The 60,948-nt window shown below is 41.7% G+C and overlaps 2 protein-coding genes across 2 annotated transcripts; one reads left to right on the top strand and one right to left on the bottom strand.

The window, feature by feature from the left end:
• Positions 1–6,896: 6,896 nt before the first annotated feature.
• Positions 6,897–35,476, bottom strand: PIDD1 (p53-induced death domain protein 1). Its single transcript, XM_054971944.1, has 15 exons — positions 35,212–35,476; positions 32,920–33,333; positions 30,935–31,138; positions 29,958–30,012; positions 26,250–26,451; positions 23,951–24,073; positions 23,251–23,430; positions 19,960–20,107; positions 19,488–19,623; positions 15,438–15,588; positions 13,617–13,740; positions 12,507–12,625; positions 11,547–11,654; positions 8,521–8,726; positions 6,897–7,690 (listed from the first exon to the last, which is right to left on the bottom strand). Exons 1-15 carry the CDS (start codon positions 35,474–35,476, stop codon positions 7,453–7,455), a joined length of 2,673 nt encoding a protein of 890 aa, XP_054827919.1. The 3' UTR covers positions 6,897–7,452.
• A 9,372-nt stretch (positions 35,477–44,848) lies between these two features.
• RPLP2 (ribosomal protein lateral stalk subunit P2) lies at positions 44,849–54,865 on the top strand. Its single transcript, XM_054972177.1, has 5 exons — positions 44,849–44,955; positions 46,248–46,371; positions 48,577–48,625; positions 53,797–53,892; positions 54,747–54,865. The coding sequence occupies exons 2-5, from the start codon at positions 46,249–46,251 to the stop codon at positions 54,821–54,823; spliced, it is 345 nt and encodes a 114-aa protein (XP_054828152.1). The 5' UTR covers positions 44,849–44,955; position 46,248; the 3' UTR covers positions 54,824–54,865.
• Positions 54,866–60,948: the final 6,083 nt, after the last annotated feature.

Here is a 60,948-nt window from a genome sequence, read left to right as displayed (position 1 = left end):
TATGTAGTGGGACAACATGTATGCCTTTTTCACTGCTGCATTACACTGCTGCTATTTAGCTTCCCATCCACCCATATCCCAAGATCTTGTTCACACACACCACTACCCAAAACTGTATCCCCTATTCAGTATGCATGCTTTCAAGGGTGTTTGCTACTCCTTCCGGTTTGGTGTCATCTGCAAATTTATGGAAATATCGAAAAGCATTGGGCCCAGGGAAGTGTCTTTCAAATTGCAGCCTATGACATGATTCTACACATTCAACCTTCCGAACATTTCCAAAGATTATAGGTGGGGAGAGGGAGGTCTTCCCTTGGGAAGACCTGATTGGCAGAGAAACAATGCTATAGCCCGAGTAGCGATGGGGAAATAAAGATGCACACTGCATGCATTCCCCTTTCCTGTCAACAGAATTAATTAGTAATGTAAGGACTCTCTCCCGTGAGACCTGGTTGGTGAATGTTATTAAGGAAAACAAGATGCTGCTATGTAGGCCCAATGCCTGCCTGCTGCTGGTGCTGTGAGCTATCAAACAAAATGAAACACACAGACTTTTTAGTGGGAGGGACTTGTTACAATTTGGTTTCCCAGATTTGGTTCAGCATTCCAAATGCTTTAACAAAATGAAAATGATTTCTAGGTGTATGCTGACTCAGTTGTTTTGTTTTGGTACATAGGTAATTATGGCAACCCCAAACACTAAAGTATTGCTTATTTGGAACACCCAAGTGCTATAAAGTGCTATAAAAGAAGTTGAAAATTGCAATTCTTTTGTTCTAAACATGGAATCCAATTTGCTGCTCTTGGTCTTTGTAGCACTGCTGAAAGACACCTAGGGGACAGTCTTCTCCTTATCCTAAGATGATCCTGTTGTGGCAGCTGGTCTCTTTAGTGATCCTAGGTGCTGTAGCCCTTCCTACAGAGGAGTAGCCCTTCCTTCAGAAGTAGGTACTGAACAGTCTCAGCAACAGGTATCAGCAGTCATAATCCATGTTTACATCCTGCCTTTCTTCTACAGTGGAACTTAAAGTGGTCTTCTGTCTTTCCATAATGAACCACATCCACACAGAAACTACTCAGATTTGCTTAGCTTCAGATGCCTTCAAAGCACATGCTGGGACCTTCAAAATGTGACCAAAAATTTTATACTCATTTATTTTCTTAGGTAAAGGTGCAAGCACCGAGTCATTACTGACCCATGAGGGGGGACATCGCATCGCAATATTTTCTTGGCAGACTTTTTACAGGGTGGTTCGCCATTGCCTTCCCCAGTCATCTACACTTTACCCCCAGGAAACTGGGTACTCATTTTACCGACCTCGGAAGGTTGGAAGGCTGAGTCAACCTTGGGCCGGTTACCTGAACCCGGTTTCTGCCGGGATCGAACTCAGGTCATGAGCAGAGCTTGGGCTGCAGTACTGCAGCTTACCACTCTGCACCACAGGGCTCCCTAACAAGCTATGAAATACTTACTGATATGCGTAGCATACATGGCTGAAATGTTTGCTGGGCAAAATGAATCCTGTGTGGCTCCTCCCTACCCTTTCTGCATTGTTGAATTAAAAAACCAAGTCTCTTCCTTGTATCACTGATGGCTTTGCAAACAGTTCTCCCTAGTGCAGCAGTGACACCATCCACATTTGCAAGTGTTAACATGATTGTTGCATCATGCATGAAAACATCCTTAAGATTGCTTATGGAGGATTATTTTGCAGAACAAGGCCCACAACTTCTCCCTTACCCCCCACTGCAATAGCAGCCCCAGACTACCTGCAGTACATACACAGTGAAGGAGAGAGGGACCCTTGTTTCAGGAGGCTTTGAGTGCGGGGAAGTGCGGGGGGGCTGGTTTGCTTTTAAAGACTCAAGGTGATGTGGACCAAAAAAACCCATCTTAAAAATAATGATGTTTACATGGTGGAACACAATCCATGTAATACGTTTATTAGGAACAACCTAGTGATACGTGACAGTGTGCAAGCTTTCTCACTCACCAGAATCCTTTCTCAGGACAAATTTACATTTTTTTTTAAATGGAGAGGGGGGGGGGGAAATCAGATTATCAGGCCATGTTCTCAAGTCCCGGCTATCCCAGCATTTGATGTTGATGCTGTACCAGCTAGTTTTGCATTGCTGTTGGTGCTTACATGGTGGGACATTACTGTGGTGGAGCAGGTAGCCTTGTACTTGATCTTCTTTTCATCTAAAAGACCTAGATCAGAAGAGATGCACTGATTCTTTCATATGTAAAAGTGCTTTAAAAACAGGTACAAAACTCTCAAGCTTGCATGCATGATTCATCACAGGCACTATAAATAAATAAAGGTAACTGTGTGCACAATTGTATTATATACAGGGGGGGCACAGACAGACTCTTTTTAAAAAAAAATATTCATTTCAACAATAACAGTACAACATTAAAGATAATTATAAAATAGAGATTATAAATTACAGTAAGGACTATAAAATTTGTTTAAACAATTACATTATCGGGCACATGTTAAACAATCACATAACAAGATTTACAAAAAGCTAAGTAAACAGAGGGAATTACATTATCATTATATCTTATTAAAGTGAGAAATTGCAGATGTTTAGGAGGGTGTAGTTCAGTAACAATGAGATATTCAAAAAACGGAAACCATTTCATTAAAAAAATCACTTTCATATGATTTTGTGCTTGGTATACATCATCATGGATTTTCTCTTGGATATAGTGGTCCCATATTTTGCTAATCCAACTTTCCACCATTGGAGTTTTCGTAGATTTCCAGTTACATGCTATTAAAGTTTAGCTGCCATCAACAGGCTTTGTATTAATTCCTTTCTAATGTGAGGAATTATAACAGTATCCCATTGATCTAAAAAAATCAGTTTACGGTCTAATGGAACAGACGGACTCTTTTGATATCATCTTCTTGGTATCCATGACAGCTCAAAATATACACATATTCTGAGGATTAGTTTCAGCTTTTTTCTGGGTCACCATAAAGCTAGACAAAACTTGCAAAATGAATAGGTATATGTACCAGAGGCAAGGACAACTCTACAGTATCCCCTTGTAGTTTGTGCTATTAAAAAGTGTCCAAGCTGTTCAAAGCCGCTCTGAATCCTGCATATATACATGTGTTTCACTTCCTTTTTAGTATTTCTTTAAAGAAAGAATTCATGATCAGCCAACATCAGGCGGTTACCAAGGTTTCCTGTTCAAAGCAAAAGTGAATTCCTTTTTCAGACAAGCAAACGCATGGGAGTGTTCAAACCATTCCTTACAAAAGGAAGCTTAAAATCCAGCAGGAAGATGAAAGCGATTGGATCTCATCTTTTAAGAACCATGACTAACTACTGTGCTTAAAATCACTACAATAAAGTGATCATTTATCCCCCATATATTTCAACAGAGAATATATTTCAAGCTTGAGATTTTGAAGACGACACTGCATGAGCTAGTGTGTGAAAATAAGAAAAAATGCAACGGAACAACTTGCTTTGTGTTTGAATGCTAAAAGCAATGTGTAAAATGTGCCATTCCTTCCCCGTTCACTATATTTTACATGGGGATCAAAGTCTTGACACATTGGAACACACTTCTTTCTTTCCTCCTGGGATAACCCCAGACTACAAGGAAATACACTTTTATGAGTAGATAAGAATGATTTTGGTATTCCTGTTTCAAAGCAGATACACATTACTATAAAGGTTCCTTTCAAAATGTGACAGTTTGTTCCCATTGGGCAGTAATATTATGTTTAATTACCACAAAATTCCTAGTTTTTCTGAATGTTCTTGCCTATGGCCTATAAACTGTTATTGATTTTTTTATAATTGTTTTTGCATGCTGCTCCAACAGCTTCATCAGTGATCGCTGCAAATGGGTTACTCCATAATCCCTTGCAGCTTTTCCTGTATGGCAATGATGGAAGCAGCTGTCAATGCATAATTCCACCTGTAACTAAGAGAAGGGGCGGGGGACAGTATAATCCACGCTGTGCTTATCTCAGTGCTAAACAAAGCTACTTGAATTTTTTATTGCATGCTGAGTGATGGAGCTGTCCTAGCCAAGAAATCAGCCAGACTTAACCTGATCTCCAAAAGTGTTTGGAGCTGTGCTACTGCCACCTACTGTCTATAAGTCTGTACTGCAAGGTCACATTTCTTTGCTTAGTTAATGAAGTCAAATGCACACTACACAGAACGTGTGTATGTAGCATGACTGAAACTATGTGCTTGGGTGAAACACATTTCCAATATCTTGAGTGTTGGTAAGGGACTTGTTTTTCTAGAGATCTGCTAATGCATAGATCATTCAACTGGAAACTAGGAATCCACGTGTCCCAAATTTAAAACAATAATGGCTGTGTATATTCAGCTATGATAGCAAGACACACGTGGAAGACAGAACTATTTTTTTCTTAAAACCCTTCATTAAAAAACAACAACATCTAGTTTCTGGTCTATAGATCGGTATAGACAGTTTTGAAAGTGTGTGGTGAAATACCTAGTGAGCTATCAGAAAGTGAGAATTCTTGGCCCTTCCTTCACCATAAATAACAAATGCAAAATTTTGCAGAATAAGCAAATATAGCCTTGATTGCATAATTTATACAGGCCATAACATGACTTGGTGACAAAATTAATTCCCCCCCCCCAAGCTGTTCTTTGCAGTCTCCCATGCTAGATTTATTTTTATTGAATTCTGATGTTCCTCTCTGTACTTCCCATTAAAAGAAAGGAGATAGATTCACAGCTAGTTAAAGGGATACATGGGGTGATCAGGCAGCAGGAACATTGGGAGGCAAAGAGCAAATGAATACCACGGAGGGGCTCCCACCCAGTGACCAGAGCTGATGATCTTGGATCACAAGGCATGTCTGAACGTGACCAACAGCAGAGTTGCAGCTGCATCTTTAACTATTCCTGCAAGAGCCTCCCAAGGGGGGGGGGGAATCACACCAGGAACAATCTGGCTTGGATCTGCAGTGTGTACATGTGTAAAGTGCTATCAAGTCGCAGCTGACTCACAGTGACTCCATTGGGTTTTGAAGGTGAGAGACAAACAGATGTGGGTTTGCCATTGCCTGCATCTGTATAGTGACCTAACTTTCTCAGTGGTCTCTAATCAAAGTACAAACCATGGCCACATCTTATTTTTATTAAGTAGTTAAATCTCGGAGGCAGAGGAAGAAATGGAACCGGATTTCCAGTCATTCACTGTCCTGTATAGTGCTTTGCTCTAGCCCGGAAGTAACCAAAAGCAGAATAAATTATGGAAGGAAGCAAGAATCTATGTAAGTGGCCAGGCTCGACTTTTCTAAGCACCAAAATGGTACCCAAAAGTCACATGAGTCTGCAGGTGTTATTTTGATTGCCTTTGCAACCTTATTGGTCTGCAGGAATCCCTAGGGAGGGGGATAGTCTCAATTTAGTGAACAAGGGAAGCAGCATGAGTTTTCTGCAAGCCTGGGGGGTTTCCCTAAAAATGCAGAGCTTTCTCATCTGATCCTGCATGTCCTATTACGCCAACTTCATTGTCCACATAGGGGCTAGCACTGTGGAATTAGATACAGGTGTTATATATGTGGCTCCACTAGTGTAGAAGAGATTACCCCAAGAATAGCAACCAAGTACCCATGGTAAGTTTATCTTTTTCCTCAACTGAGAGACACAAATAGGAAACAGAAACCAAGGGAAGGTAACATTTAAAGGGACAGTATAATACAGTAAGTAACATAAATCTCGCGTGCTAAACTGGGACTGAGGTTCCTATTAGACCAGTGTTACTTACTCATTGGCTTATGGAGAGCTACATTCATAGTTACCATCAAAAGACACATTTACATCCATTCCTAGCATGAGGTCTGTACCTTGAGGAGGCTTGCAGCTCACCTATTCCTCTGAGGCAGCTGTTTCAAGGTGGGAGCTACTTGCCAACCAAGCCCTATCAGGTAAAAGTGTTGCCTACTTTCCTGAAACATTGGGCAGGTGCCAAATTGGGGAACACTGCCCAAAACAGCAACAGGTGGCATGTCAAAGAGTCACGTGTGCCCCCCAAATCACTGAGTGAGTTACACTGTATTAGATCAACTGATATGATACTAATAAGTCCTATTAAATGGAATTTAAGAACAGGTGTCTGGAACATTATTCCATCTAACCCAGCATCTTGTCTTCCACTGTGGCCAACAAACAGGGTATAGAGGCCAAGACCTCCCCTTTAAGTTGCCTCTGAGCACTGAGCACTGATATTTTGTTATTTATATCACTGAAATTCAAGGCAGGTTACAGAGTGTAAATAAACACGATCAACGGCTGGGATATTCAATAAGCAATAGGAGGTTCCACAGAAGAGTGATCGGATACCATCAAGAATTCATGCTACAATGAAAAGCAAACATCCCCAGGTGGCTAGATGCTATTAGCCTACACAAAATTTTATTATCCTGCCTATCTATTCTGGTTACTTTAGCCTAAAAGAAAAATAAACTTCTGTAAAGCTTCTGTTTCTGGTTGCCTGGAGAAGACTTTAACTCTCCACAGTTGACCAGACAACTGGCTACTTACAGGCTTTCTATAAGTCAGCAGTGGCACAAAAAATGGAGCCATGAGCATCAAACATCTAGAAGCTACCATGATACTGAAGGAGACCAGAGTGAAGGCAGATACCCACAAAAATATATGCTAGACTTCAGCTGGAAAGCCTTTGACCTTACATCATCTGAAGGAAGATGTAAGGTCAAAGGTCCCTTCTCAGAGTGAACTATGTGACAGACCTGACAGAAAATAAGAGATGCAAGTTACCTTTCCTGCTTCCCATTCTTTAAACCCGTGGTCCTCCCTGCAAGCACTCTAATGAATACAAACACATGTCGCTTGGAAGAGAATCCTAGCACATTATGTTCTCGTTTCTTCTCATACCTCTTTGAATTTGACATCACTTCACAAAAGGAGCATTTCTACAGTGGTAAGTGAAGGAACTAAAATAAATATATTATGTATTAAAATGACCTTCACAGGATGCAACAGAAAAGAGCAGAACTCCAGTAGCACATATAAGACTAACAAAAAATTGTGGTAGGGTATGAGCAGAATGTCTCCACTTCACTGAAAGTCAATTCCAGACTCAGCAGTTCAAAGCACAAAGATGCAGGGAACGGACAAAGTCCAAACATGCAACTCAAAGTATTCTGTGAGTGGCCTCAGCCCATTCTGACCTGCAGTTAAGCCTCTGTGCCATGCTAACATGCTTACCAAAGGTGGGACTGATTTTGCTCCCTCTCTCCCCTTCACTGCAGCACAGCTATAGCTCCACATGGACCCCATGATCCCAAGGAGTATCCTTCCCCAATGTTGGAAGGAACTGGGGGGGGGCAGGGAAGATCTGTGACTTTCCACTGACAGCGTCCTCTGCTGGATCCAGTCCCTTTGTATGACAAAGCAGGCTCTCAACAGGAGCTACACCATGGCAATAGCAGAGTCTTCAGTGCTGCTTTCCTGGTTCAGGCCCACTCTCCGAATGGACTCTCTATATTTCTGCCTTCCCAGGGCGATGATAGCTTCAACCTCATCGGCTATGTCTTGGCGGCCGCTCTCCTTCATAGCGCTGATCAGCCTGTCTATGCAGTCAGAGGTCTTTTTATTTTGCTGAGCCCAAGAAAAGAGCATATCCAGAATCTGAGTACTGAGGTCTTCCCTGAAAAAAATGGGGGAGCAGCAAAAGGGCATCACAGAACCAATATCAGAAATGTATGTAGACCACTGCCTTTCCATAGACTCCAAGCAACTTAGAAATAACAACAACAATAATAATAATTTAAAAATCTATTTCATTTTCACAGCAACAGCAAAAACTCATAAATTCATCTACCAGCTTACACAATGTCGTCAACATGTTCAAATCTGCACAAGACAGAAAAATACATACTGGTAGACCTGGCAGCACCTACAGAATCCTAAGCATGTCTACTTCTACCCTAAAGGCCCATAAATTCTAAGCCCTTAAGTTCATGAATGAAAAACCTAGAAACCGAAAACTCACAACACTTTTATTTAAATGCTTAGAAACTGTAAGGGTTTTTTTTGTTCTCTCTATTATCCTCAATCACTGTGTCTACATATGTATTTCCAACTACCCAAATACTACACAAGTCACATATTTCATTGTGAAGTCCTTCATAGAGGATAGGCCTGTAATTTGGGCAAGAGGAGAAAGAAGGAATTTAACTTCTGAAAATAAACAAAAAAAGAAGCTATCAAATATATATGTAAATATGCTTTATGTGCATAATTATTTAATATGCACATTTCTGGACACAAATGAAAATTACTGTTCTGGGAAGTGGGATTACTTAAACTCTTAAGGATACCGCCCTACTCCTGCTTCTGGTAAGCCACTGAGATGAAGGGTGCAAAACACGGATCCTTAATAGTGCGATTATTCCTTACCTCCCCACACACACCCCTGAAGAAAATTAGTATTCTAAACCCATTTCTCATTTTAATTCCTAGAGTTTCTTGCCTCACCTATTATTGTATCTTATCTGCTGGATCTGCTGATAGGAGAACCCCAGATTCAAGCCAATGGTTTGCCATTCAGCTCCAATGCGCCCCGCAATGCCAAGAAGATTAGCTTGTGTCAAGTAACCAGTTTCAGCATTGCCCAGATTCAGAGGAGGCAGAGAGAAGCCATTTTTGACTGTAGGCATCTCATTTCCCTGAGATTTCAGTTTCTGGTGGAACAAAACAGAAGGGAATCTGTTAATCATGATATATAAAAAAGCAAGTCTTCCGATGCCTGGACTTACCAATGCAAGACCAAAATTAATTGGACAATAAACAGCCAATTTTCTTGACAAGTCAGTGATGAATATCTTCAACACGACATTCATCTCAAGGGGAAAATGCTACTGCTTTCAGTGCGATGGACATTTCCCCCCATCCTGACACTACAGAGATGACATAAAACTAAGGTCATAAGGCATCACTCCTAGTTCTCCCACAGAAGCCCTAGGAAGTCCAGTGCAAGTAATCTGTGTTCCTTTCTTTGAATTTGTAAATGAGAAGAATAATCCTTTGCTCCCACTCCCTAAGAAGCAATTCAGCTGCTTTTGCTTCAGACACTGTAAGATCTTTCCCTGCATAGCTCAAAAAAGCGTGGGATTCCAGGTTCAGCAGGGGTTTCGAAACACTGTCAGGAGATTTTTACATATACATATTTTTAGCTTTTAGTTTTTTATAAGTTTGGTTTTTTGAAAAGGGCGTTATAGAAGTGAGCCTTATCTGCCTCATTTCAAATACCCTTTCACCTACTTTCACTTTAATATTCCTTTTTTCTAGAAATTGCAACGTAGGTGAATATAGTGAGATGGGAATGTTTTAAATCAACAACAGGACATGGCTTTGAGAAAAATCTTGGATGTTGTAGCTTTGTTTTTGTTAGCACTTCCCCTTTCAGTCCAAAATTCCCTCTAGTTTTCCAAAAGATAACAAGAAGTGCCAAAGAAGTGTTAAATGTCACCCTTTATAGTCTATATGACCTGGCAACTTTTAGGAATTACTGTTAACTCTCCAAGATTTTACTGACTTAAGCTTGTTTACCTTTTGTAAACTATCTTGCTATTGTAAAACAATTTTACTTTGAATCTGTCTGAAAGAGGATATAAATGTGGGTGCCTACATTGTTAGGTATGCACTTTGGCTGAGTTGTTTAAAGTGCATCTATTTATTTGTGTGTTTCTCTAATAAACCTTTTATTTTCCAAATTTACTGCCTTGGTTTGAATAAGATCTAGAGTCTTGGTTAGGGGGTCTCCCTCTATTGGGACACTTGGAGGAATCCCTTCACAAGCACCAAGAATTATTTTAGACAGCCTTCCTCTCCACCTTCATTTTAATCAGCAAATAATAAAAATTCCATATTCTCTCTGTTGGCACCATTAACCAGACTGTGGTGCATCATTAAATGAATTTAGCCAAGAAACATGGCCAAGCAGAGAGAATGAGAAGAGATGACAAACGTTTTTCATTATATAGAATCCCTAAAGAGAAAATCTCTATGGTGATGGAGAACTAAAGGTAAAACATTTGAATAGGCAATATTTTTTTAAACAAAGAAGACTTTAGCAAAATATGTGCGAAAGGTTGCTATATAGCTAATTATTGCCTACTGCTCTTTCTCATATTCTGACAGATGTCCAGCAGTTTCCCTTCTGAGCCCTAAAGCTAAGAGAACAGAGGACTTGCTGAGAGGAAGACTGCCAAATATCACACCTTCAGTGTGGGATTGAGATAAGAGTCCTGTTATCCTACTATGAGAACTAACTAAACACAGGCATGAGAAAAGTGGAAATACCCTATCTTTAAACCTAGCCTCCTCTGTTCACTTCCTTGATGGGTAATGGCTCCTACCAAGGCTACGTAATTCAGATTAGAGAAACAAATGGAAAGCAATATGGAAAAATCAGTCTCAACCTGGCTTCAGAATACAGATCAAAAAATCTCCACAAGAGGGCTAGGCACAGAAAAGGGGAGATGTTTCTACAACTCTGAGGAAACCCTCAGGATTGCATAATAATCTTAAATTTAAAAAAAGGAAGAGAAAAAAAAACCCTAAAAGTTTTATATGCCAAGCAACTATTTTGGATTACTTAGGCAACTCCAGTTGCTTATGTAATCCAAAATGGCTAGTCCAGTTTCATTTTGATGCCTGAGGGGAGTGGGGGGGGAGTTGGCAAGCAGGGAAAAGAGGGGTGAGGAGCAAAGCTACACTGGGTGCTGGAGGAAAAGTGGCAGATGAGAAGGGAACTATGAAAAGAAGGGGTATAGGGGCTGTGAGAGGGAGGGAAAGAGAAGATAGAATGAAGAAGAGGACCAGATGGCAAAAGGGATTCCCTGCTTGTTCTATATAATAGTTTTATCTGGCCAGGGATGCTAGAGAATGTGCAAACATATCAAATAGACTATGTTACAGTCCTAAGCTCTCAGTGCTGCTTCCCACTGGTGCCAGACTTTTAAAATAAAAAGGGATGTCTCTACTTCCTTTGCTGAAATGTTTGCCAAAGGCTTTTATCTATAATCCTTAGTTTTGCCACACTGCCAAATGCTTTTCTACCATGTAAATAGGACACTAGACCTGCTGTCTTTCTCACTAGTCATTCTCATGTGTGATGCTGCCGATATGTAAAATAGCAAAAAGTCCAGTAGCATCTTCTAAGACTAACCAACTTTATTGTAGCATAAAAGCTTTTGAGAGCCACAGCTCTCTTCGTCAGATGCAAGAGTTGTGGCTCTCGAAAGCTTATGCTATAATAAAATTGGTTGTTCTTAAAGATGCTACTGGACTCTTTGCTATTTTGCTACTGCAGGCTAACACGGCTAACTCCTCTGGATCTATGCCGACATGTAGAAACTAATCAGATTCAGTCTTTTCTGGCACAATGTTCAGGGGAAAGTACTTGAACTGTGATGGGAGGAAAGATGGCAACCTGATCCCTCACCCATACCTCCCCATTCATATTCCATTGCCTCTTGGGGAAAAAACTGGCAACTTACAGGTAGCTTGATTGGCAAAGTAGCAAGCCAGTGGGACTTGGGGCCTTTCCTCTTTTTGGTAGCCTCTTCAGGAATGTTCTTTGGAACAGCTCCTCGATAAAAGGAAACCTTCAGAAAGAGAATACCATGAAGTGTGCATTAAGTTTACAACATCCAATTCTGTTTTGGCAGGGACTGTGTTCCTCTTGGTTTATGAAATAACCTTTACTCTGGATGCTATTTTGTAGTTTCAAATCAGTAGCTCATGACAAGCTCTAGCACCATTTTCCACTTTTGCTAGTGGACAAAGGTAGTTATAAGGGCACCTAATTACACACACTTTCCTATTACTAAGGATTCATGCTACACTGTCCTAAGTCAATAAGCCAACAGCCAATGTTACCATATAATCAAGCAACTAATAACGTATCCCCATGTTTTTGGTTAGTTGGAACTAATTACATTTGCATGGTTTACTGTGAATCCAACACTGAATTTTTGGGAAAGTGTTAGTAATGCTTGGGGAAGATAAATGGAACCATGAAAAAAGGGGCATGGCCCCTCAGTACTGTACTCTTCCATAGTTATTGCCTGCCCGTTTTGAAATGCATCTTCATAACCATTAGAGATAAAAATTCATTTTCTAAAAAAGCTGGGACTCTTGAAATGTTGTTTTAGGTTCCAGATTCTGCATACATTATTTTACATACATCCAGATTCTTTTACATACATGGATCAAAATACAGAGAAATCAGTGGGAGTTAATCAGTTAAGGCTAATTCATTTCACTATGATTCCTTTACTCTTATCTTTTGAAATACATCCAGAAAATCACAGGAAATGAAAAGCCCTTGTAATGCACTGGAGCGTAATTAGGAAATGCATAATAAGGTATTGATTTGTTAATATAAGGGATATGTCATTTTACTACATGTATCATTGAATAATACGAAGACAGCAAAAAGTGAGAAACTCATGTACCTGCCCTTTCACAGCTTTGTTTTTTCTGTCCACTTCAGAAGTAATATAGACTTCCTTCACATTTTTCAAATGAGAGTAAAAGTTGAATGAAATTCTTCCAGCAATGCAGTCTGGGCGGTCTAAGTTTAAGTTGGAGATAATAAAAATATCAAGTGACCACCTTCACGGGTGGGATCCTGTGGAAAAACTCACTGAAGGAGTTGGCAAAGTGGGTATGAATCCTGAAAATCCCCTTTGACAGTTAAGAGAGCCTTGTAGACAATGCACTTCAGCATGATGGACAGAATCCAAATCCAACAGGCATGTACAATTAAGGGAGCAGAAAGAATTCTACAGACTCCCACACTCCCCCTGACAAAATGTAAGTACACCCACCCAAGCAGTGCTACCACAAATGATATCGTTGCACCCTACAATTTCTGCTGCTACTGATGCAGGTAGACCTCCTCCCCCAGAGGAACAGGCAAATGGCTGCATTGGGTATCAGCTAGACAATGCAAATAAGCTATCTAATGGTGTTTTGCCATCTTCTGGGCATGGGGCTGGGGTCACTGGGGGTGTGGGGAGGGGAGATAGTTGTGAATTTTCTGCATTGTGCAGGGGGGTGGACTAGATGACCCTGAAGGTCCCTTCCAACCCTATGATTCTATCTAGATCCTCCAAGCAGTGCCATCTGAGTGAATGGGCAACAAGAGAATGTTTTTAAGGGAATGCCTGCTCAGGAATTTCTTTTTAGTGCCAAATCAAAAAAAGCATACATAACCTGGTGCTGGAGAATTTCATACTTTCTGCTGTGTAGTTCCCATGACCCTCACTGATCCCATTACTATTCAGATGGCCAACGGATTAATGTAGTGTACAATATACACCTGTGGTTTCAGAAGAGCTTCTGACCACTGAATATGAGTCCACCAGCACCTTAAAAGACCAGCAAATTTTTCCAGGGTATAACTTTTCATGAGTCAAAGCTCTCTTCATCAAATACATTTAGGAACCTGTGATTACTGAAGAAGTCCATTTTGTAAGCTAAGCACCTTAAAATCAGCAGACTAGGTTTGAGGGCAACAGCCGGGTTTGTTTGGGGTATAAGCCAGCTTTATTGCACTTTACCTGCATCAATGTTGATGCCTCTTTCAAAAGCTGCAAAGAACTGCTCTCCTTCAAACATCTCCACCATGTCAGATGGCTCAGGGCCTCGGTATCTTTCGTGGAGTTTTTTCAAAACAGGATCGACCTATCAGATTTTTAAAAAGGAAATAATTTGTGAATTTACAATGCCAATTCATTCCGTAACTTGTTAGGTAGTTCAGTGCAAGAATCTGGGTTTCCAGGAGAAAAATTTCCTAAAGACCTGCTTATACGCAAGAAATGCTGCTTTCCACAGTGGCATGGCACAAATTACAGGGGCTCCACATAATACCAAACTGAACAACTACACTGAGACTGAGTTACAACAACCAGATTACACCAATCATTGTTTCTTCCCCTCCCTTCCACCATGTATTCTCACTTTTATGTTGCCATGACTATTCCACCTCCATTTTGTTGGCCTTAATCTCTCTCTCTCTCTTTGGTCTGCAGCCAAACCACCTATCCTGTGGAATGCATGGAAGTCACACAAACCCTTGAGAATTGTTCCAGAGAATATTGTCAGGATAAAAGGAAATGGCTTGAGCAGGAGAACAGGCAGGAACAGACAACGCTGCATGAATGAATTTAAACTGAATACATGAAATGCAATGGTCAGGTAGCTGACAGGCATAGTGTGGGTACAAAAGAAAAGCCCAGAGAAAAATGACCCAAACAGACACAATCAGCTCCATTCTCAGCATTCCAATCCAATCAAAGTGTTCTCCAGGGCACAATATCTGCTGTCTTGCCTAATGGAATGGACTTCCATACTTGTAACCTGTAATTCAAGGAAGATAGTCCAAGGGATGGCTCCTCTGGGTTGCCAACTGCCTGACGTAAAATGGCCTGTCTCTTTAACAGAACTTTAGTGGGATGTTATATATCTTGATGCCATGAAAAGTTTCAGCTGCCGATTTCCACATATTAAACCTCTATGAAAGGGATGGGACATTTCTCTCCAGGTCTGTTAGCAAATTAACCCACTTCTAGACACACCTCAGATTCCACTGTCTTGCTCCAACCGCACAAAAAACATCAAGTTTTCATTCTTGTTCTCTAACCTTCAAGAGCTGCCTTTACCACTTCTATTTGTGCTCAGCATCTGATCTTCAGACTCTCCTCTGCTGCATATCCTGAGTGCCCTTGCTCTGCCCTTCCTCTCTTTTACATGGCTGCCTTTCCCTGGCTCTCTCCCTTGGATTTTGACCTGGATTTGCAGGAAGGGTTTTGACATGGCCATGGTCAAAGCCCTTCCTGGAACTCCAAACCCCCTGCGTCAGTCTGAAAGCAGTCACCTTCGTGCTTGGAAACTACCACAGATGCTTCCTATACCGAATGGTGCAAGGACACGCAATAGAATCCTCTGCTTTCCCTTCTACTCTTGTTTTCTCTTCTCCCCCCCGCCCCCGCACCTCTCCATTGAATATTTAGCATGTCCTGAGGACATTTTGATATTTAGTGCTATATGCATGATTGATATCCTTCTTAGTGCACGTGTGCTCTAATATTTCCCTTAATAAAACTTGCATTATTTTACTATATTCCAGCCTCAATTTCATTCCAAAATTGATGTGGAGCCCTATAATTTTGCCAAAAAGATCCCTAAAGTAAAAGTGTGGTGGTTCAACCCAAGATCTGGGTACTGTCTAGCTAAGTTATCAAAACTTACAGCTCCTGGTAAGACAGGAATAAAGAGTTTCCAGTGACAACTAAGAACATTTTTAAACCGGCCAAATGCAAGCTATATTTATTGTTTGTGTGTGTGTCTACAAATACAAGCACAACCAGGACAGGTAATACCTTGTGCTTCGGGACACACTGTAGCAAGACTTGTTCAGGATCTTTCTTCCTCTGTAGAACTATGAAGTTCACTTGGTACATACGCAATCTTTTGTAGATCTCTTTGGCAATGCCACTAATGTATGTCTTAGTAGTATACCACAGCCAGTACCTGGGTAGGAAGTTTGAAAATTGATTATAATTAGTCTGGCCCTCTCACTTGTAATCAGGTATGTTTGCAGATGTCAGTTACAAGAGTGTAAAATATCTGTTTCATAATGTCAAAAGAAAAAGAATTAATCTTCAAAAGGAAAATGCAAGATCTGTATTCTCGGATAAGTATTCTAGACGGACACAGATATCTTTGAGCTGATCTAGGTTATATAAATAAACTATAGGGAATTAGCAGGAACCACCTTCAGATCTGTAGCCTCAAACCTGGTTCATCTACTCTTTTTCACAACAGTGAAGCGATCATGTGGAATAACAAATAGCTCCCCCCCCCTCCCCCAAACACACACACACTGAAGTAGTATTGTGTGGATCAGGTCTCATTCATATGGGGCCTCTGGGAGGAGCAATTATTTCACACGTTACATTGTGTGCATGGCGAAGGGGAAGGTGTCAGGACCCCTTGAGGACTGGACCTTGGAACAGACTACTCATCTGACAGAGATTGGGAGGATCTGGGAACAGCTTTCAATTAAGACCTGGAGGCTTAGCAGACACTTAATGCTATCAGAGTCCCCTCAGACCATGGGCACCTAGATGCGGAGGCCTCTGCAGATGAAGCTACTCCAGCTACACAGAGCCAAGCCTAGATAAGACAGCTGTCCTTGAACAAGTAAGTCCTCACAGGATCATTGCCCAACTAAGAGCTTGCAGGATAAAGCCTCAGACTCAATGCTCAAAACCAGGCAGGGTTGCTTCCCTTTAGGACTATTTAAGGCTCAGTCCTAGAGAGAAGCCTTGCTGGTCCAATGGCTTTCCATTGTTCAAGTGATGACCTAGTGTTTACTGGTCTCTAGAACTAACAAACCTGACCCAGAACCCAGTAGTGTACTATTTATTTAATTTATTATTTATTTAATCACATTTCTAGACCGCTCTCCCCGTCAGAAGGGCTCAGGGAGGTTTAACAACAGTTTAAAACAGTAAAAACATTATAAAAACATTAAAACATTATATCAAAACAATTAAAATTGGCGGGTATAAAATATTAAAAACAGCATTTTCCTGCATGGGTGGTGGAAGGTCTTCAGTGGTATGGCCGGCGAGAGGACAGCCTAGCCCCCACCAAATGCCTGGCGGAACATCTCCGTCTTGCAGGCCCAGCGGAAAGATAACAAATCCTGCTGGGCCCTAGTTTCCTCAGACAGAGAGTTCCACCAGGTCGGAGCCAGAACCGAAAAGGCCCTAGCTCTGGTAGAGGCCAGGAGGACCTCCCTGGGGCCAGGGACCATCAGCAAGTTCTTAGTGGCTGATCGAAGCAACCTCCGGGGAACATATGGGGAGAGGCGGTCCCAAAGGTATGCTGGGCCCAGTCTGCATAGGGCTTTATAGGTCAACACCAAAACCTTGAACCAGACCCAGTACTCAACCGGTAACCAGTGCAGCTGACGGCGGATCGGTGTTATATGAGCCATTATTGGTTTTCTGGCAACCACCCGTGCAGCTGCATTCTGAACCAGCTGCAGTTTCCGGATCAAGCTCAAGGGAAGCCCTGCGTAGAGTGAGTTGCAGTAGTCTAATCTGGAGGTGACCGTTGCCTGGATCACTGTCGTAAGGTCATGGGTCGATAAGTAGGGGACAAGTTGTCGAGCCTGTCTTAGATAGAAGAAAGAGGATCAAACAACCGCTGCGACCTGTGCCTCCATAGACAAGGAAGCATCCAGGACCACCCCCAGGCTCCTCACTCTTGACACCTGCGTAAGTGGCGCTCCATCGAGAGCAGGGAGCCAGAGTCCCATACCCATAGACCCTAGACCCACATACAGGACCTCCGTCTTCAAGGGATTCAGTCTCAGCCGACTCTGCTTCAACCATCCAGTCATAGCTCCGAAGGCACGTTCCAGGACATCTAGAGCAGAGCCAGGCCGGCCGTCCATCATCAAATACAATTGGGGTGTCATCTGCATATTGATGGCACCCAAGTCCGAAACTCTGTACCAGCTGGGCATGGGGGCATATATATACGTGAAATAGCAGGGGGGAGAGTATTGCCCCTTGAGGGACACCGCACACCAATGGGTGGTGGGATGACAACTTCTCCCCTAGTGCCACCCTCTGTCCTTGACCGTGGAGAAAAGAGATAAACCACTGCAGAGCTGTCCCTCGAATCCCCACATCGGCAAGGCGGTGGACCAACAGGTCATGATCAACCATGTCGAATGCTGCTGATAAATCTAACAATATCAGCAGCGCCGACCCGCCTTGATCCAGCTGTCTATGGAGATTGTCCATCATGGCGACCAGCAATGTCTCCGTCCCATGTCCCGGATGGAAGTCACACTGGAAAGGATCTAGGGATGAGGAATCATTCAGGAAGACCTGCAGCTGCTCTACCACCGCCCGCTCAATCACCTTACCCAGGAACGGGAGGTTCGAAACTGGGCGGTAACTGACCGGGTCGGTAGGGTCCAAAGATGGTTTTTTCAGGAGAGGCCTAACCACAGCTTCCTTCAACGCTTCCGGAAAGATCCCAGAGCTCAGAGACATGTTGACAATGGCCTCCAGGGCATCCCGTAGCCCATCTACGCTGGCTTTCACCAGCCACGAAGGGCACAGGTCCAAGGAGAATGTGGTAGGCCTAACTGCTCGCAGGATCCTGTCAATCTCATCCCCAGAGAGTGGACTGAAATGGTCTAATATCATCTCAGAAGGCGGCAAAGGGGCCTCCAGTTCGCACACTGTATCAACTGTGGCTGGGAGATCACGGCGGAGAGACAAGATTTTATCAGCAAAAAAGCTCCCAAAAACCTCACAGCTAATATCCGAATTTGAATTTTGATGGTCCCCTCCTGATAAGGAGACCAAAGACCGAATCACATGGAACAGTTTTGCTGGGCGTGAGCTAGCTGATGCAATGGAGGCTGCATAAAACTCTTTCTTTGTAGCCTTCACTGCCATCTCATAGGCCTTCATAAACGTCCTATAAGATGCTCTTGCCTCTTCGTCACGAGTTTGCCGCCACACTCGCTCTAGCCGTCTCAGCTCCCGCTTCTTCCAATGTAGCTCCTCTGTATACCAGGGAGCTAGTTTGGTACGGGGGCGGAGAGGGCGACGGGGGGCGATTTCATCGATGGCTTCAGAAAGACGGACTTGCCAATCTTCCACCAGCTCATCCAATGAACCGCCAGGGAGCATCGGATCCCGCAGAACATTCTGGAAACCAATTGGATCTATAAGTCTCCGCGGGTGAGCATAAGTAAGCTCACCGCCCTTGCAGGGGAGAGGTGGGATATCCAACCGAGCCTTCAGGACCATGTGGTCTGACCATGGAATGAACGCAGTTGTTTCTACCACCACATCCATCCCCATCCCAAAGATCAAATCCAGCGTGTGGTGTGCTTGATGTGTAGGGGCCGAAACAATCTGGGAAAGTCCAAGTGCAGCCACAGAGGACACCAGGTCCACAGCCCGACTAGAGGCATCATCGTCAGCATGGACGTTGAAGTCACCCAATACCAATAGTTTTGAGTGCTCCAAGGCTCATCCAGCCGCCACCTCTAACAGATGTGGCAGGGCATCTGCTGGTGCGCTGGGTGGCCGGTACACCACACAGATGGCCAAACTTTCCTTGGCACCCCACACTAGACCTACACTGTCAATGCCGGAGATCTCCAGGATGGGGAGCGGCCTGAAGGAGAAAGACTCTCGGACAAGCAATTGTGTTGCTAAAGCTGCTAAATTAGTTGCCAGATGTTTCATGTCCCTAAGGATCCATCTCCAGCATCTTACTATCAAAAGAAAGAACAAGGAGCATAGCCCAACAGAAGCATGAAGTAGATATTGAGAAGGTACAGTCGCTTAAGTATTGTTCAGGATGGATAATGTTTTCAGTCAACTTACCAGGAAAAATGGGTGACTTCAAACAAAACATAAAGATGGGTGAACTTTAACTCCACTTGACCTGTGATGTCATTCCAGTTCTCGGCATTCCAGTCACCATGCAGAAGATGTACTCTAGACTGATCCAAGGTTAGACCTTAGAAGAGATTAAAAGATCTCATCTAGCAGCCTTTAAGGTCCATTTTTTAATTTAGTTCACCACTGTTCCTACTAAAGGGGATAACAGTTTATTCATGTTTCATTATCAACAGTTTATATGGAGTTCTGAAAGGATGCGAGCGGTTTGACGAAATGACTTGCAGCTCAGTGCCAGACTGAAACATGCCAGGCATTGAATCTTTGGAGGAACTTAAGTTCTCCGTACAATTCAAAACAGTATATAATTGTACTGATGTGCTACACGGAAAATTCAGGGAATGCTACAGTTCCATCAAACCATGTTTCTCCTTAGCAATTTCTGGAGCAAACTGACCTGTGACCCCTGGGGGCAGAGGAAGCTGAATTTTAATCGGCCGGAGAAAGTCCACAGTGGAATTCTGAGACAGACAAAGAAGAGGGCTGGCAGCAGTCTTGGGGTCACCTGAGATCTTCAGTAGCTCCTCCTCAGGCACAGGCAATACCTACATTTTAAAAGGGGGGGAGGGTGAATGTGGGCTTCCATGCATGTAGTGAACTGTTCAGGTCTCCCCACTGCGTCTGCTGATGCCCTGGTAATGTGAGGAAGAAAGGAGCGATTAAACCATCCAGTTTTCACTGTCTTATTGCTACCTGCTTGCTTCTGGTCAGTGAGGAGAGGCCAGCTGAAGATAATGTGAGTGCAGTAAGCACCCCCCCCCCCAGTATGTAATTGTTTAATGGCTTGCACCTGGAAGAGCATGGTGATTTAACTCTGCCAGTAGCCAGCCCCTTCTGAGTAAGCTGGTCTTCATAACGCAGCCATCATCTTAAGGGTGGTGACACAGAATGCTGCCCTCTGGAAGGGATCTTTGATGGCTGGCCTACCATTTGGGATTGGGGCCTGGCAGTCTTAGCCCTGAAAGCAGTAGTTTTGGGAGGCTGGGACAGGGAGGTGGTAATGGTTGTCTTTTATTGAATGTGGGGAGCAGGAAGGAATGGCAGTGGGAGGAGTGTTGGTGTAGGACAACATGCAAAATGTGATGGTGCTACTACATGTCTCACCTCCATCCCATCTGGGGAAATAGAGGTGCGAAGGCTCTTTCAGGTGGCTTCACTTTGATGTTGATGCTGTGTAATGACAAGCCTGTGCAAAGTAAGATTGTTATATCATCTGACCAGTTGTATGAGGAACAAGTGGACCTGACTTGCTTGCCTGAAACCTCGCTGAATGAACCTGAGGTAGTTAGTTTGACTCCACCGAGGGCCAAGTTAGGCATTACCCTTTTTGATCTCCACAGTCACACAACAACTGCAGGGAACAATTAAAAAAGAGAGCCCAAATGGGCTCAGAATGGCACCACAGGAAAAGAAACAGCTCCTTACCCACCCCTCCAAGGAGTTCTCATTTGAAAACCGTGCTGGAAAGGGGAGTTATTTTGCTGATTTTACTGCTCCACATGCACAAAATACTTCACATGGAGCAGCAAAATCTGTGAAATAACTTTTCACACAGGAAAACTGCCCTGGAGGGAAGCAGGAGCCCTCTCTCCCCACTGCAGCACCACTCCAAGCCCATTTGGGTTTTTCTTTTTCTTTTTTTACAAACAGTTGCCCATAACCGCTGTGTTGCTGTGGGGATCAAGTGAAAATCTATGCAAACCCACGCAAAAAAAGCAATGTCTCATTATCTCTGACGCTGGCTGTTTTTAAAGTCCTTCACCAGCTTTGGACTGGAGGATGAGGTGGAGGGTAGCATTTCTTTTCATGAGGTCTGAACTGATGCTTTCCTTTGAACTAGTCAGCCAGCTAAGACAGAACAAGCTGAAACTGAATCCAGACAAGGCAAATGTGATGCTGATGTTTTAGAGGGACTGGATCCATTTGTCTTGGAATTAGCTTTTGCAGAGCAAGTTAAAAGCCTGGGGATACTCAAAGATCTGGCATTGCTGTTTGAAAAGCAATTGGTGTAGTGGCAAAAAATGTCTTCTACAATCTGCACCTGGTTCACCAATGCTGTCCTTTCTTGGATTTAGCCAATCTGCCACTGATCCGTGCTTCTATAATCTTGTAAGTTTAGCCTGCCCTTAATGATAATGTGGAAACAACACCTGGTTCAGAATGCAGCAGATCAGTTCTTGTCAGGAGCTAGTCGATGGAACATACGTCACTCATCTTAAAATAGATACACTGGCTGCCAGTTTGTTTCAGAGTTCAATTCAAGGTGCTGGTTATGATCTTTAAAGCCCTTCAAGATATCGAGCCTTCATATCCAAAGGACCACCTCTTCCCATATGGTCTCATGCATCAACTACGGTCTTCAGCCTGTCACCTATTGGCTGGTCTCTCATTTAGATTGGCTTGCCTGGCATCGATCAGAGCTGGGGCCTTTCCCATCATGGCTCCCACACTATGGAATCAGCTCCCTAAAGAAGTGAGGGTGGCCTCCAAGTTGGAGATCTTTAGGAAGCACTGCAAGGTTTGCTTGTTTGCCAGGGGTTTTCATGGGACACTGGAGGTTAATTTTACTTTGGTTTAAACTTTTAATGCTTTAATTATTACTGTAATCCACCTTGAGCCAAGGGGAAAGGCTGAGTATAAATACTGTAATAAGATGCTAACAAGTCACAGCAAGCCTGACAACCAATGAGATGATTCTAATGTCTGTTCCAATGCTATGAACACCACCTGTTGTCTTCAGAATAGAGAATCTCCAATGTGAGAGGGACACATAAGGGCAAATATTAATCCAGGAGTTTAATTTGCTGGGCTTTTCTTTCTGGTTCATAATAAGATGACAAGAGGAGCTAGAACTTTATTCCCAAATATTCCAAACATTATTCTATTCAGTTATATTATTCACAATAATGTTTTAGGAGAATTATGTGCCATTTTTGTAACTGTGCTGATTTTTGTATGGTTTTTTTTTTAACAAGAAGATGCACAGTGGTAGGAACAGGATAGATGACTGTTCCTGGGGAAGGAGCCACAGCAGGGGAAAGCTATTGCCTTCATGCCTTCCTAGTTGGTTTCCTGGGGTCATCTGGTAGAAAACAGGATGCAGGACTAGATGTATATTTAATCTAATCTAACGGCAGAACTTTTTAATGATCTCATGGATCATGGTATACATTTAAATGGAGAAAGTAACGGAAGTCATGAAAAAAAGATATGGAATCATACCCACACACAGAAATTCCACTCTCTTTGAGTCTTGCAAATACTGCTTGTGGGACTTTAAAAATTATCTCTGCAAGCCAGAAGGCTAGAACCTTATTTTTAAAAGCAAAATTCTGTGCCCAGTAAAAATACAATTGTGAAATTCTGCACATGATAAATTGAAGGAAAGAGTCTGATTCAGCAATTATTGTGACTGCATGAAAAAGCTCAAGGTTGTCATACATGGAACAGCTTCAAGAGCTAACACTGCAGGTTTGCTAAGACAAGGACTATAGGAGGACACTAAGTCATAAGCCAGACACAAGATTAAGAAATCTTTTCAGGACAGTATCTTTTGACTTTATCTTTCCAGTATGTGTAACCTAAACAGACACTTTCTGCCAACCCTCCAACATATGAAAATTCTTTGATGGAATGTTAGATTTCTGGGATACAATTTTTTTTTGTCTGCTTAAGACAGATGTCCTACCTGGAGCCTCACTCTCCTAGTCTCCTCAGTCACACCAGGAGGAAAGGTCACTTTGATGTTAGGGTTGACTGTTGAAAAAAGCAACGCTCCGTCCTTAGGGACACTGCATTCATTCACCACAAGTCGAGATACAACCAAGAACCAGGAGAAGTGAGGGACACTGCAACATGCCAGACGCTTCTGTTAGTGGGTTGGAAGAACAGAAACATTTGTAACATGTGACAATATTTTACATTTACAAAGGAGACCAACTCTTTAGACATTGTAAACAAATGGATTAACAGGGCAGTGATTTATGCTAGCAGTCCTTGAGGCCTACAAAGGCGACAATACCTATTCGGTTTCACAGATATACGAAATCCCTCTTTAAAAGCTTTGACAGCATAAAGAGCACACAAGCCATCAAATAATGTGCAAGCTATATGCTAGAAAAGGACACCGATCTCCCTTATAATTCAAGCTTCAGGCGCCAACCTTACTTACAAGTAAAGTTGTAAGTAAAACAAGGGCAAGAATGTTAATGAATAATCAAAAGCTACGGGTGTTGTGAACTGCAGCCTCTAGAAAATGTCCTGCCAATACAAAAAGGAAAGCAGATGCTTTAAACTCCATTTCACTCTTTATGTATGCTCCCTTTAAGCTTATGCTGCAAAGTAACTGATAGATTTTTAACTGGAAACAGTTACTGTTGTTGGCTTACCTTCCCTTTCCATTCCACTTTGGATCTTAGATCACTCCACTTCTGCCGACTGAAGGTTCGGATTATGACCTCGCGCTCATGAAGACTTTGAGGGAAGGCATAAGGCATCCAGATCTGCACTTCCTACCAGGCAAGACAGAATGGATGGTTTGTAAAGAACAGAGAAAACAATCCTACCCTAACTCTGCTTACTTGGGTCAAGGACAGGCTGTAGTTGGGGTGGGAATAAGATAAGATGATCAGACTGTTCATGAGCCTCATTGGCACCAGAAAGTCAAGCAGGTAAATGGGAAGATGCTTTAGCAGATGTACCTAAGTACGAATACTCCAACATCAAAAAAGAGAATGCTTAGTAGTTTCTACAATGGAGAGGGAGGGATTCCAACTGACATGCCAGAAGTGAGAGGCAGGGATATCCCAACACAAATTGGAAAGGCAATGAGTGTGCACTTTATTACTACATTCTGCAGTCTTCTGGCTGTGCATGCAGCAATGATTACACCACTAGCACAGGATGTGCATATCCACAACTGTTTTTAGGGGATCAGGGACACAGTGGAAGCAAGAGAGTTGGAGACTTTCAGTTTGGTAGAGTTTTATACTGTGCAATTCATTTTGTGTTCTTTAACTTAGTACTTGCCATGAGCTTTAGGAGTAGGGCACTAGAAATTCAGGCAGGTAAATGGGAGGCTCATTTAGCAAATGTAAATACATATAACTTATTGGTAAGTTCTTTGAGCTACCAGTAATTTAATAATAGTTGTAACAATTCTGATTTTTTACTGGGTTTTATGTGCTTATGTGTTTTATTATTCTTAAACACAATAAACAGTTCAGAATAAGATAAGATGTGGGACATACTGCTGAAACAAACTCTTGCAGCAGTTATTTTCTAAAATGGGCCTGGATTTACACCAATACGAACCCTTCTTTCTAAACTGGAAATTTCACCACTCCTTTCCAGAACTGGTCTCCTCGTATCTGACAAGAAGAATACCTTGGGATATGCAGAAAGGGAGAGGCATTCCACTGTTAACTGCCAGACCTGCCCTCGTGTTATTAAGAAGGCTTATGAATATGGCAATATCAGAAGCCCCTCTCTGTATGCATTTTAAACACAGAAACACTGTCTAGCAAGGCAGGAAACAGCTGCCAGATCCTGGCCAGGAGCTGGAAAATTACGAGCATGTGAGTCACCAGACAAGACCAGCTTTCAGCACCCATGCCCCGGAGATGTGCAAAGATCCTAAAACAATAGGGTCTTCTAGGAATTCCTGAATTAATCTCTTTAACACATCCTGCCAATCTTCTCTTTATCCACTCTCCCATTCTGGGCTATTCAGAGCTTTGATAGCCTCACCTATTCAGCCACTGCAGGTCATCAGTCATCAATGATAGCTTTAGTTTTGCCCAGGAAGGTTTAATCCAACCTTTCCAGTTTTACTGTCTCACCCCAGAGACAGCTTCCCAACTCAATGTCTCATCCCGGAGGCACTTCCAGATCTTTGTCTCGCCCCAGAAGACCACCATTAAGTCATTGTTTTGAGGCAGAAGATGCAATCCTGCCCCAGGGTATGTTCCACAGTATCAGTGGACAACCCCTCTGCCATAGCTGTGTGCATGCCTTCAGATCCAGCATCCACCCTCAGACTCCCATCTGAGTTTCTCCTGCCTTGAAGCGCTGGTTGCTCTACTCTCTCTCTCATGGACACCCTCTTCTGGATTGGTAACTATCACCCAAGTCCCCAAATCTCTCTCCAACTTTCCTCCCTGTTTTTTCAGTTATCCCTGTGTATGTGCTATGTGTTTTGTGTGCAGTTGATTATTTTATAAATAAAAACCTTTTTGTTTGAACATCCACTTGTTTATTGAAAGAGTTCTCTAGAGGGACAATCCTCATATACACAGGAGGGGATCTTGCAGTTACCTGCCTCTCCCTATCTCTCCTTGCACGCTAATTCTCCCAACTCATAAGGAGACCCCCATTTAGGGTAACACCACATGCTCAAAGGCATTCTAGTATTACATCACTTGTTCCACAGCTGATAGTTGGCATTGTACACAGGTATGGAGGCTGAGCCTTGCCAATACCTGGTTCAAATTAAGCCATACCTTCTTAATGTTTATTAGTAGTTTCAAGGTTGTTATTTCTAAGTAGCTCAGCCATTATTATTGGTGACCTACATTCAGTGACCATTGCTTTGGCTGGCCAATCCAATTTTGTCATGCTAACCTCTCTAGGTTCCAAAAACAAGAGCAGTTCCAGTCTGAACTCCTTTGCTACTTGATGAGCTCTTACCTCCTGGAATTCAATCCCATGTGGCTGCAGCTCCAGGACTTGGCTTAGGAGGATGTCATGATGTTTCAACTTCACCCACTGTGGGTCAGGGGAACATTTTTGGAAGCGAATGGTTACTGAAGAAGTGGTGGCGCCCCGTGGGAAGCAGAACTGGACACCACAAGTCAGGAAAACTTCACAACCTTCTGGGGTCACAGTAAAACTAAGAAGACCAAAACAAAAAGCAGCAATACTGTCACAACATCATAATTTACTGTTCTTCAAGATGCTTGCCAAAAACAAAAGAGATTAAGACAGACTTCTAGATTAAGTTATAAGACTACTGTAACAATTGGTATGTCTAATTTTCACTGTGGTCCCATCTGTGGATACTAAAATCAAGAGATTGGGGCTATGGGCAGGCCAGACAGATAGCTCTACAAACCTGAGAAAGCCCCAGGTTTGCAGAAAAATCTGAAGACCAAATTGGCGGGGGGGGGGGGGCGTGTTAAACTCTCCAAAATGTTAGAAACAGTGCCCACAGGTTTAAGAAATGAATGCCCTCAGTGGCCATTATTAGGCAAACGCAACAGTACTGTTAGCCTTCAAGACTTGATATATGTCATTAAAAGGCCCTGGGAGGTGGCAAGGCTTTTTCCAGGGCTGTTTGGCCATTGAGGGAGGACTCATCAGGGCCAGCCTGGTAGCATCCACCAGGCAACCTGCTACCATGAAACCTGCATGAGTAACCCAGGCCGAGCTGCTTGCTACTATTCGAGAGCAGCCACTACAAAATAGCCAGTGTTGTATGTATAGTGGTTAGAATTTCAGATTAGGATCTGGGAGACCAAGTCTGATTTCCCCCTCTGCCATGGAAACTCATTAGGTGACTTTGGGCCAATCACACACACAGACTAACCTAGCTCACAAGGTTGATGTGAAAATAAAATAGAGGAGAGAATGATGTAAGCAGCATTTTGGTTCCCATTGTGATGAAAGATAATGTAAATAAATAATAACTATATTTGAAGATGGGGGCTGATAAAAGGTAGGTTTGCTGGTAGATGGGAAGGAGAAAAGGAAACAGGAAGAGAATTTCAGGCCAGCCCAGAAGAGACATATAGCGTGGGGACAGGGATACAGGAAAAGTAAGGTGCTGCCCACAAGTCCTTGCAGGTTCCCCACTGTGCAGCTGGGAACAACTCAGCGAGTACCACACTACTTAGCCCAGCCCAGTGGCAAAGCAGGCACAGTGTAAAAAACCCCACGTTCAATCCCTGTCCCCACCAGTTAAAAGGCCCTAAATACCAAGGCTGAGAAAGACTTCTCTCTGCTGACATCAGAGCAGGCAATACTGAGTCAGGCAGACCAATTGTCTGACAGTCCCGCCACCCTTTCATTAAACTGCAACTATTTTCTTACGAAGAAATAATGTGCTGTTCCCATTTCAATATAAATAAAGCAGCGCAGTTAGGGAGAAGTGGGGAATAACTGTACTGTATTCTCTTGATAAAGTAGTCCAACTCAGGTGCAGTTTCACTAGCAGGTTAAATATGTTGTTAAATGGTGACTTTGCCATTAAAGACATAAACCCAAATAAAGATTTTGATCTGGCCCTAATATAAATCCAGGAATATCAGTTTAATTCTGAGGGCATAAATTAGTGGCAGAACTGAGAGTTGTAGGCAATATCCTCTCTCTTGACGGACAAAGGATGTCCAAGCTTTCTAAATCTTTGTCACGTGAAATGCAGCAATGGATTTTTTCAGTTACACTGTTACACTCAAAGCTATGTATGTATTCTTGATCAAAGGGTAGTTATTTGTCATGTGATGGTGGGGTGCTGCTTAAGTAACATTATCTCCAGGCCTCCTGACCACTCTCCTCTGGGCTAGTCTTCAGAGGCAAAGGATTGGGCTGTGCTTTTCGGGCAGTGGGCATGCAGATTTCTTGCATCTATCAATTTTAGTGCTGGCTGTGTCAGGGAATCTTACTGTGTTCTTACATCTTTCCATGAAATCTTGCATGGGCTTCCCTGCTCCAATAAGAACAGAGTGGTGGATCATCCAATATAGTTGTTTCACAGAACACCTCAGAACCTCTCAAGGTAGACTCATAGGCCCCAGCGCATAGTTTAGGAATGACTGAACAAAAGAGGATAGGATGGATGTTCCCAAGTGAATACAAACATCAGAATGGCACCTTAGTACCAGGCAAGAAAAGAAATTGCCGCTAAAGCCCACCCTATCCCACAGTATCTCTCGACACATATGCTTTGCACTAATGAGATTGTGTTTAACAGGTATAAAGCTGTTCTGAGATAAATAACTCTCTCATGCCCTTCTCTTCTTATTCCTTCATATGCCATTTGACTTACAGCATGATACTAAGCATGTTTTATTTGAATTAAGTCCTACCGAGTTCCATGGGATGTACTCTCTAGTAAATGAGGAAGGGCAACAGCTCAACAGTAGAGTACATAATTTGCATGCAGAGGTCTCAGGTTGAATCCTTGACACCTCCAGTTAAGGGATTTTGGGAAAAATTCACAGTCAAGCTCTAAGGCTGCCATCTGGGAATGTATGAAGCTGCCTTATACGAACTCAGAGCCCCTGCAAGTCAATGCAGACAGTACTGAGTAAGATGTGTAATTGATTTAGCATAAAACAGCTTCATCGATTCTAAGCGTACTTAAATAGCAGATTTTAAGCCTCTTCTATGTATTATTTACCCTGAAATAATTCTGAACAATCATCAATCTCTGATCTGTTTATACATTATACAAGAAAAATATTGAGATTTAAATTGAAGTCTTAGCCTGAGCAAGATCAGAGGCTGTTGATTCCAGATATCACATTTAAAAACTTGTGTGATGCTCTTATCGCTGACTGACAGTATTCACAATGATTAATGAATGACCCTGGTCAGTCAGAGCAGGGTGGGAGCTGAAATTCTGAGCAATTTCTTCTTCACAGGGTGCTAGCCCCAAAACTTGTTTGCAATGTTAGGGTCAGTCCTGGAGTGAAACACAAGCAGCACCACTAAGCATGTGAACAGCAGCTTTCCATCATCACTAAGTGACTACAGGCTTTCCTTACCTATCAGAGTTAGCTCAAAGCATTTTGGTGCTTGAAACAGAAAATCCACAGCGCCCGCACTGATAAAAAGATAATAAAATACATGAAAATGTGCTGTCCCTTTCCAAAATCTGGATTCTGAAATCTTACGGCCTTGATAATTTATTTACTTCATTTATCCCCTGCCGTTATCTCCAATGGGGACCCAAAGCAGTTTATATCATTCTACTCTAATTTATCCTCACAACAACCCTGTTAGGCTGAGTGTGTGTGACTGGCCCAAGGTCACTTGGTAAGATTTCATGGCAGAGCAGAGCTTCAAATTTAGGTCTCCAAGATCGCAGTCTGGCACTCTAACCACTACACTACACTGACTCTCACTACAGTACACTGGTCCTGTATTAAATTCAGTCCTAAGGACAAGAGTTTTCTGGACGGGCAGTTTTGTTCCCAGCACCTCTGTTTAGAAAACAAGCAGAGCTTGAGGTGAGACATTACCTCAGGATAACAACTGTGAGAAAACTGCCTATGAATCCATGACCGCTTATACAAGCCCTCAGAATACAATTTGGGTACTGCCCCCCCAACTGAATTAGCAGGAGGATCTGAGACAGAAACTAAACTGAGGAAGTATTAGCTAGAAGAACTATACCTATCCTCACCAGCGCCAAGAAACAGTTTTTGTAATTCTTTGGAGCTGGAGTCATCTGCAACAAATCAGAAAACAAAATATGACTATGGCTTTTTCAAATGAAATGGAAAGCATTCAGTAGTACTTCTGTAGGGAGTGTATGAGACTTTACTTCAGCAAGGATGGCCCCCAAATATTTTATCACCTGAGGAAGAATATTTACCACAGCTCCTGTGGTATGGTTCTCCATCAAATCTTTACAATTAACTCTGCAAGCATGCAAATGTTTAAAAATCAATGAATTGATAAGAAGATTTTTATACCACAACAGTGATTGTGAATTAAATTACATAGCAAATAAGAGCAGCAGGTTTTTTGCAGAGGGAGGGGAAGATGCAGAAAGGAACAATGTAAGGTCAGTCAGAATAGCACAATTATGGCACAACTTATAATTGCAGGGTTTCGAGGAATAAGGGCTCAGTGGTAGAGCTCATGCTTTGCTTGCAGAAAGCACTGGGCCCAAGGCTGGTCATCTCCAGTAACTACCTGATGTTGAGAAAGACTTATTTTGCCTGATATTCTGGAGAGCAGCTAGGCAATATGAGCTAGATTGGCATGACATGGTACACAACAACCTCATATGTCCAAATTAATAATACAGAACACTATACAATTAGTAGGAAAAGGTGCACCCAGGTTGCACAGTCTTCAAGAGAGGACTGCAAAGAAAATAAACAGGATTACCACAGGTATGTTACCAAAGTTAGCAAACATTATGCAAATGTGAGTCTCTCTATGTGTAGGTCAGGCATGCAGCCTAGCTGTGGCTCTCTGATTCATGAAAAGAAAGGCTGCACCATGTCTTCAATTGACAGTGCATCTCCCACAAAACACAGCCTAACAGGAGATCATATCCAACACTTACTTCCAACTGTCACTGGAGACAAAGTGATAACAGCTGTTCACCAGACAAATCAAGCAGAACAAAGGCAATTTACCTGGCTTCAGAGGCACTTCAGGTTCTCCTAGAGGATTACCACGGAGATGCACAAAGGGAGAGTTCTGGATCTCTGGGGGGATGATGCGCAGTCTATTGTTCTGCAGATCAAGCCTGGACAAGTTTGGAAGGCAGGCAAGGGATGCAGGAACTGTTACCAGAAGATTGCTGTGAAGATGCAGCCACCGCAGAGACTGCAAATTGGCTGCAAGTCAGAACAGGACTTTTTTTAAAAGATCAGTCTGGCCCTTGATAAAAAACCCTCCTCCTCTACTTATTCCAAATACCTTACAAAGGATTTGGAATTTTGCAGTAAGCATTACAACATGCAGGTATCAATCCACAAATCACTACTAAAGTTCATACAGAACACCTGTATTGTACCTGCTTACAGAAGAGAATTACCTATACCTGCCAGAGGAATTTACAACGTGTTTGGCTGATGTGGAATATAAAGATAAAAATCTAAGAGGGAAGAACCCTACTACGTGCTTGAGGTCATAGCTTAACTCAAAAGCATAACACATTTCCTTTTTTAAAAAAAATTCCCCTAACATGTGACACTTTATACCCCAAGGGCACAATCCAGCCAAAGTCACTTTTTAATATCACTGCTTTCACTATCAGCGCTAAACATGTGTTTTATTTTTCCATTATGAAATCAGAGAGATTCAAAAGTACTCAACTTTGGGTAGATATTTTCCTATACAAAGGGGGTAAATTGTGCTGTGTTATTTCAATACATACACATATAGAAGTTTTGGTTGGTTTTAAAAGTTCACTTAAAAACCTACGTATCAGGGTTTATTAGAACTCAGTGAAAGTGAGAAAAACTGAAATGCTACGTGTTAGAGACGTGTTTCAAATAACTTCAGGTATAGTAAGAACACAACAAAATAGCTGCATTTTGTAAGGTAAACCATCAAATAGTTTTGAATAAAAATAATGCAAAGGCATTGGAAAGTTACATATATATTCTGTACTATCACTATTTTATTTTTCCACACCTAGCACTAAAGTGGGTGATGTGTGCCAGTCATGACAGCTGAAAACCAAAGCCATCCACAGACACAGTAGAGATTTCTACATACTTGGAGGACTCCCAATATGAAGAAAAATGAGTGTGTAAATTAAAAGGAACTCTCCCCTCCCTCCCCCGCAAACACAGATAGAGACTGAGTATACTCTAGGTGGTATGGAATGCTGAGCACAGCTGAGCATCCATTAAAGAGATGGGAGAAAACCAGAAAAAAGAAGGGGAAATTGGCCTGCTCAAGCTTCGAAGAGTTTATAGTATCTTAAACATGTCTAATTATAATTTTTTTAGAAACTGCAATTTAGTTGGATTGTATTTGTCCTGAATACCAAATTAACAAAATGCTAATTATCCTACAGTATACTTACAATGTAAGGCTCTTTGCAGGTGCCACTCCCATCAGAGATGGAATTGCCTACTGGCAATAGAACAATCTGTTCAGTAGATGGAATTGCCTACTGGCAGTAGAACCACCTTGCTCCCTTCCGCTTTACTATGGATTTCCTTCTCATTAGAGACCTGTCAGATCTACTGTGCTGGCACTTTTAAGAATGGGCATTTTTTTCTGTACAGAGGGGTCTTTTAGTTAGAGATACTGGGAAGCTGTTTTTACCTTTTTTTTTGTGCCAACCGTGAAACAGGTCCTATGATTCTTATACACTGTTAATGTTTTGTTGTTTTTAATGTATTAATGTTGCCAAAAACCACTCTGACAGTATCAGCTGAATAAGCAACCTGTCCTGTGTATGCCCTGCTGAATTCAATGGGACTTACTTCTCAATAATGGTGTACAGAATGTGACAGTGTATAGAAGGATCTTAAACACATACTTATTGCCTACTGGCAATAGAACAATCTGTTTTAATCCTGCTTTAATCTCAGGATTCACCAAGACTGTGCTGCAGTAGGAGCTGTTAACTTGCCCTCTCTTATTCAAGTGCATATCTTACCAAGAGAGCTGGGGATTCCTGTTAATCTATTTCCTGAGAGATCCAGCTCTCTGCAACTACCCAGGTTTCCAATCTCTTCAGGAAGCATTTCCAGTGCATTTTCAGAGAGGTCCAGTGTCTGCAGTGCTGTCAGCTCCCCTATGCTCTGTGGCAGACCCCTGATCTGATTTTTCATGGCAGAGAAGAAAGTCAGCTTCGTGAGCCGACCAAAGTCCTCAGGCAGTCCCTCCAAGCTGTTGTGGCACACCAAGAGACTAGTGAGGCTAGCCAGCTCTGTGATGCAGGGAGGCAAAGCACGGAAGCTATTGAAGCTGAGATCTAGATGAGCAAGGCAGTGGAGGCTCCCAAGCTCTTGAGGTAAGGACACTAGTAATCCTCTCTGACAAACTCCAAATTCATCCCTGGCATGTCCACCTGCAAGACAAGGATAATCCAGGATGGAAAAGTTTCCAGTTTCATTCACACCCAAGCATCTATATTGGCTATAAAACATCATGGAAGGCTAAACAGAGCTCCTGAAGGTGGTACTGGGAGTCCATGCTATACTCCATGTTGGGATCAGCTCGTTGGGGATCTCACCATCAAGCAGCTGATCCAAGCCGATGGGGGTGAAATGCCCCTTTCCCTGTCACTGCAAAGCGGCACAGAAAGGGGCATTTAAACCCCCAGATAGGCTGCTTGTCGGGGATCTCCCCACCAAGCAGGTGATCCAAGCTGGCAGAGGTGAAATGCCTATTTCCGTGCCACTTTGCAGTGGCATGGAGAGTGGTATTTAAACCCCACAAACCGGTTCATGAACTGGGGCAAGTTCATGATTCATGAAACAGGATGAACCACGAACCACATGGTTAGTTTTTTCCCCAGTGTGTGCCCACCTCTCTCCTGCAGGTGCCAGGCTGTGCAGGGTGAAGTCAGCAGCAGCCCATACACGGGCTTTCTCCATGGTGGCCCCATCCTGTGGAACGACCTGCCTGAGGAAGTCAGAAGAGCCCCCCACTCTCCTGGCTTTTCATAAACGATGCAAAATCAAACTATTCAAAAAGGCTTTTTACTCAAACGGGAGGGCTGTATTGTAGGGATGGGGTCTCAAATGCTTCGCTAATGAGTTAGGGACCACAGACTTCATCACTATATTGCCTTACACATTATCTGCTGCTTTAAATATGTACTCCTATATACCACCAGTGCTCAATGTTGTCTAATGTTAGTCCTAGAATTGATCATGTTCTGCTTCAGTATTTTTCCTACTCTGTATTGGATTCCTGCTAATACTATGTCTTTAAACTTGTATCTATGTACCCTATGGCACTGTTTATGGAAATGTCCTTGATACTGTATTAAAATGTACTTGATACTGATTGCACTAATCTCATACTGTGTAATCTGCCTTGAGTCGCAGTGAGAAAGGCAGACTATAAATAAATAAATAAAAGTAAATAAATAAAAAGGGGTACCAGTGACTCCCACTCTTCCTCATGGCCTTTGTGCTGAGGGGGGTTCTATTTACCCTCATGCTAATAAGCATCCAAATGATACACTGGGGAAGACTCTCCAGAGATTTGTAGCAAAATGTTATCAATACTACATCTTAATCAATAAGCTTTGTTAGTCCAGCAATATGTCATCTGTGTTTGTGTGAGTTAATTACCACTCTCTTTTATTTTACCTCAGGATAACAAAGGGGGGGGGGAGCCTAAGGCAGACAAAGAAGTTATACACTGCAGAAATAGAGGAGCTCAAAGTCTCCTGTGTCCCATTTATATGCTTTGACAAACAAGTATTTTAGAACTCAATCACAGCACAGACTCTTTTCATACACAAACGGAGGGACAGATGACTGAATACAAGAAGGTTCGTACAAGAAAGTGCCACATAGGGAACGGAAGGGTCAGAGGAGAGGAGGGATGCCAGATGAAACTGTCTACTTTTGCCAGAAATGTATGATCATTATTCTAAAGATCAGAAAACAATAACATTTTAACCATTATTAAAATAAAAGCTTCAAAGAGAATCTACTAGAAGACCTGGCGTTTGGCCAGTTGGGGCAAAAATAAGGCAGCAATCCCAAGTATATGGATGAACACTACCCAAAATATCCCATCTTTATGTATGTTTGCTCAGAACATCACTATGGACAGCAAGGATTATTCCCAAGTAAGGATACAGAAAATCCATGTATGTACTGCAATTCTAGTCAATAATAAGCCGCAGCTGAAAGCTTATCTATCCATGTAAGTGGGATGCTCACAAGAAAACAAAAAAGTTTAGTAAAAGGAATAAATACATGGTTACCTTTGAGTACCAGGGATTTTAGAGCCTTCAAGACAGGAATATTGTTCAGTGTGGAAATGATAAAGTCCTCATTGCAATTCAGTCGTAAGAATTCCACTTGCACCACTTCTTCCCTTCTCATTTCCAGTAGTTTGAAGAACTGGTGACAGCCATTTGGGTAGACATCTAAGTTAAGCCTGTTGCCAGCCAAACAGGGACCAGCAACTGCAGCAGCCCCCGAAGCATCCTCCCCGAGAGGGTCCCCAAGCTCCTGTGGCTCTGCCATCTTCTGGTGTTACATCGCTGTGGACTGTACATGTTCCAGCTTGCCAGCCAAACAAATGCTGGCGATACCACAAAGAATTAAAATGAAGAAAGGAAGGCAAAGGCAGGATCTAGATAGAAGGAGGTAGAGGAGAAAAAGGGAAGATTTTTAAGAGCACATACTATTTGGAAGAAAAAGCAACAGAGGCTATGTTTTTGGCATTGAAAGTATCCCTATACATAAGAGCACAGTATATCATCACCACCACTACTCCACCCCAAAAGATTTTTCATCATCAGGAAGATAATGGCACAAATGTGATATAGCAATGAACAAGGAACTATAAACAGGAGTCTTGTAGCACCTTGAAGGCTAACAGAATTTTAATTCCAGCATGTTTTCACAGACTAGATGTAATGAGTAGATCCTCACTATGCAGATATTTTATGTAGGAGGTAAGGAAAATACAAAGAAACATCAGGGTAAAACAGTCTGTATTTTTTTTAATTAGGTTCCCCCCCCCCCCATAATTACATTGCACTCTGTACTTCCTGCATTTCATGGCCTATTGAGCCAGCTTTTTAAAATACTTGCTATATATAATATTTGATTTATATACTGCCCTTCAGGACAACTTAACGCCCACTCAGAGCAGTTTACAAAGTATGTTATTATTACCCCCACAACAAAACACCCTGTGAGGTGGGTGGGGCTGAGAGAGCTCCTGAGAGCTGTGACTAGCCCAAGGTCACCCAGCTGGCTAAAAACAGAGGAGTGGGGAATGTTTGCTGCATAGAGCAGAAAAATAAAACAAAAAACTAGTGGCACCTTAAAGACTAACAATATTTCACTATGAGTTTCTTCCATCATCTACCTATTTGATGAAGTGACCACAAAAATCATGATGAAATAAATTGTTGTAGGCTTTAAGGTGGCCCTAGATTTTTGTTTTATTTTGCTACAACACCTCTTTTCAATGCTTGGTGAAAAACCCTCCATTACATCTGATGAAATGGGCCACTTTCATAAAGCTTACATTGGAATAAAATGTCTTTAAGGTGCCATAAGACTCCTCTTTATTTTTACTGCAACAAACTAATACAGCTACCACTCTGGAACAGAGTACCTGATATTCAAAACAGATTGTGAATACATTGGTTATATTTCAGATTTTCCAGCCCTTTGAATTCACATTCCATACAGAGACAAAGCACATTATACAAGCAACCCTGTTCTATAACAAATGGTGACTTGATAGGGTGACCGCATAGAAAGGAGAACATGGTTTCTGTTCTTGTTAACACTTGTGCAGAAAAAAGGAATTTTTACAAATGTAACTTTTCTTATCATAGCATGACATCAGTCAGTATGGTGTAGTGGTTATACACTGTACTAGGTTCTTGGAGAAACAGGTTTGAATCCCTACTCTGCCATGGAAGCTTGCTGGGCAGTTGTGGGTCAGTCACACACTCTCAGATCAACCTTCTTCAAAGGGTTGTTGGGGGGATAAAAGGAAGAGAGGATAATTATGTAAGCCACCTTGGGTATCCAGTGGGGGAAAAGGTGTGGTATAAATCAAGTAATTTAACAAAACATGCAAGCCCTCCTCTATCCACAAGGGCCTTGTCCTCCATGGCATTCTCCCCCTCTCCTCCCAGAACTGAGGATAAGGTGCCAACTTGCAAAAGCCCTCAAAGAATTCCAGAATTGGTTCAGTACTCTTGCAACTCAATCCTAGGCACATTTACAGAAATTCCACTGATTTCAACAGGAATTGCTAGCAATTGTGGATAGGACTGCAGCTTCCTTTCCATCTGATTTATTAAAGTTCAGCTGCTATTTACTACCTGTAATTATAATAAGCCTTTATTATTCATTCATTAACAAGTTAAGCAATACTGAAAAACTGAGGCAACCTCAATTGGGCTCAAGTGTTAGTAAACATTTTAATTTCTCGGTATCTATGCCCTTTATGCCTCCTTAACATTGTCCCAGAAAGGTTTTCTCACTTTTAACAGTTCTGTAATAGTGAGCTGTATAGCTGCTGGACTTCTCTCCCACAATCTGTAGAGATGCTTTTCAAGGCGAGATACCCCCTAATATATCTTTCCACTAACAAAAATTCTGCTCATTGGAAAATTGAGATGATTTATTAATGCCTTGTGATTAAACTGATATATTACAAAATGGTAAAAGGTAAGCATTCAGTTGTCCTATAACAGGGGTTCACAGTGCGGTACCCATGAGCATGATGCCCACTAACACCTTTCCTGGCACCCGCAAAGTGTTTTTAGAAAGTGGGTGGGATCAGGTGTGACTTTTGCCCAGCAGGGCTTCTGACCGGCCATGTGGATTAAAAAAAACAACATCATTTTGGCAACAGCTGCTAGCTACTACAGTGCAAGGATCTTCATTGCATGACAGAAGGTAAGCTGTATGTGTGCAAGAAAATACAATATGTTCATTTTTAAAAGTATCCAGTTAAGCAGATCTTCTGCCTGAAATGTTGAGGAGTACCTATTAGAGTTATACATAACATCACTCCTTGACATTTTGTTTTTGGCTCCACTTCTTTTAGCAGCCATTTTTTTGGTTATGCCCACCACTCTGCACCAGAATTCCTAAAGCGCCCATACGCTCAAAACTGTTGGGGACTTCTGTCCTATAACTTGGTACTTGAGGAAAGGAAGAGAAATTTAAGAGAAGACAATTTCAAAATTTCAATAAACTTTAATCACTTATGAAACTAGATCATACTGGAGCCCAATTTACATGTATCCAGGCCTTTCATTAATTTAACAGACTTTTTCTAAGCTACTGCTTATACACTAAAGCTAAACAATAATTTCATTTAAGAATACAAATATTTATTTATTGGCAATCTTTCTCCCTGAGACTCAAAGCATATTACACAGTGTAAAACAATGCAGCTGAACAGCATCACACCTATGCAGTACACACTTCATACCTATCCTCTCAAAGAAATGTAGGATCTTTTTACAATTCTGTTTTAACCTGATTGTTATTCATTGCTGCCCTGACTCCATTTAAAGTGACCTGGGGACAGTGATTTCAAACAGCATTTACGTGCATTTGTGAACTATATGTGAACTGCTGTGGCCATTTCAAACAGTACACTTTTCTGGCAGTGCCAGGACTTGGTGCTGGCTACTTGATGATCAGGGCTATGTCATCAAGTGATAAGGCAGCAAGATTCCATGTGATTGCAAGAAAGGGCACTGTTCAACAGGAGATCCTCCCCTAAGAGTGATGTCAGCAGCACCTTTTGCTCGGGTTACCTGAGGAGAATGCTCTACTATTAGCTCTTGCTGTTAAAGGAACATGCTTGGTATTGCTAATGGAACCCTCAAAGTTGGTTTTTTCAAAAGGTCTGTTTCTGATTGCTTTTTTGGGGGTGGGGGTGTTGTTCATACATGTTCATCTGAAAATCTGTATATGGATCTGTGGCTAGATCACAGGCCTTCATTCAACACATACCAACAAACAGGAACGTGAAGTTGAGATTTTACTAATAGCAATCTAACCTTAACAATGCCCACTTTGTAAATATCGGAAATGCTCCAAATCTGAACAAAACCAGAGCTTTTTAAAAACCAGTTTGAACTGTAGTACTCCAGCATCAATGCACTGATATGGTGATCCATTAAAAAAAAAGGGGGAGAACATACTGGGACAATAAAAAAGGGCACAACAGGCAGAAGCACCACAGACATTTCAAACAGTTAAGTGTAGTGAATCAGAAATACACAGAACACTTGAGAATGGAAGAGTTTTTAAAAAAATGGATCAGCCCCACATTGCAAACAGAACACAAACAGCTTTGTGTGAAAAGGTAAAAAAATCCATTGGCTATCAGCAGCCAAACTGATCGTGTCTGAAATGGCATAAAAAAATCCATTAGCAACCAGCAGTCAAAATTGTTTACAAAGGCTCTGTGAAAAGGGACATAGTACAGATCCTTTTGAGAATGGGTTATTTCTGCCAGGAAAAAATGAAACTGCCCAATCTTTACAGTATGCATGCACACATAGTACAGCTATATAATTTGGGAAACAGCCTTAACTGGAAACAACATTATAGGCCATAAAGTTGAAGTATGAAACCAATGGGTTCCTTGGCAATCCTGTTACAATCGTTTCAGACTAACTTGGGAGCCAGAAAAATAATTTGAAAGGTAATCGAGAGGGCGCAGGCCCAACAACAACATGGGGTTAAGCCAGGCAGAATTTCTGGCCAAAAGATGAGAACAAAGTGGACTAAACAAAAATATTCTGCTCTTGGCCATTATGTGACATTAAAGCTTAATAAAAACAAGATGTGCCAAACTCAGACCCAGTCTGGAAACTACATCATTCACCCTGGAAGCTCTTCTTCCTAATCCCAAAGGTAGGGAGACTGATTGTGGTTTCCCAATGATCAGGAAAACACACACACAGCCTAATTTACCTCACAGGCAGGAGATGACTGGCCATTAAGAGCAACAGGATGCTTCGAAGTGGGACAATGGCACCCCCCCCTCCCAGGCCAGGCTAGACCTGTGACCCAAGGGCTGAACCCGGCCTGCCTAAGATCCGTGCAAGCACGCAAAGCGGCGCCCAGTCTACTTCGGGCGAAGTGGGGAGATATCACCTGGCCCGTGCCCCACCCAAGGTGAAGGAGGTGTCACCACCCAGCTCTGCCTGCCCAGTTGGCCCGAGGCATGGGAAATGGCGCTCAGACCAGTGTGCCCAGCCAACTGGGTAGACAGGCTGCCTCTTCCTTGATGCCGCCCTCCTTTGGAAGAGGACCGCGCAGGGGGTCTCCTGCTCCCAAAGTTGCTATGAGGATAAAACGGAGAAGGGAGGAATGATGTAAACTGCTTTGAGTCCGGAAATGATTTTTTAGTATCGCTCTCGATTCTCTGGCAAAGAGGAGAAACTCTGCAAGAAGTTTTCAGAAAACTAGCAGAGAAGTAGGAAAATGCCAAAAAGAAACTTTAAACACACGCTATACGGCCACCCCAGTCCTTACTCCCGCTTTCACCACCGAAAACTTTCGTACCTAGTTTGGGGAAACATTCTGGACGTTATCGCACTTACTCTAAAGTAAGGCCCACTGACTGCAGGACATGTCCTGCAAGCGAGTCCATGAGACCAGCGGCAGCGTCTACTTTGCTCCGCTGAAGTTTGCACGTTGCCGCCGCAAACAGAGAGTTTCTCCCAGGCACTCCTTTCTCTTAAAGAGACAGCTGCTGCTTGGCTCTGTCTCAAGGGCCCCGTTTGGTAAGCGAAGGGTTACCGCACGCAGCGTCGAAAGCCAACGAGTCTCTTCTGATTGCTAGGGACGTCGGGAAAATTGAGGTCCTTAGCAGTTTTAAAATGTGCAAGATGTTGCAAGTCATCTCTCTTTTTAGAAATTAAGGTTACTAAATCAAGGACTCCTAAACTTGTCGGCCCAGGCCGAATATACACTTCCTGATCCTTCCTCCGAACAGTCGGAGGTCCAGTTAGATTTGAGTATGAATGCAAGTCATTTCCCGGTCCGTAGCTGCTTGGCGGTATCCACATTTTTAATCAGGAAACATGGAAAAGACACCCAACAGGAGTTATTTAAATATTTGGTTACAGTTACTAAGATTAATGTTCCCAACTAAACTGGGCATGATTACTACTAGTAGTAAATAAATAAAATAAATGCATTGTCAAAGGCTTTCACGGCCGGAGAACGATGGTTGTTGTGAGTTTTCTGGGCTGTATTGCCGTGGTCTTGGCATTGTAGTTCCTGACGTTTCACCAGCAGCTGTGGCTGGCATCTTCAGAGGTGTAGCACCAAAAGACAGAGATCTCTCAGTGTCACAGTGTGGAAAAGGTGTTGGCAGGTCATTTATATCTACTCAGGAGGGGTGGGGTTGAGCTGAGTCATCCTGTAAGAGTTTCCCAGGGTGTGGAATGCTAATGGAGGGAGGCTTCACTGTATCCTGAGGAGGTTCTTTTGCATATGGATTGGTGCTTGATGTGCTAATCTTCTCCGCAGGGCTATTGTCGGGTGTAGAGTGTTTTGTTAGCCTGGTGTTTTTCAGAACTGGAAACCATGCTCTGTTCATTCTTAAGGTTTCTTCTTTCCTGTTGAAGTTTTGCTTATGCTTGTGAATTTCAATGGCTTCCCTGTGCAGTCTGACAAAGTAGTTGGAAGTGTTGTCCAGTATTTTGGTGTCCTGGAATAAGATACTGTGCCCTGTTTGTGTTAGGCTATGTTCAGCCACTGTTGATTTTTCAGGTTGTCCAAGTCTGCAGTGTCTTTCATGTTCTTTTATTCTTGTCTGGATGCTACGCTTTGTGGTCCCGATGTACACTTGTCCACAGCTGCAGGGTATACGGTATACTCCTGCAGAGGTGAGGGGGTCTCTACTGTCTTTTGCTGATCGTAGCATCTGTTGTATTTTTTGGGTGGGTCTGAATACTGCTTGAAGGTTATGCTTTTTCATAAGCTTTCCCATCTGATCAGTAATTCCTTTGATATATGGCAAAAACACTTTTCCTGTGACACTGAGAGATCTCTGTCTTTTGGTGCTACATCTCTGAAGACGCCAGCCACAGCTGCTGGCGAAACGTCAGGAACTACAATGCCAAGACCACGGCAATACAGCCCGGAAAACCCACGACAACCAAAATAAATGCATTTTGTAAAATCATATATAAATACACATATAGAGAGCCAGATCCTGAGGATCCTTATGGAGTTGCAAACGTGTAATTAATTAGCTGTATCTGAAGAAGTGAGCCCTGACTCACAAAAGTTCAACCCTTCCACAAATTTTGTTAGTCTTATTGGTGCTACTGGGCTCTTGCTCTTTTCTACTGCTACAGACGGACTAATGCGGCTACCCATCTTGATCTAAAAATATTGCTGTGTGCACGTATATGAAATACTTGTGTACCTTGCTTCCCTTGTAGTAATAATACATTATTCCTTCTAGTAAAATAGCTGGTCCATATTAAGATTACAACAGCAGCAAAAATGAGCCAAACAAGTGGAGTATCTTCATAGGGGCTCCCCAGTTTGCAGAAAAACAAGTTTGTAACTTAACTAAAACAAACAAAAATGGCTTGAAACTAGGCTTGCCAATCCCCCACCCGGGGCAGGGGATCCCCTGCTCCCACCTCCTCCCCCTGACCCCACTTACCTGGACAGCAGGAGGAGGCACGGCGCACCCCCACATCCTGGCACAGTGCGCCCGTGCCCCACAACAGGCCTGTTTCGGGCCAAATCAGACCTACGGGGGAGGGGGGATTTGGCCCTTTGGCGAGCGTGGGAGCACACCCCAGGCTGCCCTTTAAGCTGTGATGACAACACTTCCTGGAAGTGATGTCATCATACACGCCAGGAGTGTGTGCGTAGCATTAAAATTGCATACTGTTAACAGATTTTCCTTGAACCTCACATTTCACCAGCTTCATGATTTGTATGCTACTACTTTCACACATGTTGGATAATGTACTCTCAATGGACTATTCCACAAAACCAGTTGGCCAGAGGCAACTTGTAGTACAGTGCACTACTCTAGTCAAGTCCTGAAGTTACTGTAGCATAGATTAGCATGGCCAGGTCAGTGCTTCCAAGAGGGGGAAATGTTTGGGCTATCTGTAGCTAGAAAAACACATTTTTAGCTAACAAGCTTACCAGGTTCGTTAATAAAACAGCAAGATCTAACAAAACTCCCAAGATCTTGAGTCAGCTTACATAATTTTAATAATGACAATATTTTGAATTTCACAGTATTTCAAAATTTGTATTTCATGATTTCTTGTGGAACCCCTGGCTATGTCTTGCAGAACCCCAGGGTTTCACAGCTCCCTGGCTGGGAAACACTGGCTTAAATTATGCAACTATGTAGCTTTAGAAAAAACAATCCCTCATTACATTCCGCGAAAGCATTCCTAAATCAAGACTTGGTTGAAAAATACTTCTGTCTTGCCAGGGCTCGATTTCCATTTTCTTTTTCAGACCTAACTGTGTTGCTTAGGAAATTAAAGCTTATGCAAGCATACTTGAATGTACATGCTATTGAACACTATGGGGCTTTCTTCAAAGAAAGCTTCTCAGCCAACAAAACCATGTTTCCTTTATTTATATAAATTATTTATATGCCTGACTGTTTCCTGAGCACCTTGGGACCCAAGGCTGGTAAAAACAATATAAAAACAGTGCGATAAAACAAATATTAAACCAAGAGATAAATCAATCTGAAAAAAAATTAAGCCCCCACCAGCAGGGTATGTTCAGGTGGTTCCCAAAGCTCTTTGGAATTGCCCTGCTTTGCAGTCTCACCAGAATGTCAGGAATGGAGGAGCTCCCCACTCAGCATAACCTACTTCACAGGGTTGTTGTGAGGATAAAACAGAAGGATAAAATATGAGCCACTTTGGGTCTCCATTGGGGAGACAGGAGTAAAGTAATTAATAAAACATATTAATCAACATGGGAGATGATACAGAACCTCATGGTAATCACCGATCCAGAGGAGTTAGCCGTGTTAGTCTGTAGTAGCAAAATCAAAAAGAGTCCAGTAGCACCTTTAAGACTAACCAATTTTATTGTAGCATAAGCTTTCGAGAATCAAGTTCTCTTCGTCAGATGCATGATGCATGATGCATCTGACGAAGAGAACTTGATTCTCGAAAGCTTATGCTACAATAAAATTGGTTAGTCTTAAAGGTGCTACTGGACTCTTTTTGATTATGGTAATCACCGTATCAGCTCCCAATGAGATGATTCAGTATTTGCCAATGCAAACTTTTGTGAGCAGTGCGATAGAAAAGACAGGAACGATCTCCACATTGCTTCAACCAGGCCCATTGAGTTTAATGGGACATTTCTAATTAAACACGCATAGGATTGTAACCTAACAGTGCAATCCTAAACGCCTTTACTCTGAATCAACTTGTATCAGCGGGACTTGCTCTTTGGTACGTTTAGAACTGCAACCCTAATTTCCAAGTAAATAAGGTTTATGGCTTCAGAACGTTATAACTGACTATATTAAAATTCTAGAAAGCAAAAGGGAGAAAGTCGAGTTCGTGACGCAAGAATCGATCCGAGTGTTAATTTGCTAATTGGAATTTAAAGCCCACCCCCATCATCCTCTGTCTGGGAGAACAGCTGTAGAAACATGACCTGAGCTCACACAACTACGTCAGTCGTGCAGAACGGGGGCAGGGGAAGGTTGCTCCTAATAAGGAAGCTATTCTCGCTACCAGCCTCCAGCTCGCCCGCCGCTGCGCCTAACAGCAATCGCAGCGCCAATAAAACGTCATCACCCCCTCCCAGCTAACATAATGCTTCTAGTGATCTCTGATTGGCCGTCCTTTAGGCCCAATCCCGACACCGCTTGTTAGAGCGTTCGGGGAAGAAGCCGCGCGGTCGGCTCCGCCTCTTCCTTTTTGCTCTGAGGGCTCGGTCGAGCGCGCACGTTGAGGCCTTTGCCCAAAGAACGCGTTAACGTAAGCTTGTCGGGCTGGCCCTCCGTCCCCGGTTGTGAGGGCTGCCCAGTGAAAGCGTGCGGGGGTTTCCTCTTGCTGTTTACTTTTCGCTACGCCAGTGCTCCTACCGGAGGACGGGACTAGGCGATCGCATGCTGGGTGGCGGGGCTCTGTGGCGGCCATGTGCCGGCCGCATAAGGCCTCGTTGGGAAAAGGCGGCTGTAACCACGATAGGGCTGTGAGGAAAGACAGTAGAGGCCAAGGAAAAGTTCAGGCTTTTGCTGGGGAAAGGCAAGGCGGCGTTTTGAAAGACCGGCGAGTGGTGGGGAGCGGTCCCGAGCGTGATCGGGTGGCCATCTCTGCAAATTAAAAATAATTTAAAACAAACTTGGGGAAATGGATAGTTGTCATCTCGCAATGGTAAACCGCATGTGTGTTAATGTCCCACCTTTTATCGTATCCTTGAAACGAAAACTAAAGTTAAACTGAGAGATGTGCGGTCTAGTCCTTGTTGAAGCGAGTGCTTCTAAAATGAAGTTCCCTTCCCAGCGGGTATTTTCCCCTACTGCATAAAGAAATTCCAGTAATGCAGTAGGTCCAAACAAAAAGTCGCTGTAATACATTTGTTAAAATCAGTCGAAGAGAGTCGAAATGCTTTTTCCTTTTCAATTTTTTAAAAATAAGAGAATCTGAATTAACATATATATATATATAGTTGGAGTTGATTGATAGGGAAGTTATGCAGAGAGAGAGAGAGACTGACTCTTTTAGGAGCTACGTGTGTGGTGCCTTAAAGTCAGAGTTGACTTATGGCAATCCCTGGTGAGGTTTTCCTGACAACAGACTATCAGAAGTGGCTTGCCATTGCCTGCCTCTGCAAATCTGATCTTCCTTGGAGGTTTCCCATCCAAGTACTAACCAAGGCTGATCCTGCCTTTAGGAGCTACTGAGTATCATTTAAAGCTGCCTTTAAAAAGCAAAATATGGAAGCTAGTGGTTCTTCAAAGAGTAAATGCTATTTGTTGTATTTCAACAAGATGGTTTTAATTTCTCATTGTCTCTTCAGACTTTCTCTGTGAATTCGAAGTAATAAGGTTTATTTACCTGTTTCCCAAAACAATATTTTTGTATTCCAAAATTGTGATGACAGCTTTGTATGTGCTTCTGGAAGTCAGTAGAAAGTTGAGCATGAATGTTGGTCATGGCTTATCTTATATAATATATAGAAGAAAAAGCCTTTTTAAAAAAGTAAACTTAATTTTGAGTAATTGTAATCCATCTTACAGTTTTCAAAAAATGTCCTTTCCCCTCAGAATGCGTTACATTGCAGCTTACCTTCTTGCTGTTCTTGGGGGCAATGAGTCCCCAAGCTCAAAAGATCTGAAGAAAATCCTTGACAGCGTAGGCATTGAAACAGATGATGAACGTGTGAACAAGGTGAGAGAGATAAATATGTAATATGGCAAAAAATTTCATAGTTGCCTTAGTTGTCATTGCTAATCAGAATGCTTTTTCTTCTTACCACTGTAAGAAAGGCCAACGTCCTTGACTTGTGTCCATTCAAGTATATCAGCAGTGTGCCAAAAAAAAGCCCTTCAAGAGTAATAGTCTTAATGTATGCTTCAGTGGAACATTTCTTCTCTGGAAGCTTTCCAAGGACGTTTAAGTGTTTAAAGGTGGTTTGGATAACTTGATATAGTGCTGTACCCTATATTTGTGAGCCTTTATTGGTTTGGCTTTAAATACTGCCTGCTTTAGTCCTGATTAAAGCAAAAAGGGATTTTGAAAAAGCTATTTGGCTTTAATAACAGCTCTCCAGGTTGTATGGAGGTCAGTCTTTAGAAGGTTGACTGATCAGGATAAACATGCAAACAATTAGATTAATTTTTTGTTATATGCATTATTTACAGTTTGTCATTCTCATTGAGACTCAAGGAAAATTATAGTTTAAGTCACATACATTCAGCAGGATGCGTCATCCAGAAAACAAAGCAATAAGGTTTGGGTTGCAGAAATGTGAAAATGGAGCTTTATCAAAGCTTAAATATTAAAATGATACATTAATGCAGAAATTACATAGTAGGATTATACTTACAGCAACATATATTATAGTCCACAGGCCCTATATCCTTTACCAAAGTATTCTGAAATATTTTGTTACAGTACAACTGTAATTGAATTGAAATCCTGCCCTCAAGTCATAGCTGGCTTACAGTGACCCCTTCATGGTAAGAGATTAACAGGTGGTTTGCCATTGTCAGCCTCTGCAACCCTGGTCTTCATTGGAGGTCTCCCATCCAATGGCCAACCCTGCTTAGCTTCTGAAATCTAACGAGATCAGGCTTTCCTGGACTATCTGGGTTAGGGCCACAACCTGTGTAGAAAAGCCCTCTTGAATAATTCTGTTTTCCATTGTTTGCAGAAAGCCAGGAGGGTTCAAGCCTTCCTGACTTTATCAGGTCACAAAAACACCTACTCTTTTGCCTTTCCTCAAACTACTCAAAACTGAATTATTCATGAGTCTTCTACACAGGTTGTAGTGTACAGAATAGCTTAGAAAACTAATTAATGGTTTGTAGACTGATCTATACTACTGTGTATAGCTCATACTGCCTGCTGCTGTAAGTAGATTGCTACCACATAATTTTTGCATTGTTTAACACATTTGTCATGTTAATACTTATTTCAGTTTTGTTTACAGATTTCTGGTTCAGGATTTCTACACTTCAAATCCTAATGCATTGTTTATTGGATGTCCCATCCCATTGATTGTATCTGTGTAATCCCTCTTGCGACCTAGTGAAGAAGGTGGATTTTAAATAGTGTAATTAAATAAAAAATAGAGGCTTCCCCTATATGTTACAGTTTTTTAAGCTGCTGATTTCTTTAGGGGGAAAATGGCCCTGTGTGAGCAGCATGGTGTCCTTGCCTGTATTCTAGTGCTGCTGTAGGGCCAGAAGAGCTGCTGATACTGCTTTTAGAATACTGCTTTTCCTCTTAGTTTTATTGATTTGCAATTGTGAAAATATTTCTAGAGGAATTGTAGAATCTTTTATCACTCTCATGCTTCTGTCTGAAATAGCACCAACTTTGTTGTTTTGTTGCTTAGCACTTAACCCAAGATTTTTTGGTTGCAGCATAAAAAAGGCAAAATGTTCTTGTTGGTTAGTACAACACACCACTTAAACACAGTAGCCACCATACTGTTGCATGATGAATCATAACCCAGCCGTTCAACACTAATGTAGTAAGGGCTTACTTTAGTGAGAAATGAATTACTGTTGCTCTCAGCAGGAATTCTGGTATATTATGCATGGTGTGTGTGTGAGGCTGATGTTAGTCGGTTTAAGGCTGAAAGGGAATCATAGGGGATTTATATTATGTTGTGAATCTTCTGGTTCAGTTACCAGTTTTCCTCGTATCATTGTATCATTAAAGATTCTTATAACCTATTTTTACAGGATTTAAACTTTATGGAGGCATATTTTGTAATTTGTAACAGCTGAATATTTACTGATAAATGCTTCCATCAACTGGCTGTACATTTACTGAATCCAGAAGCATTGAGGGAATAGAATATTGGCCTAGTTTTCCTCCTCTTAGGACACTAATTCTCTGATGTTTTCAATATGCTTCCTACAGGTCATTAATGAGCTGAATGGAAAAAACATTGAAGATGTCATTGCCCAAGGTGAGTTATAGCATGAAGAAGGGATCTGGATGTTACTGTAGTGACTTCAGAATTGAAGATGGAAGAGCTGAAAAGAAACCCAGTTTGTTTTCTTTCAAGGCTTTCGTATCTGTCCATTATGGACTCTTTAGCTTTAGAACCATTTTGTAGCAAAGCAGATTTCTGAAGAATTGAGAGTGCCATTGTCCAGATCATTTTCCTTACTCATCCACCAAATCACCAGCTTGCCATGCACTTTGCCCTTTGACAGCATGGTCAGGTAAATGTTTAGAGGTTCAGTCATATGATTGCTGTGCTACAGGTTCTCCTTTTAACATCTTGCTGTGTTGGAGTTGCCAAGACCAATCTTTTCTTACTGTATGGCCATCCAGAACATGTTCTATAATTCATATATATATAAATAATAGTGTATGTTGTGCATGAAAAGTAATGGGTCCATCCTAATTCCTACAGGATAATGCTGGTACCTGCTGGGTTTCGCTGGTGGACCATATTAAATTGAGAAACCTTCTTAAATGGGCATTTACTGTGTCTGTTCATAAGGAGGATGTTCTCAACACAGTGCTGTGAAAAGGAAGTAACTTCACTTTTAAAAACCAAACTGAAATGTTTAATGGGAATATTAGCAGAGTAGTTCTTGTAAATCTTTTCTATAGTTTTTATGACCAAGCAATGTTTCTATACCACCCCAGTCTACATTCTGCATACCTGCTCTACTGCCTCCTTCTGTAGTTTCTGCAGATTCTTGCTTCTTTGATAAAGATGATGATGATGCAGTCTGTTCAGATGTTTCCATCAGTTTGTTTACACTGCTTTCAAATGCGCTTCTATTTCCCCCATTGACAACAGGTTTCTTTTGTCTCCATACCCCTGGGCCATGCTGATTTCTTCCATTTAGGAGACTATTGTCTCCTAAAAATATGGTTTCTACCCTTTGTACTCCACTGAAAGAGCACCACTAAATTGCATGTAGTTCCATGCTGCACCATCTAAACACCTCCAGTTTATATCCTGTCTTATTCACAGCAAGCTGGCTGAGCTCATCTTTGAGTCAGTTCCCCAGTCTCTTAACCCATAATGATGTGAAAGAATGGTCAGAAACACAAGAGAAGATCTTGGAACTTTCAGTTTTGAATAATTTTAGCCTACATCCAAGTATGAAGGAACTTGCAAAATACTTGAGTATAGAGGCCAGTCCCTCATCACATTCCTTATAACTCCAATGCAAAAAGCCATTAAGACACATTAACTTTTGCATAGCTTCTGAAATTTTCCACAGTGGGGCTCACTGGTGGATTATTCTGTATGATGGGTGTATATGTTCTAGCGTATATTGCATCAACATTTTATTTCAAATAGAAATTGTAAGTAAAATCAAAAATAAAATCAAATTAGGTGTCATAGAGGTTCTTCAGATCAGGTTTCTATTCAAATGACCTTTGAATAGGATAAAAATAAGGTGCTTTAGCATCGCAACAGCATCAGTACAATAAAAAATAAGCATTTTTTTTAAAAAAAATCCCAATTTCTCAGTCCATGTGGCTCTAGACAGGATTTTGCAGGTTCTTGGAAGTTTGATTCTCAAATGTAAGATTTGTTATTATTATTATTATTATTTTAAATTTTATTTTAGAACATTACATTACAAATACAAGGTTGCTATAAAATACAATCTCAAATGTAAGATTGATGTTAATTTTCCATTGAGTAAGAAACTTAGAAAAGTCAGTTCATGCAAACACGGGCAGAAGGTTACTTTGAGATTAATGTGTGATTAGAAGATACCGGTGAGGCTTGGCATGACAAGGCTGGGAATTCCCTGAGCCTGTTGAACTCTAATGGTCCACCAGATCCTTAATTCAGGAGAAAGAAAAGTTACATAAGGAAGTACCTATCTTCATTTTGTGACAATATACTCCCCAAAATATTATTTGGTGAATTCCCACATGTAAGTCCACTCCAGGTGAAGGAACAATGCAGAAATAACTCTTAAAGTAATTACTGTTGAATAACTCTTGATGGAATACATTTGGTACAAACAGCCCCATCAGTATGTCATTAATCTTGGGATGAGAACAGAATATTGTAAGGCAAATTTTGTTGCTGTACAGGTTGTGAGATAGAAAGTAATGTTTGACTATGGAAATTTCTCTCCTGCCTCATTTGTCTTGCTGAAGCAGGATCTCTTCCCTCCATATATGTTGTGACAGAAACATTAAGTAAACCTTTTCTCTTGGTTTAGCAGCATCTTTAGCTATAGCCAGTTCTCTCCTTAAGAGTGTGCTTTGAACATACACAAGACACTCCAGAAGTGGAATCCCCTGGTAACTATCATTAAAGTTTGCTGCTCCGTGCTGGCTAACATGGGTTCATAAACTTATTTTTCAACCAAGTCTTGATTTAGGAATGCTTTTGCGGAATGAGGGATTGTTTTTTCCAAAGCTACATAGTTGCATAATTTAAGACAGTGTTTCCCAGCCAGGGAGCTGTGAAACGCTGGGGTTCTGCAAGACATAGCCAGGGGTTCCACAAGAAATCATGAAATACAAATTTTGAAATACTGTGAGATTCAAAATATTGTCATTGTTAAAATTATGTAAGCTGACATGTATATATTATAGGAGCTCTTTACAAATACATTTTCTTGGCAATCATTTAGCAGTAATTGAATTGCGCTCCCCACCATCAACTTTTTCTGGCCTGTAAATGTTTTCGTATGTAGGGTTCCTCAGGAAAAAAAGGTTGCAAAACACTGCTTTAAGCAATGAGATCAAATTTGATACTCTGCTAGATTAGAAGTATCTTTGACACACTTGTATACTACTTGGGTCAGGGTTAGAAACAAACAGTTCATAGCATTTGGCACTTTGACAAGATAAATTGGGTAATGTTAGGATGATGTATGATAACATTTCAAGACAATTTCTTAGAAATAATAGTGGTTTTGCGTACATTATATCAACAAAAGCTTGACAGTTGGCAAACTTTTGAGTTGTATAGGCCTCTACAGTTGCACTGGACTTTACCATAGGCAAGTTAACAATTCCTGATGTTTTTTGTACTTCTCCATAGCTCCTGGGTTCTGTCAGGAATTGTTACAAATAGTATAGAGCATGCATATTAAAATAGGAATGTAACTTAGCTTTGAACTTTCCAGCTCATTATCCTTTGCCACACAGAGATTTTCTTGTGGAAATTTAGTGGAAGTCTGGCGTTTTTGATCTCTTAAACATGCCCTGAGATACTAACCTTGTGGTATGTTGCTGACTCCACTCTTCTGGGATGTTTTCCAGGTGCTGGCATTTAGATGTCTCCAATTCCTTGTCTGTCTGGAAGAGTGAGGCTTGCCTGCTTCCCCATTGTCCTGGGGAAGGGATAATATCAAGATGAATTATATCAGGCTTAGCAAATTTTCTGGTGCATTGTGCCCAGGTGATGTGTACATAATTTATCTCCTTTGCATTAAAGGACGTTTTTAAGACAAAACTAATACATAGCTAAAAATTAGTATTTATAGCAGCTTTCCCCCTTCTTTCTTCTTCTTGTGTCAAACTTTAATTTGCATGTTCCTTGAAGCAGGGAGTTAGCTGTTTTGTTTCTACTGAAAAGTGTAATGTAAATAGCTGGTGCTAAATAAATAGTTATCATTAACTATATTAGTCAGTTGAGTTCTAATGGTAGAGTTGGATCCTATGTTTCCTTTTTCCTGGTGCAAGAAGCCTTCCATTGCTGGTGGTAGAGGCTCTGCTGACACAAAATCCAGGAAGATTAATTTCAGCCACTTTCTTTTCACAGCACTCACCAATTTCGCATTGCTCCTAACTCCAGCAGTTGCCTTTTCTGTGAAAACTGGCAGCTGCTGGGGGAAGGGGATAGCAGGAAAGAGCTGCCTCTGTTAACATCTTCTGTCACTGTGAAGAATTAACGCAAGTCAGTAGCTCTGCAGGATGACTGGTACAGCAATAGAGCCAGGGAATCCTAAACTGGGAGCTTTGTATAAGTTCAAATAAGTTTCATTGCACTTAGGTGATAATATGAGCGAAGAAATTAAACATAACCCTTTCTAGGAATAGATTCATAAGCAGTTTTGTGGTGTTCCTGTGGTCAGAAGAATAAACATGTTTTAGAAGCAGTTCAGATAATTCTCAGAAACTAAAAACAGGCGTTTTACCTCCTTTGGCTTGTTTATGAAAGCTGTGGGAATCTTGCAGCTCACAAGGGGAATGGTATATTGTGAACTTCCCTGAAATTATAGGCATTAATCAGTAGCAAGTCTAAATCTCCAAGGCCCTATATATCGCACAACAACAACTGTTGCTTAATTTGGCTTTATGCTGCAGATGAAAATGGCTGTGCATCTTAGAAGTATAAAAACAAATGTTCACACAACAGTCTCAAAGCAAGCGATTGACATGTTGAGATAACTTTATACACAGATGTAAATGCACAGTGTGATATGGAATAGAGTAGTCCTAGCAGAGCTGTGATTTCAGAGAATTCATTTATATCAAATACCTCTCTCTCACACACAACATTGTTCGTACCATGCCAGGCCCTCTAATACACAGCTGATATTCTGTGTACAGCCAGAAGTTACAAGTATGATTTATATGATGCAACTGGGCTGATGAAATAAATTAGTCCTTTTCTGGCAGTCTAGTAGGGGTTATGGAGAACCCCTTTTGAGTAGTCACTACAAGTTGATTTCTGGAATTAACAATTTGTACGTTTAGAAGTTGGAGAGCCTGAGATGTCTGATATGTAAGGGATCAGCAACTAGAGGAACCCATGCCAAGCCTTTCCAGAGTACTATCTGACTTGTCACTTGCTGTCACAGTGTATTAATTTCTTCATACTGTCAAAAATTCGAGCAGGGAGGGTTGGAATATGGAATGAGATTATGGAAAGGCAGCGGCTCTGCTGTTCAAGATGGGGAATGGAAGAGGGGGTTGAACAAGTGCTGATTCTTCAGAATGGCCTTATGCAAACATATAGAGCTCATTCACTATGGATGCCTTCCACAGTTCGATACTGAGTTACTTCCATGTAGCCCATTGACTTAACTGGGTTCAGACTAAGTAACTCTGTATTAGGTCGGCACTGTTAATCTAGTTTTTCTTTGACAGGCTATGTCTACACATAGTGCATCATATTTCCTTCATCTCCCCTAGGTAACAGCAAGCTTGCCAGCATGCCAGCAGGTGGGACTGTAGCAGTCTCTGCTGGAGGCCCTGCAGCTCCTGCTGCAGGTGCTACACCTGCTGCTGGTGAGTATAAATTGATTTCTTCTTTGCTTTTTGTGTGCAGAGCTAACTTTCCACAGAAACCTTTTATTTTCATAGCATGCCTCTCTTCTACATGCAATAAAATTTGAACTGAAGGTACTTCCGGTAGTTGTTGTGGGTTTTCCGGGCTGTATTGCCGTGGTCTTGGCATTGTAGTTCCTGACGTTTCGCCAGCAGCTGTGGCTGGCATCTACAGCCAGCCACAGCTGCTGGCGAAACGTCAGGAACTACAATGCCAAGACCACTGGAATACAGCCCGGAAAACCCACAACAACGATCGTTCTCCGGCCGTGAAAGCCTTCGACAATACTTCCGGTAGCTTTATGCCTGTACACTCTGAATGCCTATATAGAAAACTCATTAGTGGTAGTCTCTGGAACACTTTGAGCAACTGGCTCTTGGTTAAAAAGAAAATTATGCTTAAATTCTATTTTATTTTATTTTACTTCATTTATACCCTGCCTTTTCCCCCAATAGGGACCCCAAATGGCTTACATCATTTTCCATTTTTTCAAATATATAATTTTTCTTCAGTTCTGACAGTCCATTTATTTTTGGTGTGGATGCTGACACAATTTCTCTCCTTCCTTTTGCCTGCTTAGTTTCTTTATGTAATGGTGGTGCAGTATATGTCCTTTGGGATTATAAAACATACCAGATATTGACTATTTTGCATACACTGAGTCTAATGCATCGTGATAGGTTGCATTATACCTCCATCAGGCTTTATTTGGTTCTTGTATTATCTAAATCATAATTATTTGTGTAATTATGGTAAATGGAATGAAATTAGCCTCTCATTGTCCCTAACTGTCTAAATATACTTGTATTCACAGCTGAGGAGAAGAAAGAAGAAAAGAAAGAAGAGTCTGAAGAATCTGATGATGATATGGGATTTGGATTGTTTGACTAAAATTTTGTTAAGAGTTGTTCTGTAATAAATCTGATTTAAAGACTTCTGCCTTGCCATGATCCATTCTAGCTTTGTTGCTTCCTTTTACATAAAATGTTCAGTATGCATTTGCATTGCTTCATAAATGGCAGCCTTTGAGAAGGTTACAACTAGGCAGATTCAAGCAGCAGAATTCTGTCATGTGGTACTGAAAAGTAGAAAGTACCATGGAAGAGAAATCTGAATTTAATAACTTCAGAGCTTAGTTTTTCAACACAATTAACCAGTAGCATTTTAAATATCTGCAAAATTCTAGTACAAGCTTTCTTAAGTCAGAGCTCACTCATGAAAGGTTATGCTGAAATAAATTGTTCTAGTCTAGGTACTAGACTCCTGTTTAATTTTGCTGCAGCAAACACACAGCTACTATTCTGAAATTAATTTTTTACGCTGTTACAGCTCATTTCTGTATGTTTAGGAACTGCTCTATTATTCAGGACAGTAGTTTGTGGCCTGGATCTGTTCTACTAAAAATAAAGCAGATCTTCTCAGAAATAGTCAAATTCTGTAATTAATAATAACCACTTATATACTGCTCTTATAGACAGATCAGTGCCTCACCCAGAGCGGGGAACAAGTTAGTGTTTTTACCCCCACAATACAGCTGGGGCTAAGAGGAGTGGTTTACCCAAGGTCACCTACTGATCTCATGGCAGTAGTGGGATTCAAACCAGTAGAGGGATGATTTGCATCTGAACTACTTAACCACTGTGCTACAGCAGCTCTCAATCAGTTGCTGAAACCTTGTAGTCACAGGTTTTGGGGGGGGTTTGGCCATGGAATGTATGTGCTAATGCTGCAGAAGAGAGAAACCATAAGATGGAAATAGATGTGAACTGTCCATGATGCTTCATGGTTTCTGTGTAGCTTTTGGTTAGGGCCTTTTGCATGCAAAATCCAAATAGATTAAAGTGTGGACTAGATCAATTACTGCAATTTTACTTTCCTACAAAACATTTTAACCATATTTTTATTAAAATTTGGTGGTTGAAGATGCACTGAGAGACTTACTAGTGCCTGTTGATAAACAGAGTTCTCATTTTGACACTAAGAAAATCAATGCTATTCAATCAAACGTTTGTATGGGTGCAGTGACTTGTGCTGAGCTTGAAATCTTGCTAATTTAGAAGCCTGAGGAAGTTTAGAGACTAGAAGATAAAATTATATGCAGTATTTATTGATGGGCTTGCTTATATGAAGAGCTCACTCAACAATGGTAATAGAATATTCTCACTAAGTAGAATTTGAAATTTGTCTTAGTCTGTTTTGGCAAGCTGTTCATAAAGGGGGGGGGCGTGAATTAGCCTAGTAGGACTAGGCAAAAAGCCTTCGATGGACTGGGATAGGTTGCGTACACCTTTATGATTTTGTAGGCTGACAGGCCATGAAAACTAAGGTGCTAGTATTTTGCTGGATCAGTATTTTGAAATGAGATGTGCTAGCTGCACATTTCAGTTCACAGGCAGTTTTACAAAGAATTGTAATCTAAAAAGATTTTCTACAAGATGTGGCTGGTTATATCTAGTTGACAAGGTTTTAGATGTTAACTAACATACAACCATACACAATCTTTTTATTATACTGTGCTGCATCCAGTGTTGGGGAGGGGAGAGAAGGAGTAGCCCTAAAGGAAGCTGCAACTCAGCTGTCAGCATCTCTCCCCCCCTCCTCCCCGCCCCAGGTCAGCAAGAAGCAGCAATTCTTCGCATCATAATAGTATACTTTCTGCAGGATAAAAGCCAGGAACTAGATTTAGAGGAAGTGGTTAAGAGGTAGGCAGAACCACGGACTGACTGCATTTGGTTAGCCAACTTTCTTAGATTGGCCACACTAATCCATGCTTTTGTAACCTTGCAATTGTGCTACTGTAATATGTTCTATGTTGGGCTTGGAAATAACCGAGAAACTACATCTGGGTCAAAACTGCTCTGAGTGCTGTCAGAAAAGTATACAAATATTTTTAAACATGGCCGTTCAAATATTGTCAGAGGCTAGCAATGGTTACATCAGTTTCCAGTGTTAAAGTGTTAAAGGTGGTCTATTCAAGGTGGTTGTTGCCATCTTTAAAATCTTTTGTGGCCTAAAAGCCATGAATCTGAAGGAAAGCCTGTTTCCATATGTCCCTGTGCACTAGCAGCGACCATCTGCTTGTTATCTTGTAGTTGTTCCCCTGTTAAGGTAGCCCATTTGGCATTACTGTTCTAAAAAGATAGAATCACTATACAAAAGGAACAGGTTTCCTGAAAGGAGAGGGCACCATCGCCAGATTTTGGGAGATGCTGTAAGGTCATTTTAATTGCAAGAGTTTTTAATTAAAGATGCAGGGATTTTCTTAATGGGATTAATTGTATGTATGTTTTTAATCTTGGAATTGTAAACCACCTTGAGCCAAAAAGGGAAGTCAAGGTATAAATATTTTAGTAAAGAAGTGAAGGTGAGGTTGCAGGCCTGGAAAGCATAAACTGAAGGCTTTGTAACTTCAAGAGACCTGATCCTCTCGGTGCAAAGGCATTGCTCCCCAGGAGGAAAAGTAAACTACAGGCTTGCTCCTGAAAAAGCAAGGTATAGCTACTTTTGGACCTAACCTTGCAAAAGGGGCTAAAGCCCCCTGGAAGAGACTACTCATCTATAAATAGATCTGGAATTTGGGCCAGAGGCATGTAACAAAGAGGGCAAGTGTTACTGCAAGTAGGTCTCATAGGTACCAAGTCCAGGAACTTCATTAAAGGTGACTTGAGTAGATCTACTTTTCTAGTGCCTGGTGGTGGTTGTAGAAAATGAATGGATTCCTCAGTGGGGATGAGGACCCTCACACAAGCTATTTAATACTTTGTTCGGGAAAAAAGTCCCCTCCAACAGCAAAAAAACCCCATTGGCTTATTTCTAAACTAAAATGTACAAACTGAGGTGCTAAAGAGCACTTCAGGCCCAGCGGCCTGACCACCCATCTGGTTTCTGAGATTTCATCATATATTTACCTGAACACTCAAGGCTGTCTTCACTGCTTTGAGCTTGGGTGAAAAAAACAAAAACAAGCAGAACTTTGTACCCTCTATTATTTACTGCATTTATATGCCTCTCTAGAGAGGTGTTCCAAGTGGCTCATGACTAAAGCAAATTATGACATTCCATGCTTTTGCCATATGTTGGAAAATTCATATAGCCCAGCTGTCATTCTTAAGAAAAGGTATTTATGTAAGTAATGCTGAACTGTTTCTCAGATCTTCCCAATTTTGTAATACTGCTTTTCTGTAGGTCTGCTTCAAGACCTGTATTTCTAAAATGTAATACTGGTACCATTTCATTGATTGCTGCATAAGGAAAACAAGCTGTATAAACTAGCACTGAGCATTGTGAAAAAAGCTGCTCTAGAAGCGTTTTGTGAGACCACCAATGTCCTAAAGCTGCTTTTCAGCATGCTGTACACCATTGTTTACTCAGAGTGCAGCAAATTCCTAACAACGGAAATGTATCAACAGATTGAAAAAAGAAAGCTCCTTGAATTTGAAGCATATTTGACTTTTAATACAATGGGCCTCTTTGACCTTAACTCAGTATATTGGACTGTAGCAATATCTGGATTAAATTTGTTACGATTCTCTATTCTTTACCCTGGATCATTCCAATATATCTTAAATCTGGCAGTTACTTGCTGCTCAGGAACAGGGAAGTGGAGGTATACTTGTTAAGCGATCGTTTGGAAAATTTACTATGGAAACGTGCAGTTCTCAAGCACACACACGTCTTTAAAATGCCATTGTTTTCCCTTAACAAGGAAGCAATTTTGCAAAGTGCAATAATGTTATTCTTATCCCACATGCTTGACTTACTGAACCAGTTTGTCATTAGGGTGCTTCTGACTTCCAGCTACTATAGAAACCTGCATAATTGGTTTGACTACAAACTTCAGCAATGTAGGAAATAACTATTGTGGTGGTCACAAAATACTGCCTCCTGGGGGAAAAGATGATACAAGTTCTACGTGGGCACAGAGACGCAAAGCAGAACTGCATGTACTTTGGTCAAACAGCAAAGGCAAACATACGATGAACTATGGACTCCTTAGATAGACTGCAGCATAAGAGTTGTCTCTGTCCTATATTTAATGTAGCTGGAGATGTTTGGATCATGTTTTTAAACAGAGTAAGAAAATTTTGCGACCAAAATGTCTTCATGTACATCTAGTCAGCAGAGGCAATTTATGTTCCCTTCAATGAATGTACTGTTGATACATACTCTCAACAACAACAAAAAGTTGTTACACAGCTCTACCATTTCTAAGTATTTCTCCCTAGAAAGAAGCAGTGATACAAATATTCTGCCACAATTTTTCAAAAACATTGGTTGTAAAGAGGAGTTTAGGCTTTATCTTTGGGAAGGGCCATGCCTCTTTGCCCCTGCTGTTTCCATCTCAGCTAAGGATATTATCCCAATGGGATATAGTGAAATTCCTACCCCAAGGAATTTACCAACCTGGAGCTGGCAACCCTAACCCTGGTTGAGTTGACATTGTGTACAGAGCTTCAAGTTACTCCAACTCTTTAGGCCAAGACTCAGACTTTATAGGCATTAACAGATTGCAACTATTGTCTCCAATTACTCTGTAAACCAGAGATAGTCAACATCTTGTTTCAGAAGAAAGCAAAGAAAATATTTGGCAGTCTGTGTAATAACTTAGGAGTTCAATGTGAGATATGTGAGGTATAGAGTCAATCAGACTAAACTCTGTTTAAGTATCATCAGGGTGTGTGTGTGTGTGTGTGTGAGAGAGAGAGAGAGAGAGAGAGAGAGAGAGAGAGAGAGAGAGAGATTGTAATGGTACTCTTGTACTGATTACCAGCATCTGGGGCAGAGGGCTCTTCCAAGTCCTGAGGGGGGAATTGGTGGAAATTGGCACAACCTTATATATGAGTACTGTCACTTGTCTTTTGTTTTTTTAACAAAAAAATACCAAGTATAACATTAATTTTCACTTTTGCTAAACATTGGTTGAATTGAGACATCCTGACCTGCTTTAACGTGGGTTTAATTAAAAGGGGCAGATTCATTTACATGGGCCTGGATCTTTTTAATCCATTCTGCCAGCAGCAGAACCATTCTTTCAGTTCAATGAGCCTTGCTCTAGCAGAACATACCCCTTCTGTCAATGCAAGGCTATCACTGAAACAGAGACATATATAACCTAAGATGCAATAGCTATGCTGAATCACTAAAGCCATACTTCAGAGCCCCTTGACACTTTCTTCATCCACATTCACAAAGATAGGTATGGGTAGTTGATATAGTCACACTTACACAAACATCTCTACTACTTTTGCCATATCCAGTCATTCTCCAAATCTTTGTATGAAACACACTTTAATCATTTTTTGAGGGGGGCAGGATTGCCATATTGCTTCCACTCTATAACCCAGAATGAATCAAAGTTAAGTGGTTGAAGTGTATTGAAATGAAAATAATCTGCAGTAAATGATTCAAGTTAAAAAACTTTATTAAGGATTTACCGGAAAAGGCTTATACCTTCCTTGATCAATAGGGGGAAATATTTGTCAGAGGCTCTGCTCTGTGGTCCCAATTTCAGGGTCTGTGATAGGTGGTGACTAGGGGTGTGCAGTTCGGGTTTTGGAAAACCCGAAAAAACCCGAATCACCCCGATTCGGATTGATTCGGAGAAACCCGAATCGATTCGGAGAAACCCGAATCGATTCAGGTTTTCCGAATCGCCAAAACCTGAATCGATTCGGATTTCTCCGAATCGATTCGGGTTTCCTACAGGCGCCATTTTGCTAGGCGCTTGCTTTGGCAAGCGTCTAGCAAAAGCCTGCAGGAAGCTAAGCTTCCTGCAGGCTCTTAGAAGAGAGGGGGGGGAGGAGTGAGTGACTCACTCCTTCTGTCACCCTCCACCCCTCTTGCAGGAAGCTAAGCTTCCTGCAGCCTTTTAGAAGGGGGGGGGAAGGAGTGAGTCACTCACTCCTTCTGTCACCCTCCACCCCTCTTGCAAAGGATGGAAGGGAATCCTTTGTTTTCCCTTGCCAATGCAAGGTGCTTTGCCAATAGCATTGCACTTTGCATTTGCAAAGCAATGC

The sequence above is a fragment of the Eublepharis macularius genome, chromosome 2 (genome assembly GCF_028583425.1).
Source record: "Eublepharis macularius isolate TG4126 chromosome 2, MPM_Emac_v1.0, whole genome shotgun sequence".
Lineage (NCBI taxonomy): Eukaryota > Metazoa > Chordata > Lepidosauria > Squamata > Eublepharidae > Eublepharis > Eublepharis macularius.
This window is presented reverse-complemented; position numbering and strand designations above follow the sequence as displayed.

Coding starts and splice junctions, on each gene's coding strand:
- RPLP2 (XM_054972177.1), top strand. CDS start 46,249: ATGCGTTACATTGCAGCTTACCTTCTTGCTGTTCTTGGGGGCAATGAG. Junction 46,372..48,576: donor ATGATGAACGTGTGAACAAG/GTGAGAGAGATA, acceptor TGCTTCCTACAG/GTCATTAATGAGCTGAATGG. Junction 48,626..53,796: donor TGAAGATGTCATTGCCCAAG/GTGAGTTATAGC, acceptor CATCTCCCCTAG/GTAACAGCAAGCTTGCCAGC.
- PIDD1 (XM_054971944.1), bottom strand. CDS start 35,476: ATGGCAGAGCCACAGGAGCTTGGGGACCCTCTCGGGGAGGATGCTTCG. Junction 26,452..29,957: donor CTTGGCGCTGGTGAGGATAG/GTATAGTTCTTC, acceptor TGGTCTTCTTAG/TTTTACTGTGACCCCAGAAG. Junction 7,691..8,520: donor CAGATAAGATACAATAATAG/GTGAGGCAAGAA, acceptor CATTTTTTTCAG/GGAAGACCTCAGTACTCAGA.